The sequence below is a fragment of the Suncus etruscus genome, chromosome 12 (genome assembly GCF_024139225.1).
Source record: "Suncus etruscus isolate mSunEtr1 chromosome 12, mSunEtr1.pri.cur, whole genome shotgun sequence".
NCBI classification, from domain to species: domain Eukaryota; kingdom Metazoa; phylum Chordata; class Mammalia; order Eulipotyphla; family Soricidae; genus Suncus; species Suncus etruscus.
Genome location: NC_064859.1, coordinates 61,662,148 through 61,733,330, shown reverse-complemented (window position 1 = coordinate 61,733,330; position 71,183 = coordinate 61,662,148). Strand labels below are relative to the sequence as shown.

At 45.2% G+C, this 71,183-nt stretch overlaps 2 protein-coding genes across 2 annotated transcripts; one reads left to right on the top strand and one right to left on the bottom strand.

The window, feature by feature from the left end:
* Positions 1-23,760: 23,760 nt before the first annotated feature.
* LOC126024235 (39S ribosomal protein L47, mitochondrial-like) lies at positions 23,761-24,572 on the bottom strand. Its single transcript, XM_049784640.1, has one exon. It carries the CDS (start codon positions 24,570-24,572, stop codon positions 23,823-23,825), a length of 750 nt encoding a protein of 249 aa, XP_049640597.1. The 3' UTR covers positions 23,761-23,822.
* A 4,036-nt stretch (positions 24,573-28,608) lies between these two features.
* Positions 28,609-45,109, top strand: SLC20A1 (solute carrier family 20 member 1). Its single transcript, XM_049784398.1, has 10 exons — positions 28,609-28,979; positions 29,204-29,344; positions 29,728-29,813; positions 35,286-35,382; positions 38,442-38,561; positions 40,194-40,466; positions 40,594-41,152; positions 41,882-42,067; positions 42,907-42,991; positions 44,171-45,109. Exons 1-10 carry the CDS (start codon positions 28,610-28,612, stop codon positions 44,345-44,347), a joined length of 2,094 nt encoding a protein of 697 aa, XP_049640355.1. The 5' UTR covers position 28,609; the 3' UTR covers positions 44,348-45,109.
* Positions 45,110-71,183: the final 26,074 nt, after the last annotated feature.

Genomic DNA, 71,183 nt, shown 5'->3' with positions numbered 1-71,183 from the left:
TTGGCACCCCAAAAGGTCCCCTGAGACTCACCAGGAGTGATCTTAATAGCAGAGCCAGGAGTAAGACTTGAGCACCCACAAGTGTGGTCCAAAAGCCAAAACAATAAAGTCTAGGTGAGTATCACAGGAGGAAGATCACAGAGGTATGAAATGGAAGATGGTGGTGAAACCCCTGAAAAACTATGTGGAATTTTAGTATCAGCCTGATTCCTTGCTGAGCTTGGAATTGCTTAGAAAAGGCTGACCCCATGTTCTGTATAGCAAGTGTTTTTGCATAAAGGAGAAACAGAATGTCACTTTTTCCTTTATTGCTTTGGCTTCTCTTCCTCCTGTCCTTTCCAGTGATTTCCAGTCAGATCTCAGGAGGGTGCTAGGCAGTGGCCCCTAAAGCCATTCATAGCCAGTCATCCAAGTGTGTGGGGAGGCACTGTGGGTCCTGTCCCCCTCTTTCAGCCCTCCAGTGGAAAGATTTGCTACTCAGCAGAAAGAGAAGGAAGGAGAGGAGAAAGCCATCAGGTTTCTTTCATGTTGTGCTGGGCACAGGGTGGAGTCTGCTGAACACTTACAAAAGCTAGTTCTAGCCAGGTAGCAAATCTCAGAAACAAGAAATCCTAGTAAGATATTCTTCTCAGTTCTGAGGCTGTCTCCTGAGTTTTCATCAGGACAGAAGGTCAGATAGAGCTGAAAAATCTTTGAATTTTATAGTGATAGTCCAGTGAGGAAGGCACTTGCTTTGCACATGGTCGACCAAGGATCAATCCCCAGAACCATGTATGTTCCCCTGAGTTTCATCAGGAGTGATCCCTGAGCACTAAGTGAGGAGGAGGATCTGAGTACCACTCAGTAAGGTCTACAAACAAGTCTTTGAACTGGGGTTAAAACCAACACCTCATGTTGCTGCCTTCTATTATTATATTTTTGAAAGAAGAGGGGCTTTTGGGCCACACCTGAGGTGGCTGCTCCTGACTCTATGCTCTGGAGCAACTCTGGAGGTGCTCAAAGACCCTCAGAGTGCAGAGGGTCAAACCAGGATGCAAGGCGAGCAGTTACCCCACTGCACTGTATCTTGAGCTCCCTACGGCACAAAAATAATCTCAGACCCTCTCCCCCACAGGATAGAGTTCTTATCTGACCTTTGGAGTCCATCTCTGCCCTTGAGTCAGACCAGGTTTGTTGAGCTCCCTGATGCCCTCTCGATGCCTTCCCAGTGTTTATACCTCCAGCTCCAAAGCCCACATCCGCTTTTCTCCCAGCCACACTGCTGGATCCTCAAAGCCCAGCTCCTGAGGGCTGGAAAGGCAGCCAATCCACCCCTCTGCCTTTCAACCCCTCATTTCCTGCCCTGTAGGTGTGTTTATCTTCTCACCTGAACTTTGGGTGTGCAGTCAGGAGCTGAAGCCAAATCTGCTCTGCTGTTTGCCCACATGAACCACATGCATCTTTGAGTCATTTTTTAATTTAATATATGATGAATAGATTTTTTTTCCTTAAAATCCGGTTTCTTAAATCATCTAAATCATGTCTCTCAGAAAGATTTTTTTTTGATCATATGACCCTGTACCCATCCATAAGTAAAACCAAAGTTTCAAGAAATAGTACTATGTGGGATGCACTCTGATATCTACTCTTTTATTGTAGTTACAGGTTCTTCTGGGGGGACTGGAGCAATAATACAGCAGTAGGGTATTTGCCTTGCATGCTGTCAACCCAGGACGGATGGTGGTTTAATTCTGGCATCCTATCTGGGTCCCCACAGCCTGCCAGGAGCAACTTCTGAGCGCAGAGCCAGGAGTAGCCCCTGAGCGCACCTGGGTGTGACCCTAAAAGCAAAAAATAAAAATAAAAATAAAAATAAAAAAGTTCTCTTGGTGGGCAATAATTGTACAGTGAGTAGGCAACCCAGGTTTGATTTTTAGGATTTTCAGAGCTGGATTCCGCACCCCTGCAGCCTACCTGAAGTGATCACTGAGCACAGAGCACAAAGCCAGGAGTAAACCCTGAGCACCACCAGGTCTGGTCCCCAAGCAACAACAAAAAAGTTCTTTTGGAGGAAAGGGGATAAACCCATGATGCTGGGAGCTATTTCCAGTTCAGTGTTCATTTTGATCCTGGAGAGAATTGGGGGTTGGGGTAGTCCATGCAGTTTTGGGGATCAAATCTGAGTCCCCTGAATGCAAAGCATGTGTTAGCCCACAACCCATCTTTCTAGTCCCTCCACTTTTATTTTTTATAATTTTTGTTTGGTTGAATTTGGGGCCAAACCCAGCGGTGCTCAGAGGTCACTCCTGGCTCTGCACTTAGAAATTGCTCCTGGCAGGTTCGAGGGACCATATAGAATGTCGGGAATGGGTGGTGGCTGAGAGGCAGGCACTTGCCTTACATCACGTCTGAGGTTCTGCGCTGAGATCTCGGTCACACACACACACACACACACACACACACAGATTCTCTCTCTTATACTACTGGGACTTGGGTTCTGAACAAGGAGGGAATGCCATTTTGTAAAGGCCACATGATATAAGCCAAATGCTAGGTTCAGGGGTCTCAAACTCAATTTACCTGGGGGCTGCAGGAGGCAAAGTCGGGGTGATCCTTGAGTGCAAAGTCAGTAGTAAACCTTGAACATTGGGGGGTGTGACCCAAACAACTAAAACAAAACAAAACAAAAAAAGATTCCTCTAGGGCAGGGCCACAAAATGTTGTATGGAGGGCTGCAAATGGCCCGAGGGCCGCGAGTTTGAGACCCCTGGCTCAGTCAAGCCTATTTCCATTAACACTGCCACAAGCTACCTGGCCACACCAGGTAGCCTTTCTGAAAGGGACAAAAGGGAGCAGTGGGAAGGTACTCCTGGATAATAAGCAATCATTTTAAAGATTATCAAAAAGCTAGAACAGGGGTCAGAGAGATAGCATGGAGATAAGGCGTTTGCCTTTCATGCAGAAGGACGGTGGTTCGAATCCCGGCATCCCATATGGTCCCTCGTGCCTGCCAGGGGATATTTCTGAGCATAGAGCCAGGAGTAACCCCTGAGTGCTGCCGGGTGTGACCCAAAAAGCAAACAAAAAACAAACAAACAAAAAAAACCCCAAAGAACTCGCCCTAAAAGCAGTCATTTATGGGACTGGAGAGATAGCATGGAGGTAGGGCGTTTGCCTTGCATGCACTAAGATGGTGGTTCAAGTCCCGGCATCCCATATGGTCCCCCGAGCCTGCCAGAAGAGATTTCTGAGCATAGAGCCAGAAATAACCCCTAAGCGCTGTCATGAGTGACCCGAAAACCAAAAACCAAAAAAAAAAAAAAAAAAAAAAAAAGGCAGTCATTTATGCCATCCAAAAAAAATCTCTGTGAGGGGCTTGAGTGATAGCACAGCAGGTAGGGCATTTGCCTTGCTCATGGCTGATAGGGATTTGATCCCCGGCTTCCCATATGGTTCCCTGAACATGCCAGGAGTGATTTCTGAGCCAGGAGTAACCCCTGAATACAGCCTGGTATGGCCCAAAAGCCAAAAATAAAAAATCTTGTGATAATGATGTGAGGGAGTGGAAACTGGTGGAGGGTGTGGTGCTAGAATATTTTATGCACTACACCCTGTCTCTAAACAAATTCCCACAGTTGGTGCTGTCCCAGCTGTATTTTAGAGGGGTGCATTGGAAGCCACCCCCAAGTGTGTATAGGGCAGGGGTCTCAAACTCAATTTACCTGGGGGCTGGAGGAGGCAAAGTCAGGGGGAGGCAGGGCCGCATAAGGGATTTCACACAAAAAAGTCCTCAAACATCATTATTAACAGTTTTAATTATTTCTTCTAAACATGAATAGAACATTGAGTGAAGATCATGAACAGTTCTTTGAACATGGCATCTTTTGCCTATTCCTTGCTGCCAGAGACTTGACAGCGCTTCTTCTCACAAATCTGAACCACATTTGGCTTTAGAGAGGAAGCAGTTGAGACCCTTAGTATGGCTTGAAGATGATCATCGTTAAGTATAGACCTGTACTTTGATTTATTGAAGTTCAATGTAGAGAATAACTTTTCACACAAATATGTGCTCCCAAAAAGGCACATAGTGTGCTTGAACATTTGGGAAAGCTCAGGGAATCTGAGGGGCAAGTCTCTCAAAAATTGCCCACGCATGTTTGCTTTTCCACTAATCTCCCTGAACTTGGCTTTGAGATTAGAGTTGCATTGCAGGTCAATGAGCTCCATTTGAAGCACAGGAGGGGCATCTTGCACATCAAAGGAAAAGGGGTCCACAAAAATTTGGAAAGTGGCTCTGTGCTTTTTGAAATCTGCAAATCTATGATCAAATTCCTTCTCTAGCTTAAAAATAGCATCAACATATTTCTCACCACTGAATGGTATGCCTGCATCCACAAGTTCCTTGCATGCTGGGAAATGGCAAAGGTTTGTCTGAGAGAGCTGGGATTTCCATAACACAAGTTTTGTGGAGAATGCTCTCACGTTGTCATAGGCAGCACTGATAAGCTGCCTGGGCCTAGTAGCATCTTGTTTAGTACATTCAGCTTATGTGTGATGTCAACAAGGAAAGCTAAGTCCATGAGCCATTTGTGATCACTCAACTCAGAAACAGTATTCCCATCCTTCTCCATGAAGGCTTTCACTTCTTCTCTCAACTCAAAAAATCTTTTCAGGACATTTCACCTGCTGAGCCAATGTACATCTCCATATTCTTTTATTTATTTTTTTTTGGGGGGGCCACATCCAGTGACGCTCAGGGGTTACTCCTGGCTATGCGCTCAGAAGTCGCTCCTGGCTTGGGGGACCATATGGGACGCCGGGGGATCGAACCGCGGTCTGTCCTAGGCTAGCGCTGGCAAGGCAGACACCTTACCTCTAGTGCCACCACGCAGGCCCCACATCTCCATATTCTGACTCCATTTCCTCTAAAAAAGCACAAAACCTCCTGTGCTTTAAGCCCCTGGATCTGACTTGGTTGATGCATTTCACAATAACAGACATCACATTGTCACATGGCAGGCATTTACTGCAAAGGGCCTGCTGATGGATAATGCAGTGAAGAGCAATGGCCTTCTCTACACCCTCCTCTTCAAGTTTTTTTTGAACAACTGCCACCAGTCCATTTTCCTCCCTGTCATCGATGGCACTCCATCGGTTATTATTCCAACAAACCTCTTCCATGGCAAACCTGTATTCTCAATGGCATCACACAGCTGCCGAAATATCTCATTAGTGGTGGTCTGGCCATGCATTGGAATTATTGTGAGCAGCTCCTCTGTCAATTCAAAATTGCAATCAACACCACGGACATAAATTGTGAGCTGAGCAGTGTCTGTTATATCTGTGCCCTTGTCAAGAGCAACTGAGTATGCATCAAAACATTTGGCTTTCTCACACAGTTGATGATAAATGTCACTTGACATGTCAGAAATGCACTCTGCCACAGTGTTGGCAGAAAGGCTGATTTTGCTAAACTGACCTTTCTTTTCCAGACAGATAATACTTGCAGCCTGTAACATGCAATTTTTAACAAACTCTCCTTCTGTAAATGGTTTCCCTGCCTTAGCAATCATCTCACTATGTAACTAGCTTTGACTGATGCAACATTCTCTTTGGTTGCTTTCTTGAATAAATCTTGTTGCCTCATTAGACATGCTTTAAGACTTGCAACCCGCTTGGCTCTCTCATTTCCTTGATATTTTGCACATTCCTCAGCATGTTTAGTTGAATAATGGCGTTTCAAGTTGTATTCCTTGTGCACTGCAACTTTCTCTGAGAAAATAAGACATGTGGGGATACCCCTGTGCTCAACAAAGAAATACTGCGTCTCCCACTTTTCCTGAAGTTGTCTGTGCTTGTCATCAATCTTTCTCTTCACTGCAGGCTTTGATGAAGTCATGATGAAGGTATGACAAAATCTAATTCTGTAATAAACTTCTCTCCCTTCTCTCCCTTAGGCCTCTGATAATGCAAGGGACAGCTGGCAGGAGCAGGGGAAATGACGTCTGTGCTAGGCGCAAAGTATTCGCGATTATTCAACTTACCAAATATTCGCAATAAAAAATCACATTAGTAAGAAAAAAATCGCAAAATAATTGCATTAAACATTTGCATACCCGGAACGGAACTGCTCGGGATATGCGAATGTTTAATGCGATTTTTTTCTTACTAATGCGATTTTTATTGCGATTATTTGGTAAGCGAATAATTGCGAATACTGTGATATTTGAAGGCCGGCCGTGGCCACAAAATGTTGTACGGAGGGCCGCAAACGATGTGCGGGTCACGAGTTTGAGACCCCTGGTTTAGGGGTTACTCCGGGCTCTAGGCTCAGAAATCACTCTGAGCATAGGAAGATCACTCCTGGGGATCACTCAGTGCTGGAAATCAAACTAGGGTTGGCTTCATGCAAGGTATGCCTTGTGCATATCATGCCGTATCTGAATGTGATTCTTTTTCTCTCCTTTTTGGCTTCACCTGGAGATACTCAGAAGCTACTTCTGACTTAAAGCTTAGTAGTTGCTTCTAGTGGTGCTTGGAGACAACGCTGTACTAGAGATTAAACTTTCTACTCCTGCAAAGTATGTGCCTTTTTTTTGTTTGTTTTTGTTTTGGGGTCAACCCAGCAGCACTCAGGGGTCACTCCTGGCAGGCTTGGGGGACCATATGAAATGCCAGGATTTGAACCACTGTCCTTCTGCATGCAAGGCAAATGCCTTACCTCCAAGTTATCTCTCCGGCCCCAAGTGTGTGCCTTTTGAGCTGTCTTCTTGGGTTGCCATTTTCTTCTCTCTCTGTCTCTGTCTCTCTCTCCTCTCTTGTTTGTTCAGCATGACTGGCTGCTCAGTGGAGCTCCTGGACCAAGTCTGATGGAATTTTGGGCCCATATATGGAGCTGGAGATAAAACCTATATTGGCCACAGTCAACCATCCTATTCACTGTACTCTTGCTGATATTTTACTTTCATACATAAACAAAACAGGAAAATGGATAAAATAAAACAAAAAGTGTGGGTGTACCTATTTAAGACCCTAGACCCACCCATTTCTGGGAGGGGTCTTGGGAACCGGATAGTAGGTGTAACCTTACCTGCTATACCCTCCCATTCCTGGGAGGGGTCTGGGAAATGTTATATAAGGCTTGGACCAAGGGAATTCGGCCCTTTTGGCTTTTTGCCCTTTTGGCTCTTTGCCCTGTTTGCGCTGCTGTGCGCTTTGGCTTCTGGGTTTCGGTGTTCTGGTCTTTGACCAGCATGGAGCCCAAAGGGAAGATGGCAAACAGGAGATAAGATGCAGGGCTAGCAAAATATTGCTGTGCATGAAAGGTTATGAATAGGCCACACACCTGTGGTGGTCAGGGCATGAATAAAGATGATGCTTCCTAATGCCTGCATGTGAGTGAGTCTTGATTACGCCGATTACCTGGGCCTGGAATCCACCAGCTGAATGGGAATGAAGCCATGTGGCTGGGGCCTAAGCACAAAGGCCTCCATCCATCGCCATCCAGCACCATCGTTAATTATTTCATGCAACAAAAAAGAAAATTTTAGACTATAAGATCACAAACACACACACACACACACACACACACACACACACACACACACACACACATATATATATATATATATATATATATATATATATATATATAGTGCCAAAAGGGAAGAGGAAAGGCAGGTGGATAGCTCTGATAAAAATCATAATAGCAGGGCCCGGAGAGATAGCACAGCGGTGTTTGCCTTGCAAGCAGCCGATCCAGGACCAAAGGTGGTTGGTTTGAATCCCGGTGTCCCATATGGTCCCCTGTGCCTGCCAGGAGCTATTTCTGAGCAGACAGCCAGGAGTAACCCCTGAGCACTGCCGGGTGTGACCCAAAAACCAAAAAAAAAAAAAAAATTTTTTTTGGGCCCGGCGAGGTGGCGCTAGAGGTAAGGTGTCTGCCTTGCAAGCGCTAGCCAAGGAAAGGACCACGGTTCGATCCCCGGCATCCCATATGGTCCCCCAAGCCAGGGGCAATTTCTGAGCTCATAGCCAGGAGTAACCCCTGAGCATCTAACGGGTGTGGCCCGAAAAACCAAAAAAAAAAATAAAATAAAATAAAAATAAAAATCATAATAGCAGGGGCCAGAGAGATAGTACAGCCGGTAAGGCATTTGCCTTGCATATAATCTACCCTGGAACCACATGTGGTCCCACTACCAGGAGTGATCCCTCTGCACAAAGCCAGGAGTAAATACTTAGCATCACCAGGTGTGGCCCAGAAACAAACAAAAAGGGGTGACTGGATGGTCAAAGGTGAATTGAACTCTTGCTGGAAAATCAGTCTTGATGCTGATTTATGATGATCCTATATAGTGCCACATATCAGTGTCATTCCAATAAAACTTTTTAGAAAGGAATGAGGACAATGATCTGCACTTCAGGGTGAGTTTGGCACCCAGAGTAACTTCTCAGACCTGACATTGCCAGAGAATTAATGAGTTTGGAGTATTCAGCACCAAGACCCACCAAAGTTCTGCTCCATCCTTCCCTACCCTCACCCAGCCTGCTCCAGCTTCCAGGATTCAGGTTGAAATCTTTTCTGAAACTGTCAAAAATGACTGGCGAATAGGTGGGAGAAATAGCAAATTGGAAGGGCGTTTGCTTTGCACAAGGCTGACCTGGGATGGACCGGAGTTCAATTTCCAGCATCCCATATGGTCCCCTGAGCCTGCCAGGAGGGATTTCTGCGTGCAGAGTTATGAGTAACCTCTGAGCGCTGCTGGGTGTGGTCCAAACAAAACAAAAACAAAGGAGCCGGAGAGATGGCAGGGAGGTTGGGCATTTGCCCTGCATGTAGAAGGATGGTGGTTCGAATCCCAGCATCCCATATGGTTCCCCGAGCCTGCCAGGAGCGATTTCTGAGCGCAGAGCCGGGTGTAACCCAAAAACAAAGACAAAAACAAAAAACAAACAAATAAAAAACAAAATGACTGGCAAGTTGTAGCTTGTACAGCTCTCCTAACACATTGAGAAAGCTAAGTCTTGGTTCTGTTGGTGTGCCAGAAGACTGATCTTTGGTACAGAAACAGTAAACAACATGAACACCACTCTACAGAGGGTCCTCCAACTTGAGAGGAGATATCAGAATGTTCCAAGGGGATCCTGCTTGCTTTATGGTCCCCACTTGCTTTAGGCCTTTGGTCTTTTGAACTAAGACAATATTGTGCTGTCAACTGCAAGGGCTTGTGCCCCATTCACAGCAACAGATGGAAAAATTATCAATTCTATAAACTAATAAAATTATAAGGGGCTGGCTGGAGTGATAGCACAGCAGGTAGGACATTTGCTTTGCCTGCAGCTGCCTTGGGTTAAATCCTTGGTATCCCATATGGCCCCCCCTGAGCATCACCAGCATTCCTGAGCACAGAGCCAGAAGTAACTCCTGAGCACCAACCAGGTATGGTCCCAAAATTCAAAAATATATGGTTAACAATCATAAAAAGATTAGAAATTGGGGGGGGGGGACAGAGAGATAGCACAGCAGTAGGACATTTGCCTTACATGTGGCCGACATGGGACAGACTTGAGTTTGATTCTCGGCATCCTATTAAGGTCCCTCGAACCTGCCAGGAGCGATTTCTGAGAACAGAGCCAGGAGTAACCCCTGAGCACTGCCAGGTGTAGCCCAAAACCTAAAAATAAATAAATAAATAAATAAATAAATAAATAAAAAGACTAGGAATTTAAATATATATACAAAAAATATAGGAAGTAGGAAGGCGCTTTGGGTTCCATACACACACACACACACACACACACACACACACAAAACATCTCAGAACAGAAAAAGGAAAGAAAACGAACAACAAAAGGAGAATGAAAGTGCCTTTGAACTGTTGACCTGGCTGTTTTCTCTGACAGGAAGTAGAAAGTGTGCATCTTCATCCCTCACAGTTTGCCACAGGGAAAGGGAAACTGCTCCTAGATTTTCATTAAAGGAAGATAGCTGGGAAGCCTCCCGGGGTCGCCAAGGGCCATCAACTGAGTTAAACTACAGATCTGCACGGGCTACCACGCTGGCGTCGCCTCTTTCCAGTCGAATTAGCATCACTTTACAGCTCCCTGGGCGGCCGGAAAGGGGCTGGGTGTCCGCCTGGGTGGGCGGGAAGCTGAGAGAAAGCAACCCAAGCCAGTCCTAACGGTGGTGCGGCTGTGCCGAGGCTTTTTCCGCAGTGAATCAGTGGGAAACGGAACTGGACAGACGGGAGGGCCGGGCCTGGAAAGTCTCAGGCAGAGCCGCAGACACTGGGCCGACTTGGGGAATGAATGAACATTCTTGCGTGGGCTGGTCGGCTGAAGGAGAGGTTGCCCCTTGGGGACTCGCAGAGGTGGGGTAGGTGGGAGGAGGGTGCCCCCACCCCACAGTGGTTCTTTCTCTTTCTCCCCTTTGCTTTTCCACATCCTTCCCAACCCAAGGCCACCCCCATGCGCTGTGGCCCTCCCTCCCGAGTCTGGCTGTGAGGATCCCAAGAGAAGAGGAGATGCTGCGGGCAAGGCCTCCCGAAGGGCTGCAGGCTCCGGCGGGCAGGGCCCTGCTGGGCAGGGAGGTGCTGGTCTGCTCTTTCTTTAGCTCAGGTGAGAACTGTGACAGCGGCTTAGATCTGGAGGGAAGCTGGGCCAGGTGTGACCAAGCCCGGGGTGAGATCTCACCTCTACGCTTGCCTGCTGCCCCTTCTCCCCTGGAAGGAAATCAGGTCGCCCCCTCTACCCCACTCCAGTAATTGTCAGACTGTGGGCTTGAGCTCTGTGGAATCAGTCATAGAAAAGTATGCATGCCGGGGCCCCAGAGGCAGGCGGGGGAGGGCTACAAGGAAATAGGGAAACATGCCCTGGTGAAAGGATGGGTGTTGCCCATTGTATGAGTGAAATTCAATCATGAATAACTTTGTGACTGTATCTCACGGTGATTCAATTAAAGACTTTTTTTTTTTTAATTCACGAGGTAGTCAGGAGATGAAAGCATAAAAATAAATAGCAATACATTCAAGGGACAGTCCTTTTTCTAGATAAACTTGTTCAGCTCCAGAACATGACATCTTACTCTATGACAGGCATGAAAATTTGGCTCTTGTAGCATTTTCAATAGTTATTTGAGATACAGATGTTTCTGTTCAAAATAACTCAAAAGTGGTTTGCTTTAATTTTCCCATTGCAGTCTTGTAATAATAATAAAAAAATGTTCCATTATAAAAAGAAGAGGTGCCAGAGGGATAGCACAGCAGGTAGGGTGTTTGCTTTGCACACAGCCAACCCGGGTTTGATCCCAGCATCCCATGGCTCCCTGAACCTGCCATAAGTAACCCCTGAGCACTGCTGAATGTGGCCGAAGAACGAACACACACACACACACACACACACACACACACACACACACACACACGAAAGAAAAAGAAATAAAGAAAAGCAGAGAGGGACCCTAGAGATAGACCAGGGCTTAAGACACTTGTTTGCATGCAACCAAGGCACCCCATATTGTCCACTGAGCTCCACCAGAAATGAGCACAGAGCCAGGAATTAGCCCTGAGCACTGCCAAGTGTGCCTCTCCACCTCCACCCCTCTACACAAATAGAAATGGGCATAGCATGACTGCCAGAGGGCAAGGAACCCAGGGGATAATCCCAAACTATCACCTCCAAGCCCATTCAAGTGGCAGGTGGATTTTCTTTGGTTCTCATCCACTTTTCCTTTTTCTCTGACATTCCCATCTCCCTCTATCCATCCTTCCTCTTAATCTTAACCCTGGGCTTTGGGATTTACTCACCCATGATTTTACTCATCCATGCTCAGGACATGATAGTGGGGGGGGGGGGAGAGGGGCGACAAATCTAAGAACCGAGGAGTTGGCCAGGATGCCAGGCAGACATCTGCGTTTGAGGCTGGGTGTAGGCCAGCGGTAGGCTCCACTGAGGGCTTGGATTCAATGTGTAGAGGGACACAGATGGCCTGACTGAAAAATTGGGGACAGGCACAGGAGCAGTATTTTCCCATGGGAAGGAGAGGAAGGCTGGCCCAGAATGGTCTAGGGTTTCATTCCACTCTGTAAATTTGAGGTATTAAAAAGGTGAGTGATGAGAAAGCAGCAAACAATCCAGAATAGGCACCTGGGGTAGGACTTGAAAAAAAGCCTAATTTGTGAGAAAGTTCCAAGACTCAAAAGGTTTAAAGTAGAAATTGAAGGATCTAAGGGCTGGAGAGAGAGGACAGGGGTTAAGATTCTTACAGTGCATGAGTCTGGTTAGATCCCCAGCACCATGGTCCCTGATCACTGACCCTAATCACTGACAGTAGATTGTAAATCCTGCTTCACCCCCACACACATACACACAAAGAAGCTGAAGAATTTAAAGGACGCTAGACTTTGAAGCTTCAGGGGAATCTCAGAAAGAGAATAGAACAAAACAAAACGTTTACAATTGGGGCCAGAGTTCTAAGATAGTGTGGGTAGGGCGTTTGCCTTAAACATAGCTGATTGGGGTTTTATCCTGGACATACCATATGGTCCTCTGAGCCTTCAAACAATGATTTCTGAACATAGAACCAGGAGCAATCCCCAAACAAAACCAAACAATAAAAAAAAAACCCACAACATTTCCAATCAAGTGTGAAAAACATTATATCCCCTACCCCAAAGGGACTTGTGTTAGTGAACCTCTTCTGTTGGATTTTGAGGAGGGGGCACTGTGGGGTCTGAGCCACACTTCGTGTGCTCAGGGGATCACCTTTAGTGGGGTTCCTGGGACCCCAAGGAAGAAACCCAAGTGGACCACGTGCAAGCCAAGTGCCTTAACCCCTGTGCAATTTCTCCAGAGCTCTTCTGCGCTTCTTTCAGAAGCTATACAGTGGGGAGAGGATAAGAATATTGGCCTTGGGGCCGGAGAGATAGCACAGCAGCATTTGCTTTGCAAGCAGCCGATCCAGGACCTAAGGTGGTTGGTTCGAATCCTGGCGTCTCCTATTGCCCCCCCCCCCCCCCGTGCCTGCCAGGAGCTATTTCTGAGCAGACAGCCAGGAGTAACCCCTGAGCACTGCCGGGTGTGGCCCAAAAACCAAAAACGAGAGAGAGAGAAGAGAGAGAGAGAGAGAAGTGAGAGAGAAGAGAGAGAGAGGAGAGAGAGAGAGAAGAGAGAGAGAGAGAAGAGGAGAGAGAGAGAGAAGAGAGAGAGAGAGAGAGAGAAGAGAGAGAGAGAGAAGAAGAGAGAGAGAGAGGAGAGAGTGAGAGAGAAGGGACTTCCCCAGACTGGAAGTTCAGCAGTTTGGATGGAGCGTGGGCCTATGTCCTGTGCTAGGGAATGTTTGCTTTGGAACTGACCAACAGAGGGGCTGAGGCAGCAGAGGGAGGTCTGAAGATGGGTAGATGATTGTCCTAGTCTTCTGGGTGATTTTGCCACTGTGAGTGCCTGGGAGAAAATTCTAGATTTAAGAACTTTGAGTTGGGCTAGGGCAAGGGCCCAGTCAGGACTGTTAACCTACCCACTGTCACTGTGGATTGTTTGTTGATCCCACTGGACAGTGGTGAGCTGGAGAGGCAGCACATTCCTGATGCCAGTCGCCTCTGGAATGGCTGTGTGGGTGACTCACATCCTGTTGCCTCCTTGGTCTCCATCAAAAGCCACATTTCCTGAGGTGGAATGGCTGTCCCTCAGTTGCCCCAGGATCTCCGTCACTCCTGGCCTCTGATTTTCTGATGTGTGGCTTTGCTTTCTTTCTTTCCCAGGAGGACAGAGGACGTGGACCTCAGAGAGAAATGGAGCCTTTGCAGTTTGAGGTCTCAGAGAGGTCTGTTGGGAAAAAAGCTCTCAGGGAATATGAGATTTGGTGAGTGGAGGGGGTGGTTAGGGATGTGGCTTAGCAGTAGTGCCTTGGCCGAGAGAAGCCCTGGGTTCTTGGAGGCTAAACCTGGCTAGAACACTGGGCTATCTGTTCTGAAGTTTGACTGGCGGAGAACCAAAGGTTCTGGGACCTCAAAAAACTCTAGGAGCTGTTTCTTGACAATTTTCTCCAGTCTTTTTGTTTATTTTTTTTGTTTTTGTTTTTGCCACACCTGGTGCCACTCAGGGATTACTCCTGGCTATGAGTTCAGAAATCACTCTGGCTTGGGGGGACCATATGGGACACTGGGGGATTGAACTGTGGTCCATCCTAGGCTAGCGCCAGCAAGGGCAGATGCTTTATAGCTTGAGCCCCACCTTTTCTCCAGTCTTAGTCATATACCTTTGTCCAAACTTTTTCTATATAAAATCAGTGGAAGAGCCTACGGTCGTGAGCTAGGAATGAATGAGTGCCCACTCCTTGGATGGCAATGAAGGGTTAGCCAGAAGCATTGGGACAGGTCTGGTCCAGCCTCTTACTGCTGTGAGAAGTTGCCTGCCAGGGCTATACCTCAAGCCAACAAGACTTGGAAGACCTCACTTCACTCCCCTCTGGCAACTTTCCCCTGACACCCTGGGGAAGGGGCAGAGACAGGAAACTGGGTGTCCAGTCTTGTTTGAGAGAAATGAGGTGATGTCTGGAGGCAGACAAACCTGCCTACGACCATTTCCTAGGTGGCATGTGTTGTTCCCATTGAAAATATTGAGGGATTGAAGAGGTGGGTCAGTGCTAGAGCATATTTTTGCCTTTCGGGTCTGTTTGATTCCTGGGACTGCCAATAAAAAATTAAAGGAGGAAACCGGGGGCGGAGAGATAGCACAGTGGGAGGGCATTTGCCTGGCATGAAGCCAATCCAGGACTGACAAGCGGTTCGAATTCGGCATTCCATTTGGTCCCATGAACTGCCAGGAGCCGCATTTCTACGTGCAGAGCCAGGAGTAACCTCTGAGCATTGCCAGGTGTGACCCAGAAACAAACACAACAAAAACAACAACAACAAAAAAGGAGGAAACATAATCTATTGTTGTCTAAGCAGGATTTGTTGTGGTAGGTGGGATGTTGTGGTGGGGGCTAGGATTTAGGGAGTATCTCTGAGGCTCTCAGGAGAGACTTTGTCCAGCAGGCCTCTGTTTAGGATGCCTTCTGAGTCACTTTTCAGTCCCCAGTCTCAGATTCATCTCTACGTTAACATGGTAAAGTTGTGCTGGAGCACAGTGGATAGGGCATTTACCTTGCACATGGCCGACCTGGGTTCAATCCCTAGGTATCCCATATGGTCCCCTGAGCCTGCCAGGAATGCATTCATGAGCATAGAACCAGAGAGTAATCCCTGAGCCACGTGTCAAATGTGCCCCTGTAGCCCCCCCCCCCAAAAAAAAAGAGGCTGGCTGAAGTGGTGAAGCAAGTGGATAGGGTGTTTGCCTTTGCATGCGTCTACCTAGACAGACTGTGGTTCGATTTTTCCCGGTGTCCCGTATGGTCTCCTCAGCCAGGAAGCTATTTCTGAGTGCATAGCCGTGAGTAACCCTGAGCATATAGGTATAGCCCTAAAACCAACCAAAAAAACAAAAACAAAAAAAAACATAACAACAACAACAAAAAAAAAAAACAAAAAAACAAACCCAAAATAGAAACTGAACCAAATCTGGTCAAAAAACTCTGCTTCTATCTTATATGTAGATTTTCTGATGTCAGGACCTTGAATTTGACCTAGTTCAGAGCCTGATGCCCCATGCCCCTTATTTGTTTGGTGTAGAAGGACATGATGAAGTTGGCCAGTGTGGACTCCTGGACCTCCTCCACCCTGAACTTTTCAAAGGCAAGACACAGGGCCTGCGACAGAAGCAAGCATGAGGGCAGACCAGGCAACTGAGGTCCTGCCGGAAAGAACTGTCTCCAATGGGGGGGGACCCCTGAATAGCCCCTTAAAATCATAGGATACTATACTGCTGAGGAGGCTGCTACCACATCTGCAATCATCACAGATGCCAGCTGCACTGGAAACATAATTTTGAGGGGCTGGAGTAGGACATATGCCTTGCAAGCAACAGACCTGGGTTTGGTCCCCTGCACCTATCATGGTTCTCTGAACCTTGCCAGACTTATCTCTGAGCACAGAACCAGGAGTAAAGCATGAACACTTTTTTGTTTTTGTTTTTTGGGCCATACTCAGTGATGCTCAGGGGTTACTCCTGGCTATGAGCTCAGAAATCACTCCTGGCTTTGGGGACCATATGGGATGCCGGGGGATCTAACCACGGTCTGTCCTAGGCTTGTACCACCGCTCCGGTCCCAAACCATGAACACTTTTTCCCCCAAAATAAAAACAAAACCAAACAAACAAAAAAATTTCACAAAAAGCCCCAAACCAAAAATCCATAATTTTAAATGTATCACCTATAGGAATTGACTATAGGTATATTTTTACCTTGCAAGACAGATTACTTTCTTGAGAAGTCTCAAGAGGAAAGTTTTATTTAGGTATTTGTTATGTTTGGGATCACCTCTGGTGTGTTGAGATCACATCTGACAGGGCTAAGGGGTCTCTATGTGGTGCACAGAATTGAATCCAAGTTAACTGCATGCAAGGCAAGAGGCAGCAGAAGACAGTTTTTTATTACTTCTAGGACACTGCGTCAAGGTATCTTTTATTACTCCCAGATTTCTCAAATGGCCATCGGGAATAAATTTTCCTGGAGAATTTCTGAACTTTGCAATTCCCCAACTATCCTGCCATGCGTTCAGGCCAAAAAGAGCAACTGGCCGTTTTTTTTTCTAGCCGAAAAAGAAAAAAAAAATGCTTTTTAACTCACCACGTGGTGAAGAAATTCACCACGCCCCAGGGCAAACTATTGTCCTCCCAGCTCCACCTGGCTGAGGAATGTAGGTCATTTACATATCAAAGAAAATCTAGCAATGGTTTGGAAGTCAAAAAAAAAATTTTTTTTAAGCATTTAAATTTCTAACTTAAAGGTTTCTTAAAAAAATTAATAAGAAAATGTTGCAAATTACTGTTGTTATTTTTGTTTGTTTTTCGGTGCACGTGAAAATTTTTAGCAGCGAAACCACTGCAAAAAAAATGAGTGGCGAAGCTTAAAAAAAAAAAAAAAAAGGGGGGGAGAAAAAAAAAGAAGCCGAATGGTTAGGGCGTTTGCCTTGCATGCAGAAAAAAAAGTGGTTGTAAAAAAGAAAATTAAAAATGTGTAATAAAAATGTGTATAATCAATCTAAATAATTATTAATATGTCTCTAGGTTAAAAAAAAATGTAAATGTTTTTAAGCATGTTCTACCAAAAGTAGTAAGTATTCATTCTTTCTGGTTTTCAACATTAATTTGTGTAACGTAAATTCCTGGTGTTTTCTGTTTAGAAAACTAAGTGAATTTCTATATTTAGAATTAAGCATAATTAAAATATTATTTTTGCAATTTTTCATTATATGTTACCAAGAACATTAATATTTGTATCACAGGAGGTTTTATAAAATTGGTCATGGTTTTATTTAAAAATGTATAAAATGTTTCGTTGCAGAAAAAAAAATTCTAAAATTATCTAAGTAATTTAAGTAATATTTGCTTTTTCTCTTCTCCCAGAACCTTTTAGTACCATTTATGTCATGGCATCATGTTGCTTTGCACAGAATACAAGCAAATGGCTTTTCTCGCTGCATGAGGGAGTAGTCCTCATGCAAACAGAAAATCAAAAAAAAATTAGTAAGGGAACCCCAAAACCCTCTTTTAGAGGAATAATTGGAGTTGAGGCGGTGTGACAAGCAGGCACCGGCGAGAAAAACTGAAATAAATGGCCTGAGTAAGGAAATTGAAGATTTTCCTAGAAGATTATCACAGCCTGTGGGCCCTGCTCTCTCCCTCAAGCTCAGAAGAGAATTCGAGGTCAGTCTCTTCCAAACCTGGAGAGGAGTGGAAACAGACAAGTCACCTCTAAAAATTCCTGCAGAGGGGTGAGATGCCCAGCCAGAAGAACCTCATGCTGAACCGACCAACTCATCAGCCAAACCTGAGTGACTGTGAAAAACCCTGCAGTGTCTACAACCTATCCTCAGAAAAGCTCTGTAAGTAATGGGGGTGCCCCAGATGGAGATTTCTCCAACAGTGCTGTATATGTGCAAAGGAAAAAGCCAAGTTATTCAAATACCGGGTAAGTACAAGGTAAAGGTGGAGAGAAAAACCATTTTTGGTAGCTAATTAAAATTCTAGTGGGCCTAACTTTAAAACCCACTTCTTTAAAAGTAACTCATGTAAAAATGCTCTTACTAGTTGTATTAAACCAAATCATAAATTGCAAATGCAAATGTTAGTCTAACTGAAGTAACTCAAAACTGTTTATTCATAATGCTATTATGCTTTTGTTTTCTGTTAATTAATTTGTGCTATCATTACAGACAATAAGAACAGCTATGCCATTCAAGTTGTGCTATTTACTGCTCCAAGGCCTGAGTGGGTTAAGTAATATTCCCCTGTATAATTAATCTAATCCTTTTCAGGTGTTAAAACTGTAAAAGTAAACCAGTTAACTGCTCCTTTAGGGAAATATGAGATTTCACCCTATCTAGAGATTGAAACTGCAGTCCCCTGTCAGCCTGAAGTAGCTACAGAAGATTGATCTTCGACCACGTTCCCTCTAATAACTTCTAGGGTAATGAAATCTCTAAAGCAAAATGGTCATCAAAGAAAAAAAAACTATAAGGGGAAAATAAAGGCCGCAGAAATTAATAAGCCAAGTTAACTACTAAGAATAACATTATGCCTATCTATCCCAGAGGTTAAAGCAGGTAGCAAAAATTATGCTTCTCTTGGTAATGTTAAAAAGTAAAACAGTCATTAATAAAAATAAAATTTCTTCATCTCTGTCTAACCCAGTGCAGGAAAGGCAACTGAAGTTTAGGGCTCTCTACCCCAACAGCTGTTTTAAGTTGCAGAAAATGAAGAAAAGAAAGCAGAAACCTCCTTATTTTCGTTGTGGAATTCACAGCCTATGTGAGAAAGAACTGCTGTCAAGGTGAACTGCATGCTTCCTGGGTTCACGCCTTCCATCCAAAACCTGAAAAGTGAAGCACACTGAGAATCCTCTCAAGATACGGGTCCTGGCGGGCACACTTCAGCCCTAATGCACTCACTAACTCTGAAAATGCTCTCCCTGGCACTTGCTAAGGAAGGGCTCGAACTGCTTACCTCCGGTCCTCTACTTCCCATGTGTGTGTTTGGGGGGCCAGAATGGGTGTGTAAAGCAAAACCTCAGCCTTTGCCTCCCTCTTGGGGGTGGGGGAAATTGGCCTCTGGCTGTCCCTGTCTCACTAGGTAATCTAACCTTTGCTTCTTCTACCTGTACTTATGTCAAAAGGTAATCCCGTTTAGCTTTAAATCTTCTGTTTGCTATTCATAACAGCACCAAATCTGTAAACCTGGGTCAGGTAGAAGGTACTCAGTGCTCAAAAGTCCTGCCTGATCCCTCTAGCCCAGGGTATTTACCTCCGAAACGGATATAAATATGTGGTAAAAATTTGGCTTATGCATCCCAGCATTAGTGCTCCCCAACATTAACATCATCCCAGGAACAGAGCCCATCCCTCTGCCTAGCATACATTTCTTAGGCACTCCTAGGTCTGAGCACTCTACTGGTAGGGCTCAGAAGTTGCAGGAAAATTGGTAACTGGAAAAGCAAAACTAGCAGGGCTAAACAGAAATAACAAACTCTCACAAAAGTTAATTTCAAATGTGTAAAACAAAATCAAGCACCATCAAGAGTAGCTGGCCAAGATACAAAGCTATTAAATGGTCCCTTATGGTCTTTATGGCATGGAATTCTCCCCTATCTAATACTCCTACTGGGGCCCCTCCTAAGCCTTTTTACTTCTGGTAGCCATTGGCCCATGCAGGGTTAGCTCATGCAAATAATTATGACCAGTAATATCAGAAAGTAAAGGCCCCAAAATCACATTGGCTTCTAGGATTAGAAGCCTCCAGTACAAGAAGTGGGGATTGAAAAGGGAAATCAGCCCCCCCCCCCACCAACCTTGGTGGGTGCCCTGCCCCTTAAGGAAGTCGTCACTGCCTCGGCCCCACCTCTACCCCTACCTCACGAATCATTGGTGTTATCGTAGCGGAAGTCCAGCCCTCAAGGACTCTTCTTCCCCTCCCACTTCCCATCCTATATAAGGGGGTAACGAGGGACCCACGAGGTCTTTGATTCTGGTGGGAATTCATAGACCCTGACCATTCATAATGGTCAGTATTAAAAGCACTTTTTAAAGCATCTGCTGGAACTCATAAGCCTCTTCATTTCTTTGCGCCGGGCAGCTAAAATTAGGACTTCCGGACCTTTCAACTTCTAGTTAGGCCAGTATATGAACTTGATTCTGGAGATAGCTTATGCCCTTACTTTCTGCTTCTTATTCTTTTTTGTTGTTGTTGTTGGTTTGTGGGTCACACCCAGCAGTGGTCAGAGGTTACTCCTGGCTCCAGGCTCAGAAATCCAGCTCCTGGCAGGCACGGGGACCATATGGGATGCCGGGATTTCAACCAATGATCTTCTGCATGAAAGGCAAACGCCTTACCTCCATGCTATCTCTCTGGCCCTCTGCTTCTTATTCTAAGGAAACTGGGGATAATAAGTGAGTTAGGCCTCTAGATATGTCCTTTTCTAACCCAGGAAGCTTAAAATACAGGGTGCAAAAGTGAGAGCTAATACAAATCAGGAGGAAGGAAGGGAAAATAAATGTGTTGACTTAAGTGTAAATAAGTCAACACACAGGCATCTTGCACTTGCCTCTGTCCTTCCTGACAGCTTGGGAAGCTTCATTAATTCCTCACTGGCTTAACTAGGGCTGTATCTATCCTCCAAGTCTCAGTTTCTTCTTTAAAAAATAAGGTAGAGGGGCCAGAGAGATAGCATGGAGGTAAAGGTGCAGAAGGAGGGTGGTTCGAATCCCGGCATCCCATATGGTCCCCGAGCCCGCCGGGGCAATTTCTGAGCGTAGAGCCAGGAGTAGTCCCTGAGTGGCGTTGGGTGTGACCCAAAAAAACAAAAAAAACAAAAAAATAAAATAAAATAAAAAATAAGGTAGAAAAATTACTGAGGCTACTATGTTTTGGGGCCACACCTGACAGTATTCAGGGATCACTCTAGGGGTGGCTGGGGGACCCGATGTGGTGCCAGGGATTGAACCCCAGGCAAGCACCGTCCCTGATGTACTATTACTCAGGCCCTATCTGAAGTGGCATTGAGAGTGTCACAGGAGAAACCAGAGAGACAGTATTGCAGTTAGCACTTGCCATGCATGCAGTCAATCCACTCTGAGCCATGACCCAGGAGTGAGCCCTGAGTATTCTGGGTGGGTATGGCCTAAAAACAAAACAAAACAAACAAACAAACAAACAAAAATGAAGAGTGACACAGAAGAGAACACTTGCCTAGCCCCTGGAACAAAGACTAGTGCAAAGCAAATATTCACTGACCCGTATGCCAGCCTTCTTCACTGCTAGTGCAGTTGAAGATAGGTGCATGGCAGGTAGAGTACAGGTGAGTTTCCTTATTCAGAGGACCCCTGGGGCCCAAGCAATGGTACAGCAGGCAGGATGCTTGCCTTGAAAGTGGCCGATCCAGGTTCAATCTCTGGTACCCCATATGGTCCCCTGAACCTACTAGAAATGATGCCTGAGTGCCTAAACCAGAAGTAAGCCCTGCGTACTGCTAGGTATGGCCCCCAAATACAAACTAAAAGAAGGGCCCCCTACTCCTGGAGAGCTCCTCATGTGTTTGCATTTTTGGTGTCATACTTGGTGATGCTCAGTGATTACTCTTAGCTCTATATTCAGGGATCACTCCAGGCAGTGCTTGAGGGACCATATAGGATACCATATAGGTTGGCTGCCTGCAATGCAAGTGCTTATCACTATGTGATAGCCATGCTTTATTTAGTTCAATTTTAACTTTGGGGGGGGGGGGGTTCCCTTCAAGAAGTCCAAGGTCCTACTGGTGATTCGTGATCAACTGATCCATGGTGGCACTTGGAGACATCCAGAGCTGCATCAGCTATACTCAGAGCAGCAGAGGGTACCAGTAGAACCAGGAGGAATGGAGAGATAGCATAAGGATGTTGTATTGCATTCCTCTGACCTGTTTGATCCACATAATTTTAGGGTCTCCAGAGTCCTGCCAGGAGGGGCCGGAGAGACAGCAGAGTGGTAGGATGTTTGCCTTGCATGTGGCTGACTCAGAGCAGACCTGAGTTCATTTTTTTTTTTTTTTTTTTTTTGCTTTTAGGGTCACACCTGGTGATGCTCAGGGGTTACTCCCGGCTATGTGCTCAGAAATCATTCCTGGCCTGGGGTACCCTGGGGGACACCGGGGGATCGAACCAAGGTCCATTCTAGATCGGCTACCTGCAAGGCAAACGCCCTACCGCTTGGCCACTACTCCAGCCCCCAGACCTGAGTTCAATTTCCAGCATCCCATATAGTCCCCTGAGACTGCCAGGAGTGATTCCTGAGCACCGCCTGGTGAGGCTCAAAAACAAAAAAACCAAATATCCCAAAGACAAAGAATTAAACTAAGGTTGGTGCATATGTCTTAACTCTCGTATATTTCCTCAACCTCTACTTAATTTAAATTTAATTTTACTTATTTATACTTTGGGTCTCCCAAGAGATATTCGAGACCCAGGAGACACTCCTAGAGATCTTTGGCAGCTGTTCAATTACAGGCTTAGTGCTGGGACCTGAGGACACTGATGAACCTGGTGGGACTGCCTGGCCCTGCAATGCTAGGGATCACCAGGGCCTTTCAACTGTGTTCCAGGGTTGCACCTGGTTAGGTTCCAGGGCAATGTGGACTGGGGATTGATGCTTGGTATGTGTGTGTCCTAAGGTTGTACTGTCTCTGTGCCCCATTTTTTTTTTTTTTTTTTGGTGTTTGGGTCACTTCCAGCTGTGCTCAAGGATTACTTCTGGCTCTATGCTCAAAAATTGCTCCTGGCAGGCTTGGGGGACATATGGGATGCCGGGATTCGAACCACCGACCTTCTGCTTGCAAGGCAAACACAAAACACACTACCTCCATGCTATCTCTCTGGCCCCTTGTTTTCTTCTATTTGGTTTTAGGTCCTACCTGGAAGTGCTCAGAGTTTACTCCTTGCTCTGTGCTCAGGTATCATTCTTGATGGAACTCAGGGACCATATTGGAGTTGAATTACTAGATTTTGAACCTAGGTAGGCGCCCATGCAAGGCAAGACAAGTACCCTTTCCATTATATTATGTCTCCAAGTCCTTTTCTTTTCCTTTTTGGGCCACACCTAGCGATGCTCAGGGGTTACTCCTGGTGGGTCTCGGCGGGACCTTATGAAATGCCTGGACCTGACTCTGGGTCAGCAGCATGTAAGACAAATGCCTATTTGCTGTACTATTTATTTAAAATATTTACTATTTTTTTTTTTGGTTTTAGGTCACACCCAGTTATGTACAGGGGCAACTCCTGACTCAGCACTATGATCTTACTCCTCGTGGGCTTGGAGTGCCATATGAGATGCTGGGGATCAAAACTAGGTTGGCTGCATATAAGGCAAGTGTCCTAGCTGCTACTATCAATCCAGTACCTTTTCTTTTCTTAATAGGTCATAGTCGGCACTGCTCAGGGGGTACTTCAGGTGGTGTTCAGGGGATCGTGTGTAGTGTTGGGGATTAAACTCAGGCATCAAACCCACATGTCTAGCAGGTTAAGCTGCTCTAGCCCACTTTAGGCCTCTAGCTTGTTGAGTAGTGTGAGAACACTTATCTGGTACTACCACATGTAAGATATTAGTTGAGAAGATTTTTTTTTCATTTAACTAAAAAGTTTATTTATAAGTAACTTAACATATTTTTTATATATAAACTATTATCCAAGAAAACAAAATGATAAGAGTTCAGACATCTCAGGTAGCACTTGACTTCTGGGCTCCAGAGAGGGGAAACTTTTCTTGAAGAAATTTTTCATTCTTATTCTCTAAACTTGTCTTCCTTGCTTTGATGCGGATTCGTTTCTCAAGTTTCAGTCTGAGAAAATGGTCCACGTAGGGCATTGCAAAGAATCGTTTCCTATTATATTTTTTATTTAGGTACCAAGGTATAGACCACTGCTTAAACTTGTACCAGAAGATTCTTCCAAAGATGTCTCTTCTCCAAGCACCAGGCCTAGAGTTTTCTTGACCAGTTTGAAGAAGTCTTATGGCATCTTCTCTTTCTCTGACAACTTTATCTAATGCATCCATGGATTCTACTACCTTGTCTAGCCGCTCCGAACTGGGCATGGGCACTCTCTGCCGCTTGGCCTCCTGCTGTAGGGTCAGGAGCATATTTCTTTCTTTCAGGAAGACATACCAAAGCTTATGTAAATCTTCATTGCTTTTGTTCCTTAATGGTTGACAGGTCCATGCAGCACTAGATTTCACTTTCTCTTCTCCCCAATTCTTCGGATCATCAAAAAATTCTTCCAGGCCTTTCCTTGGCAATGTGGTATGAAGTAATCGACACTGATAAAAAGATGTAGCACTTGTATTTTTATTTAAGAGGCTAAGACAAAACCCAGTGCAAGTAGGGGCTTGAATACTTATTGCTGACCTGGAAGCTGTCAAGACTAGTTGAGAAGATTTTGATGTACATTGGTGATCTTCACAGCAGCCCATTGAAGCAAGTTCGTCTTAGCCCTGTGTGGATGAGGAGATAGGGGCAGAGAGGTCTGCCTCTAAAAACTAAAAACAAACAAAAACCCAACCTATTTATTTAGCTTTGCTTTTGGGCTATACCAAAATACCAAATGGCTAGAATCTAGGGCTTACTCCTGGCTCGGTGCTCAGGGTCACTCCTGATGGTGCTGGGGGAACTGTTGCACTAGGTATCTTGCCTTGAGGCACAACATTTATTGGCTTCTGTGAGTAGCAAGGCAGCAGCACCTTGCAAGAACTACAGCCACCAGACCAAGTGAGAAGTGAGGGCAGCAACACTTGGTTTCAGAAGACAAGTGTCATCCTCTGCACATCTGCCCACCCTCTAGTGTTCAGTGGTAAGGTCAGCTAGAGTGCCTTTGTGTGAGAAATGGAATTCTCATTCCTCTACATTTTCTTTTTTTTTGGGTCACACCCGGCAGTGCTCAGGAGTTACTCCTGGCTCCACGCTCAGAAATTGCTCCTGGCAGGCACGGGGGACCATATGGGACGCCGGAATTTGAACCAATGACCTTCTGCATGAAAGGCAAACACCTTACCTCCATGCTATCTCTCCGGCCCCCATTACTCTACATTTTTTTGCTTTGGTGCCAACATCTGGTGATGGTCAGGGACAAGATGCTTTTTTCCTTTTTTTTTTTTTCCTTTTTAGTTCTTGGGTCACACCTGGCAGCGCTCAGGGGTTACTCCTGGCTCCACGCTCAGAAATCGCTCCTGATAGGCTTGGGGAACAATATGGGATGCCGGGATTCGAACCAGCATCCTTCTGCATGCAAGGCAAATGCCCTACCTCCATGCTCTCTCTCTGGCCCCTTCTTTTTGTTTTTTAGGCAAGGCAAGTACCTTATTTGTTGTACTATCACACTGGCCCCCATGGACCAGATGTTTTTCATCCGAAAGTGAGCACTGGCAAAGGCAAGCACCTCCTCCACTGTACTATCTCTGTCTCTCTCACCCATAGGCAGAGCTCACTCCTAGTGTAGCAGTTCCCCAAGTACTACCTGGAGTGACTCTGAGCACTGAGCCAGGAGTAAGCCCTGGACATTCTTAGTATAGCCCCAAAGCAAAGCAGCGCTCAGGGGTTACACTTCTGTCTCTATGCTCAGAAATTGCTTCTGGCAGGCTTGGGGGATAATATGGGATGCCGGGATTCGAACCACTGTCCTTCTGCATGAAAGGCAAACAAACGCCTTACCTCCATGCTATCTCTCCGGCCCTGTTTTTTTTTTTTTTTTTTTGAGTGACTGTAGCCAGTACTACCCTCTCACCTCCTCCTGACAGAAGCCTGTGTAGACTATTGTCCCACAGTTCTAGAATCCAAAGACCTGGACGCAGTTCCATGGCAATGCAAATTTCCTTTTTATGTTCCTCCAGATTTCTTCCTTTCTCTGCAAACCTATCCCAAGGGACCAGGACAACCTTCTAGATTGCCTTGGTTGCCTGACCACCTCAGAGAGTGAACCCTGAGCACTGTTCAGTGTGGACCCAAAACAATATAAATAAAATTTAAAAATGGGGAATAAAAGGTCCAAGGTTGCAAGCTGCGCCTCCCTGTTTGGTCCCTTAGTGGCAACTGAGTGTGTGCTCTAGAAGCCAGATGTGTGAGCACCCAGCCATGAATGTGACACCCAGGGAGGGCTCATGCAAGGGAAGGCAAAGCTGAATGTGCAGCTCACAGGGCAGGTATGAGAGCACCAGAGCCAGGCTTGTATCCAGTCTCCTCTTTCCAGCAACAGGAACAAAGAAGTAAGGACAAAGCAGAACACTGAGACTTTGAACAGATCCTTGTTTCCATCCAGCCCCACAACCTTGAGAGGAAGTAAAGCTGGAGGGAGGAGTCCGTTTTAAGGTGCTGCAACTGACTCAGAATTGCATTCCTAGGTCAGTGCTCCCGGATATGTACCTTTTTGGGGGGACATGACCTTAGGACATAGAACTTGCAAGCTACTTGGATCTCCATCAGGTAGGTCAGAGCATACTCAAGTGAAATGCAGGCCCCTAAGGAGCAATCTCCAAGGTGCTTATTTGGCCAGACAATGTCAGGCTGCTAGAGATGCTCCCTGGCCTTCCTCAGGGCAGTCAGGAATAAGCCCAGAGCATCGCTCTGGGTGTGCGGGGGAAGGCTCCAGAATATTCTATAGTATTTGTGGTTGGCTTTTTTTTTTTTTCAAATCCCTAGGACCTGCCAAAAATTCCAGGACCTTAATCTCCCATGGTATGATTAATCAACCTCGATCTTAAGCTGCACCCTGAAATGCCCTTTTCTTCAGTGCAAATAAGCCTTATTAAGGCAGGCACTATTTTTTTCATACCCTAGAGGGGGTCCAGACACCAGTCTCCTAGGAACTCTGCTTGGAAGCTGCTATGAGAACCCCAGAATGAAAGGGGGGGGGGCTGTTCTCAGAAAAGGGCAAAGCGGAAACGCGCATTTACAGGATCGACAGACTGCGCTCCAGCAGCCACAGTCAGAGTTAATCCGTGTCAATCCTTCTCCGCGCAGGTGTTGATTAAGGTTTCACACGGGTCTTAGACCTGGCGCGGGCTCTAGGTTGCGCGCCAGGACCCGGGGCGACGGCCACCGAGTCCCCGTGACTGGAGAGTCTGTTTTTTCCACAGACAGGCATGACTGCGGGAGCGACCGCGTGAGCCTCTCCGCTGCCTCCCCCGCGCAGACAGTCGCCCGTCTCGTCTCGTCTCGCCAGGCCAAGGGCAAGTCACAGGTGCGGCCACGTGCCGTGCCAGGCCGGGATCCGCAGCGTCACGCGCGTGGGGGAGGAGGGAGAACCCGAGGGGGCTCAGCCCCGGGGTCACATCGGGTCAGCTGCGCGCTCGCTGAGAGAGGGAGGCAAGACCGGTCAGCGCGGGAATAAAACCGGCGTGAACGTAATCGCGCCCGGCTGTCACAGCCTGAGAGGAGGCAGACGACCTCTCTCTCTCACTGGCTGTGGCGACTAGGGTCCCCCCAACGGGCGCCGCCCGGAACCAGCATCTGGACCAGAGAGGCCAGAGGCGCGGCGGCAGTCAGGCAGGACTAAGATGCCTCAGAGCGCCCCACGTGGACAATCCCGCAGGGGGCGGGGCCCGCGGCAGGCGGACCAATAGGCGGCGCCGCTGGGGTGGGCTACGTCACGCAGGGGCGGGTCACGTGGGGCGCGGGCTCGACTATAAATAGCGGGCCGCGGCGAGCGGGCGGACAAGCGTGATGGCCGCCGGCGCGCGCTGTTGTGAGGTTCCGCTTCTCGGTTGCTGAGGCGCCCGCGTTGCTGCCGCTGCCGCCGCTGTGGGGAGCGTGTGCTTCCGGGGTTGCCGCCGCCGCTGCCAGTGGGATCTACGCACCTTCGGCTCGGCGTAGTCTGTAGTGGTGAGTGGGGAGAGGCGAGCGGCGAGGCTCCACCCTACTCTCCTCAGGGCGGCTGAGCGCGCGGGCGGGAACCGCTTTCTGGCGGCCCCGGGCGGCGAGGCGCGCGCGGGAACGGCCCGGCCCTTTCCGGTTTGCTCCGGAGCCGGCCTGAGGCGGCTCGGGGCGGCTGCGGGCTGAGGCTGAGGCTGAGGCTGCGGCGCGCGTGCGCGGGCGGCGGTTGCCGGCGCCACGTGCCCCGCGCTCTGCGCGCCCGCCGGGCCCGGGGATTTGCTTGCGAGCCAGTCCGCACACGCGGCCCCGCGGGCGCTGCTGCTGCCATTGTGTGTTGTCTTCTTTCTCCGCCGCAGGTTGAAACACTCGCGTCCCTTCCGGTCTTGTCCGCCATGGCGTTCCACTCGGCGCCGGTAGCCCTGCGGAGCTCAAGCCGTCGCAGACAACAGATGCCCAGAGGCGGCCTATAGCAAGAACTCATTTCCGTCTCCGTCTCCACCTCCGCCTGCACCTGCACGGGGGTCGGCCGTTTACAGTATTTAATTTTTTTTTACACCATCTCTTATTTATTAGAGCATCCTTATTATTATCATTATTTTTGGCATACCTCATCTTTTGTTTACACACCTCGCAAAGCGACCCCAGCATGGCTCCCTCCGTGGCCACGCTGGTCGCCCTCAGCGCGCTGGCTGCTGCTACGGCTACCACGGCCGGCCCCGCCGCCGCCGCCGGCGCCCAGGACTACCTCTGGATGGTGATCCTGGGCTTCGTGATCGCCTTCGTGCTGGCCTTCTCGGTGGGCGCCAACGACGTGGCCAACTCGTTCGGCACGGCCGTGGGCTCGGGCGTGGTGACCCTGAAGCAGGCCTGCGTCCTCGCCAGCGTCTTCGAGACCACGGGCTCCGTCCTGCTGGGCGCCAAAGTGAGCGAGACCATCCGCAAGGGGCTCATCAACGTCACCATGTACAACGACACCCAGGAGCGGCTGATGGCGGGCTCCGTCAGTGCCATGTTTGGTAAACGGGGGTGCCCCCGATGGAGGAGGACATGGGGGGATTACCGGGGATCAAGGCGCTTGCTTGCAGGGGCCGGAGAGGTTGCATGGAAGTAAGTCGCTTGCTTTGCTGCCCGGTGTGACCCAAAAACAAAAAAAACAAAAAGGCGCTTGCGGGCTCCAATCCAGTCCAATCCAACCCAATCGAACCTTTGGCTTTGCTAATGCTGGGACCGTTCTTTTCAGGTTCTGCAGTTTGGCAGCTGGCCGCCTCCTTCTTGAAGCTGCCCATCTCTGGAACCCATTGTATCGTTGGCGCCACCATTGGCTTCTCCCTCGTGGCAAAGGGACAAGAGGGGGTCAAGTGGTTTGAACTCGTGAAAATCGGTATGTCATTCTTTTTTTTTTTTTGGTGGGGGGTCCATACCTGGGAATGCTCAGGGCTTACTTGCTGACTCTGAGCTCAGGGATCATTTCTGGTTGGGACCATAGAGGGTGCCAGGAATTGTCGGGGATCAAATCCTGGTAGGCTGACTGGAAGACAACAATTGTTTTATACTTTATCTCTCTATTACCTTTCTGGGTAGGTTTTGTTCTAAAGCTTTCTTACCTCCCACCCACCCCCACCCCCTTGTCTTTCTGGGAAAGTATGGGGTTCGGGGTTAAACGGAACAAAAGACAATTGCAGAAAACATTGACATTGAAATTCTCCCCCCCCCCCCCCATTTACACTATTTGACAATATTTTTTCTTAATGTGTTCTATTGCAGTGCTGTCTTGGTTTGTCTCCCCGCTGCTTTCCGGTATCATGTCTGGGATTTTATTCTGTCTTGTTCGTACATTCATTCTTCGTAAGGTAACGTTTACTTTCCCTTTTTCTTGACCTTCTAGTGAGTCATGTACAATTCAAACTAGGAGCATTCGTAAACGTGAGTGGTATGTAGACTTGTCACTTTGCAAAGTTGAAAAAAATTACTACGTGTTGCGTAGTTCTCTGAAAGGAGCAGGAAGAAAAAATGCAATGGATTCTACCAAGGTATGCCAAGAAACAGCTGAAGTGTGAAAAAGTTATTTTTTGAGGGTTTTTTGATTAAACATATGCCATTATATTTATGCCAATTTAATTTGTTTGTACCCCAATTGTATGTACCTCAAATTGTGCCCCAATTTGATTTGGGGTTCAGCATATCACTGTCCCCTGTATTTTTTCCCCTGTATTTATTTTTGGCAGAAAATTAAATAGAGTAGTTTGGGTCTTTGCATTTATTACTGTACAAGCTAGGTGGAGAAACAACTTTACAGAGTTGACTTGAATTTCTTAAAGGTAGGTATGTTTACCCCTTCATAATTTAGATTTCCATTTAATTTCTTTCCATATGAAAGTCCCTTCTGAGATCTCCCCAATGCCAGATCTTAAACTGACTCCAAAATGAATGTTGACAAGGGCTGTGCAATTACAGTAACAGTAAGAATAAATGCATTTTCCTTAGGATACTGCTCTTTTCCTGAAGTGGTTTTTAATGGTTTAAGTTCTTTTTTTACACTTTATTGATTGATTGATCGATCGGTTGTTGGGGCACACCCAGTGGTGCTCAGGAGTTACTCTTGGCTCTGCACTCAGAAATTGCTCCTGGCAGGCTGGGGGACCATATGGGTGCTCGAAATCAAACCTAGGCCCTCCTGGGTCAGTTCTGTGAGAGGCAAATGCCTTACTGCTGTCCTATCTCTCCAGCCCCTATTTTAAGTTTTTAGAATGCTTTGAAATTGTAGAAATCTGATTGAAGTGAGGTAGCTTTACCCCACGGGAACAGAATATTCAGACCCGTTTGGTCATAATTCTAATCTTGTGTAGGGAAAGATTTGTGCTACTTCTCTTTGGGAATTCTCGGATTGGTAAAGGGAGTGAGGAATCACTCATTTCTGTGGCCAGTCTGAGATGATAGATTGTGGCAGTTAATACGTTGAAAGCTTCATGTATCTGCAGCTTGATTAAATTTTTGGGATACTTGATGTATTTTTATTATATCCATGTAGTTTGCTACATACCAGCAAATTGGGAGAATTAGTAGGTTCTGCTATTAGGGATTCCTGTTTGGTGAAGATACATATCAATCTGTTGATTATGGGGAAGCAGATCATTCTGATATTGAGAGACCTTTTATTTCTCTAAACAAACTTTTCCTGGAGAGGGAATAGGGCTGTTCCAATGTATAAAGAATTCTAGGTGCCCCATGTATTTTTTAATCTGTTTGTTGGGGCCTTCCCTCTCTAGTAGTACTTAGGGGCTATTCCTGACTCTTCTCGGGGGTCACTCCTCTTGGTGTCAAGTTTTTGTATTCTGGCCCTCAGCATACGCAGTATGTCCTGTAACTCAAATTTTAGTTATTTGGGGCCTCTCTAATGTTGCTGGGTGCTGGGGATTGAGCTTGTATGATTCTTTTCTGTCTAACATTGTTTTTTTATTAGGAATCACATGAAGTGTGTCTAGGAAATTTTTTTTTTTTTTTCGGTTTTTGGGTCATACCCAGCAGTGCTCAGGGTGTACTCCTGGCTCTATGCTCAGAAATTGCTCCTGGTGGGCTCAGGGGACCATATGGGATGCTGGGACTTGAACCACTGTCCTGCATGCAAGGCAAATGCCCTACCTCCATGCTATCTCTCCAGCCCCTAGAAAATATTTTCAAACTCAGGAGCCTTTCCTCACTTGAACCTCTGTTACACAGCACGGACTGGACTTGAGCACTATGGTCTTGGGCTCCATTCTTGGCACTGCCTCTGACAGGAGGAGGTCTGTTGTTACCTTTTGTAGAACTGGAGGTTCTAAAAGGAAAGGTTTCCCTTTCCTGTTCCATGTATTTGAATGATTTACATTATTTCAGATAAAGCCACTCTTCGGCCACACCGTGCAGTGCTCAGGGTTTATTCCTGGCTCTGCGCTCAGGGATCATATGGAATGCCCAGGATCAAACCCAGGTCTTCTGTTTGCCGCTTATCACTCTGACCCTTCAGATAAAGTTTTGAGTGTTTCATGTATCAAAGGGTGATGAAATTTTCATTAATAATTTTAGCTCCTGGGCCAAAAAAATTTAAACCTGGGGTTTGGCTGTACTATTTTCTGGCTCCTGTAGGTTTCTTTTTTTTTTTTTTTTTCTTTTGGGAGCTGCACCCGTTTGACGCTCAGGGGTTACTCCTGGCTATGCGCTCAGAAATCCCCCCTGGCTTGGGGGGACCATATGGGACTCCTGGGGATGGAACCGCGGTCCTTCTTGGCTAGCGCTTGCAAGGCAAGACACCTTACCTCTAGCACCACCTTCCCGGCCCCTCCTGTAGTTTCTTTAAAAGTTAAAACCAGGGGGCCGGGCGGTGGCGCTAAAGGTAAGGTGCCTGCCTTGCCAGCGCTGCCTTGGACGGACCGCGGTTCGATCCCCCGGTGTCCCATATGGTCCCCCAAGCCAGGAGCAACTTCTGAGCACATAGCCAGGAGTAACCCCTGAGCGTTACCGGGTGTGGCCCAAAAACCAAAAAAAAAAAAAAAAAAAAAAAAAAAAAAGTTAAAACCAGGAGAACTAAAATTTGATAGTTTTCAGTGGGCCTGTATATACTAGTTTTAGATCTTAGCTTGTTCATGTAGAATTAGTATATTAAAGGAACTTGTCTTCAGTCATTGATTTTCTTACTGTTCCTTAAACATTTCACATGTCTACCCCTGCGCCTTTACACATTCCTAGTTGTCTGGAGTATTGCATTACCCACATATCCAGATAGTTTGCTCTTCTGTAGCCTGAGGTCCATGCATATTACTTGTTCATTTGTACTAGTACATTTATTCCATTAGATCATAATGTGACCCCTCTGTCTCCTGGCCTCAATTGAATTGTGCCCTTCCTTTCAGTCCTATCTGCCAAACATTTTTAATTTTTAATTTAATTTTTTTTGTGTGTGTGTGTGTGGTTTTTGGGTCACAGCGGCAGTGCTCAAGGGTTACTCCTGGCTCCATGCTCAGAAATTGCTCCTGGCAGGCACGGGGGACCATATGGGATGCCGGGATTTGAACCAATGACCTTCTGCATGAAAGGCAAACGCCTTAACTCCATGCTATCTCTCCAGCCCCTCTGCCAAACATTTTTTGTTGTTGTTTTGGGCCACTCAGTGGAATAGTGCTAAGGACTTACTTGGCTTTGCTCTGGGCCCACTCCTGATGAACTCGGGGACCATGGGGTACTGGGGATTGAACCTGGGTCAGCTGCATCCTGCAGACTAGACTTTATGTTTCCCCTACTTATTTTTATTTTTGGATTACATCCTGTGATGTTTAGTATTGTTCCTGGCTCTACCCTTGACAATAACTCCTGGTGGGATGCCAGATAATCTAACCTGAGTTGGTTGAGTAGAGATTGCAAGACAAGTATACCCCACTGTGCTGTTGCTCTGCCCCTCCCCTCTTTTAATGTACATTTTCTTTTTATACACCCTATGCATTTGGGGTCACTCTGAGCTGTGCTTGAGGGATCATGTAATGCCAGCATTGAATCCAGGCTCCTGCATTCAAAGCATATATGCCTCTAACCTGTTGAGATATTTTCCCAGCTGTTTTTTCTTTAGCATTTATTTAGTACTTTACCTTATTCTTTATTAGAGTGGCTGTAAGTTCTATGTAAAAGCAGGAATTTTGTCTCGTAGATCTAGTGCACGATAATTTTTATTTTTACCCATTAATATATCATTAATTATGGCATTTATTATGTTTAGTTGTGTTGCTTATGTGTCCATATAAAAGCAACATATCTTTATTTATTTATTTATTTATTTATATTTTGGTTTTTGGGCCATAGCAGCCATGTGCTGCTACCCCTTGTGCTATTGCTCTGGCTCCTCTTTAATTTTTGGAGATACAATAAACAATGAAAAATATTCTAGTATCTTACCGTATTTGCCGGCGTATAAGACGACCCCCTAATTTTGCAGTTAAAACATAGGTTTAGGCCTATATTCGCTGTATCAGACAGAACGTTCCTGTGCTGCAACTGTATATACCACAGTGAGCCAGTCACAACAAGCAAAGGTTCAAAGGTTATACTGTAATAGACTTCCTCTCTGACTCTGGCCAATCTGAGCAGGCTTTTGACAGTGTAGAATTGGGTCCAGAACATTGTCTAATTTGCATGCATCAAAAGCCTGCTTGGATTGGCTGAGTTAGAGAGGCGGTCCGAGCAGCCTTGCAGTGATTGGTGCAGGATCGAGTTGGAAAATTCCTTTTGTGGCAATATTCAGACAGTTTTCATTTAGCGGAATATTGAAACATTTTTCGGGATATATTTGGCGTATAAGACGACCCCCGATTTTCGGTTGACTTTTTTTGTTTCAAAAGTCGTCTCATACGCCGCCGGAAGGTATTCTCTTTTTTTGGGTGTGGGGGGGCACACCGGGCAGTGCTCAGGGGTTTCTCCTGCTTCTTCGCTCAGAAATCACTACTGGCAGGCTTGGGGGACCATATGGGATGCTGGGGATTGAATCCTGCTCCTTCCCAGGTTGTCCGTTTGCAAGGCAAATGCCCTACTGCTGTGCTATTGCACTGGCCCAGTCTGTTGTATTTTGGGGGTGGGTGGGAGTGTTTTATACTCAGGGATTGCTCCTGGCTGTTGCTTGGGGGAACCATGTGGTACAAGGGATCAAACATTCTTGCAAAACAAGGACAGTGACTTGACCTTTGTCCTAACTGTTTCTAATCTCTTAAATTACATAGAAAATTACATTTTCAAAAAAAAAAATTACATTTTCTTGGGTTACTTACACTGAACATAGTAGGTACCTTAGAAACATCATTCAAGTTGTTACCAGTGACTGACATTGGTAACCTTGGTTTAAAGAACAAAACCCCAAAAACCAAAACACCTCCCTTCTGTCCCTCTCATAAACTTCAGGTCCAAAGGCAAGCAGGAGAGGTGGGATGTGGGGGTAGGAGGCAAACTGGGGACAATGATGGCAGGAAATGTGCACTGGTGAAGGGTGTTAGATTTTGTATGAGTGAAACTCAGTCTTAAGCAACTATCTCACAGTGATTCAATTAAACAATTTATTAAAAATAAAGATACAGCGATTAACCTTGGTATTGGTAACGTCCAGGAAAGCCTTGTTGGCTCAAGATTGATTTGCAGGGACTGTAGAAATGGTTCTCGGTTTTGGGCCACACCTTGTGTTCAGAATCCTGCAATACTGGGATTGAACATGGGCTCCTGCATCCCAGACTGCCTGCACTCAGCCAGTTGAGCTGGCTCCTTACCCTCTCAGCTGTCACTGCTTTTAAGGTATTGATCTTAATGTTTTACAGGCAGATCCAGTTCCTAATGGCTTACGAGCTTTGCCAATTTTCTATGCCTGCACGATTGGGATAAACTTCTTTTCCATCATGTATACTGGAGCACCGTGTAAGTGCACATGAAAATATTTGAATGTGAATTTAAAGTTGTTTATGAAATTTGCATTAAATGCCCAATTTACCCCTTTTTGCTTTACAGGGCTGAAATCTCCTAGAAGGTGACTGGCCTGCGCCCATTTCAGAAGGCTGCAGGCTAGTGTATGCTGAGTTAATCTAGATAGTTTTTCAACCAAAGAGACCTGCTCAGATTCTAAATCACTACAGACTTTTTACTCTTTAGTCTTCACAGGATCCACCGATAGTCTTCTCCCTCCCTTTCTCCTATCTGTGCTAAAAGTACTGGAATTGATACTGACCTTCATTCCTGGCTACTGAAGTAATTAGTTCTCTTTGGTCTTCAATAACTAGTCATTTAGGACTGGTTTGCTGACTGTTTTTTTAAATATCCAAATGGAGCTACTTTTGTTCCTAAGTGGTAAATTTACTACCCTGAATCTGCTCGAAAGAGAAGAGTTGGGATGTTTTTAACACCTGGCCTCTTAAGTGCACTTGGAAGACCTATTCTTGCAGCTAAGAGGAAAATTGATTGTGAGAATCTGAGATTGAAATGTTAATTACTTTTACCTTGGGACTCAGGCAAAATATGGATTAAATTATGACAGTACATGTTTAATTTAGCACCTAAATAAGATGGATAACCATGTAACTCCTCAGGCAGGAGGACTGTTGTAAGTGCTTTGGTTAGTTTGCTGTCTTGGTTCATTTGACTTGATTGTCTTTATTTCAAGTCAGTGGCTTTCAGTCTTTTGACTGTGACACTCTGACACACAGCAACACAGTAGGCTGCTGTCCAGGCAGAGGGATAGGGGCCAGGATAGCTAGAAATCTGATCTTGGAGCTACTTGATCTTACTGTGTATTGTGTCTCATATTTTCAAACATTCTTTTCAGCAGTTGATGCTTATGGCTCACTACATTGATTTTATTTCTGACTAATGTATTGTAACTGGCTTCTTAAACCTCACTGAAGTGTGTCACTGAAAATGGAGTTAGCTAAGTATTTTTAATCTTGTCTTTATTCTTGGAATAATCAGTTAAGGAAATGGACAATTTTGTGACAATATTGATTGTACTTAGGGGATGCAAGAAAGGAAAACGTGCACACTTTTTCAATTCTGTTTTAAGTTTGGTTTGTTGTGCTAAATTTAAGTCTCCCATGGAACTTGATGAGCATTGACTGGTGTCAGCAAAGCTAAATTCAGTGACTTTGAAATGGAAGAAACAAATTTCTGGCCATTTTTTTAAAAAAGGGGACTTTTTTTATTTCTGTGTGGATCATTGTAAGAAAAAGTTTATTTCTCTTTTGATTTAGAACATAGATACATTTTAAATTGTGATTAAGTTTCATGTATATTTTATTTTGATCACACATGGTCAAAAATGAAAGGAGGAAAGCAAGTGAAAACAATTGCTAGAAATTTAGTTTTCTTTGTGGGGAGGGGTTTGGGCCATGCCTGGCTTGCTCAGCAGGGATCACTCCTTGCAGTCTAAGTAGTCCTTGTAGTCTGGGGATTACATAGGGTATGTAATTTGAAATTGGGTGCAAGACAAGTACATTCATTCTTGTAATTTTTTTTGGAAAATTAAGAAATTTCTGGGGCCAGATCAATAGCTCAGGGATAGGCATTTGCCTTGCACACGGCCAACACAGGATGAATCCCGGCTTGATTCCCGGCTTCCCATATGGTCCCCTGAGCCTGCCAGGAGCAGGAGTGCAGAGCAGGAGCCTGCCAGGAGCAGGAGTGCAGAGCAAGGAGTAACCCCTGAGCATTGCCGAATGTGACCCCAAAACAAAACAAAATAAAACAAATTTCCAGGAATTTAAATTTACTTAATTTTTTTTTAATTTACTTAATTTTTAAAATTTTATTTTTTGTTTTGGCGCCACACCCAGCAGTGCTTTGGGCTTTATCCTGGTTCTGCCCTCAGGGCTCACTTTTGGTGGGGCTTGGGAAACGATCTTTAGGGTTCTGAAAATTGGACATGGGTAGGTCCATGCCAATGCCCTGCCCATTATACTCAAGTCCACCAAAGGAACCTCGATTTAAAGCACTAAATGTGCAGAGTGTGTGTGTGTGTGTGTGTGTGTGTGTGTGTGTGTCACTCCTAGTGGTGCACTAAATGTTCAGTGTGTGTGTGACTCCCAGTGGTGCACTAAATGTGCAGCGTGTGTGTGTGTGTGTGTGTGTGTGTGTGTGTGTGTGTGTGTGTGTGTGTGTGTGTGTGTGTGTCACTCCCAGTGGTGCTTGAACTTCCTTTGTTCTTAGGTCACTTCTGGACACACTTTTATAAGTAATTTAATTCTTAATAAGTAAAAGTAGGACAGCCACAAGTAACTATTCTGGGATAACTTGGTATTTTTAACACGTTTTATGTTTAAATAGAATTTTGTAATGCTTTACCTCTGTCAGTTATTAAGCTAGTTAGTGACTGGTAGTAAATTGGCATTTAAATAAGCAGCTGGTGACGAATAATTTTGTGATGTGAAGTCACTAAATATGTTAGTGAATTTACACTGAAATGTTATCTTTGGATAGTTAGTATTGCTATTTTCTTTATCTTAGTTTTGATAATGCATCCAAAGAAATAATCTTGTTAAAAGATTTTAATGGGGCTAACTGTAATGACTTGTATACTAATCTTCACAGAGAATTTTATCCATATGACAGATGTGGTTACTGGGACACATTCCTTTTTAAACACTAAAGTCTGTGCAAATGGCAGTGCCTGGCAGCTCCCATCTGGAAGCTTCTATCTTTTTCATAGTAGTTCTTGCTGTCTTCAAAGCAAGAAAGCTACTCTATCATGTGAAGGAACTTGGAGAGACTTCAGTTTGGGGGGTTATCTCAGGGTGTCCATGACTGGAATTTTTTTCTTGATACTGACCACAACAGCAGTGAGTCCTGTGAACCAGGAGCCGATAAATGCTGTTTATGATGGTGATGGGCTGGGCTGGGCATCCCCAGAGTTGTTCCCCAAGGAGGGTTTACACGTAATTGCAGGGGGCTGTTGCCCTGGGCTTTTCAAGATGCACCATTTTATCTCCTAGTGCTGGGCTTTGACAAACTCCCTCTGTGGGGTACCATCCTCATCACGGTGGGATGTGCCGTTTTCTGTGCCCTTATCGTCTGGTTCTTTGTATGTCCCAGGATGAAGAGAAAAATTGAACGTAAGTAACATAACAAAATCTTAAATAAAATTGTGTTATGTTTTCTTATTGGGCCACCTAGAAAGATCATTTGAATTGGTGGTAGCAAAATCAAAGACTGTAAATGTGAATTTGACAGTACGGGTTTGTAGTCTAAACTGTTCTTATAACATTGTACATATACTATGGCAATATGGGTAGAGAGCCCCTGTTCCCCACAAGGAAGTAGTTTTATTTAGCAAATAATGGGGGGGGGGATGACAATTCCTTAAAGGAAGTGAAGTTGGGGTAGACAAGTCAAGCTCGTTACTGCACTCTTGCTCACAGTCTGTGTCATATTCCATGAATACAGAATGCGGTTTAGAATGTTGATTTCTGCTCTAGTGTTCTGCCAACTGTTTTTTCCTATTGACTCAAAATCTGACTTGATTTGAGATTTGGTTATTCTCAAAATCCTTAACAAATTCTAGGGATAAACATTTTCAAAATCCTTTCCTTACTGGCTACGACTTTGGAATCTCTTTTGTATACTCTCATTTGGCAGTAAAGGTGGTTCCTTAGGCTCTGGAGAGACATGCAGACTGCAGCAGCTTTGGGAAGATGCTGTGTCATGCGGCTGCACCAGCAGCCTATTGAGGCCCTGTGCTGGTGCCAGTGCCAGGCACTTAGTGGGAAAAGGTTTTCTGTCTGACCTTGTTTGGTCCCTGTCTGGGCCACATGAGACCAGCTAATGTTTAGTGTCCTGGTCTAGCTTGATGCTTGAAGGACTAGAGAAAGATTACTGGCATAATTTAACTGATGCTGTAGACAGGAAATAATCTTGACCTGATTGTGAAATGTAGGATTGTAAGAACTGTTTGGTTTTATAAATGTGTGAATTAAAGTTTCTATATTTTTTTGTTTTGTTTTGTTTTTGGGCCATATCTGGCAGTGCTCAGGGATTATGCCTGGCTCTGTACTCAAAATTACTTGTGGCAACCTCAGGGGACCATATGGGATACTGGGGATGGAACCCAGGTTGGTCTGCATGCAAGTCAAATGCCCTACCCACTGTGCATCACTCTGGCCTAAAAGTCATTCTTTGAATTGCCTTCATTGACATATGTCAATGAACTTGGAACTCAAGACTGATTTTTCTTTTTGGGTGGGGGGGGGTAGAGGCATTCCTTCACAAAGCATATGAAATAGAGGTCCTAATTTGAACTGCCATTAGCAAGCTTATTTTTTGTTAAAGAGATCATAACGTAAACTGTAAAAGTGAAAACATGAATATACATCAGGTCTTGCAAAAACCTAAAATGCTTTTGTTTTTTGGGCTCCAGTCAGAGTTGCTGGGCACCATGTGCTAGCAGGGCTGGCACCAGGGTCCCATGTGAAAACATGCATTTCAGGCCAGCCTATAGAGCAGTTTCTCCATCTCTGATACTTCCTCTATTGTAAAAGTTTCAGCCCCTATTACATAGGGAGTTGTGTGTCTGGTTTGTTCTCATGAGCAGGAAGTGAGATAAGGTCTTTAGAACAGACAGGGCCATTATCTAGAATTGTCCCTGAAATTTACGTATGTACTTGGAGTTTTTTTTTTAATTGAAGTGACGGGAGACATGAACTTAAGTTGTTCAAAAACCAAACAACCCCCACCCCATTCTTTTCTAGGAGAAATAAAATCTAGTCCCTCTGAAAGTCCATTAATGGAAAAGAAAACCAACTTAAAAGAAGACCATGAGGAAACCAAGTTAACTCTTAGTGATGTTGAAATCCAAAATTCTGCTTCTGAGGATGGATCTGTCACAGTACCACCTCTCCGGGCAGTGGTGGAGGAGAGAACAGTGTCGTTTAAGCTGGGAGACTTGGAGGAAGCTCCAGAGTGCGATCGGTTTCCTAGAGCGGACCTGAAAGAGGAAACCAATATAGATGGGTCCATAAATGGTGAGTGGGGTTTAGGGTTGGGGATGGGGGAGTCCATCTGCCTTCACGCTCCTGAGGAGCCTCACTGTTAGAACCTGGTCCTCTTGGATGCTCTGGCGTCACTGTTGCCTTCTTGATTCTTGGCCAGGCGCAGTGCAGTTGCCCAGTGGGAACCTTGTTCAGTTCAATCAGGCTGTCAGTAACCAGATCAACTCCAGTGGCCACTATCAGTATCATACCGTACACAAAGATTCCGGCTTATACAAAGAGCTGCTCCACAAACTGCATCTTGCCAAGGTGGGAGACTGCATGGGCGACTCCGGTGACAAACCCCTGCGGCGCAATAACAGCTATACTTCCTACACTATGGCCATTTGCGGCATGCCGCTGGATTCTTTCCGTGCCAAAGAAGGTGAACAGAAAGGTGACGAGATGGAGAAGCTGACTTGGCCCAGCACAGATAGCAAGAAACGGATTCGTATGGACAGTTATACTAGTTACTGTAATGCTGTATCTGATACTCACTCTGCCTCTGAGATGGACATCGGTGTCAAGACAGAAATGAGTATGGGTGACAGGAAAGGAAGTAGCAACTCCTTGGAAGAATGGTATGACCAGGATAAACCAGAAGTCTCACTACTTTTCCAGTTCCTGCAGATCCTTACAGCCTGCTTTGGCTCATTTGCCCATGGTGGCAATGACGTCAGGTCAGTTGATTTTGCCTCTTGGCGTCGCACATTCTATTTTTATACTGCCTGCCCCTTCTGTATGGCTGTGATGTGACTAAGTACTTAGATTGCCAGTAGGGTACTGAGTCATCTAGAACAATCACTAAACTGATTTGTCCCGCTGCCTCCTTTTCAGAAAAAAATGAATAGTCCTGTCCCCCTAGAAATTCATTTTCTTTTGTGGGAAGAACCATGCTGGACAATACTCGAGGATCCCTCCTGACAGGGTTCTGTATGTTGTGCCACAGATCTAACCTAGGTTAGCTTTGTGCAAGGCAAGTGCCCTGCTGTCTGTACTATCTCTTGGACCTGAGAAATCCTCTGGGTAAACAAATGAGTTCATATCCATGAGGCTTACTAACTTCTGAGTACCTTCCTGATGATTTGAGAAAGGATGCCCCTTCCCCCTATAATATAAGAATTATTCAAAACTTTTGGGAGTTGTTTAAGTAATCACCCATTTGGGGAAACACTGATCTGATGAGGTAATAGCTATTGACTTATAAGTAAGATGGTTTTCTATGAAGAGATTCCAGGCTTCAGCAGGCAAAGCATGTGCTCTGAATCCCTTGACTTATATCCAGTTCTTTGATAGTAAATTGTAAATGTAATTTGCAAAAATTAAAATCACTACTATACAGTAAGTAATTATCTTAGTTTTGTGGTCTGTTCAGTGAAGTCATGTTTGTCCTGTTTTTTCTCTTCTAGTAATGCCATTGGTCCTCTGGTTGCTCTGTATTTGGTTTATGATACTAAAAAGGTTGATTCCACAATGTCAACACCAATATGGCTTCTTCTGTATGGTGGTGTTGGTATCTGTGCTGGTCTGTGGGTTTGGGGAAGGAGAGTTATCCAGACCATGGGAAAAGATCTCACCCCAATCACACCCTCTAGGTAAGTTTGATAAAGTACATCTTAGACATAATACTATATACATAAACAATACTCTTAACTCACGACTAGGTATTACAAGTTCTTGATACTACATTTGTTGGTATAAATCTTTTTTTTTCGGGGGGGTGGATTGGTTTTTGGGCAACACCCAGCGGTGCTCAGGGGTTACTTCTGGCTCTGCACTCAGAAATTGCTCCTGGCAAGCTCAGGGGACCATATGGGATACCAGCATTCTAACCACTGTTCTGTCCTATATCAGCTGCGTGCAAGGCAAACGCCCTACTGCTGTGCTATCTCTTAGCCCCAACCCCATTATCTTTTTTTTTGGTTTTTGGGCCACACCCGGCAATGCTCAGGGGTTACTCCTGGATGTCTGCTCAGAAATAGCTCCTGGCAGGCACGGGGGACCATATGGGACACTAGGATTCGAACCAACCACCTTTGGTCCTGGATTGGCTGCTTGCAAGGCAAACGCTGCTGTGCTATTTCTCCGGGCCCCCCATTATCTTTTTAACAAGATAACTGAGAAAGCTGTGTGCTAAAATTTAACTGCTGTGTAATTCTACACACTTAACAATGCTTGGGATCTAATACTAATGTTTGTCAACGTTTTCAAAATAAAATGCAAGGTATGTTATCATGGACTTGAAGAAAATTTAAAACTTAAATATTAGAAATTCTGTGATGTGATAAAGTAGAATTCAGGCTTCAACCTATTAAAGATGGCAGTAGAAGTGTTCACTGGGTAAGCCAGCACAGGACTGTGTTAACCTGAGGTGGTATTATGGATTACTACTGTCACTTCCCATTCTTGACAAGTTATATTTTTGTGTCTACAGTGGCTTCAGTATTGAACTGGCATCTGCCCTTACTGTGGTGATTGCATCCAATATTGGTCTTCCCATCAGTACCACACATTGTAAAGTAAGTGTGAGCTGTTGTACAATATTGCTGATTTCAGTAGCACAGTGTTGCTCTACCAGTGTTCTATCCCTCAAGCATGAAGATTCCTGCTCACTCCACTTCCCACTTAACACACCTACAGGATATTCTCTGTGTCTCAAATAGTTACAGTTCTGTGTAGAGGCTTTGTTTTACTTCAGTTAAGAAAGCTCATGAGGGCCGGAGAGATAGCATGGAGGTAAGGCGTTTGCCTCTCATGCAGGAGGTCATCGGTTCGAATCCCGGCGTCCCATATATGGTCCTCCCGTGCCTGCCAGGAGCAATTTCTGAGCCTGGAGCCAGGAATAACCCCTGAGCACTGCCGGGTGTGACCCAAAAACCACAAAAAAAAAGAAAGCTCATGAGTTCAGGTTGGAGAGAGTACATTGGGGAAGGTGTTTGCCTTGATTGCAATTCACTTGGGTTTCATCCCCCTGAGCCTTACCAGGAATGATCTTGAGTGCAGATCTGGGAGTAAACTCTGAGCACCACCATATATAGCAAAAAATAAAATAAAAGGTAAGATCTGTTTTGAAGAGTTCAAGTATCCTGCCTTGATTGATACCTTGGCATCATAGGGAAAGAAAAACTAACATTACTTAGTAGTTAGAATATATTTCTACATTGATGCCAGAGTCCTTTTATGTAAAGCCAACATATCTATGGGACTTGAGCAGTTAAAGGATATTTTATTTACTGATGTCTTTCTTTTCTTTTTTTTTGTTTTTTTTTTGGTTTTTGGGCCACACCCGGCGATGCTCAGGGGTTACTCCTGGCTGTCTGCTCAGAAATAGCTCCTGGCAGGCACGGGGGACCATAGGGGACACCAGGATTTGAACCAACCACTTTGGTCCTGGATCTGCTGCTTGTAAGGCAAACGCTGCTGTGCTATCTCTCCGGGCCCTATTTACTGATTTCTAAGATTAATTTTTACCGATGTTCTTCATTATTGAAGTAGCTTAAGAGCCAGTAACTCAGAAGGGAAGGAGGAAGTGCACTATCACATCTTATGCCAACTCACGATTGGACTTAATGAATGGGATTATCTGTTGGCTTTACCTTCCGAAGAGTCTCCTTCCCACGACTTTGTCTCATCTAGTAGTGGGGCCTCTGTGTTCTGTTTACACCAGCAACTTCCTTCATATTCCTTGTCTCTTCTAGGTGGGTTCTGTTGTGTCCGTTGGCTGGCTCCGATCCAAAAAGGCTGTTGACTGGCGACTCTTCCGAAACATTTTTATGGCCTGGTTTGTCACAGTCCCTATCTCTGGTCTTATCAGCGCTGCTATTATGGCAGTCTTTGAATATGCCATTCTGCCAAGTGTGAAGTCTGGCGATTGAGCTTCAAACTGTCACTGTTTGGGACCATCTTACACATTCCTGCTCCTTTGAAGAATGACCACAGTATTACAGAAGATGGGCGAGAGTCTTCCTTCAAAGTTGGGGAGCTGTGGGAGGGACGTGTTACTTGTGCTATAATTGCTTTTGTGCTTAAATATGACTCGTCTCAAAATCAGCTGTGTAAATTAGACGGGTTGCCACTGACCCTATTGAGTCCCTTTTCCTCCCAGGCTGTGAATCCCTGTACATAATTCTCTACTTTTTGTATCAGGCTTCAACTCCATTATATTCTAATGCTTTCTTCTGAAGGTAGTGTGAGTCTTTTAGACAACCATACAGAGCCCCTGACCCAGTGGTCTCTCTCCCTGGGTTCACCAGCTTCTGGGTCTGTGCGCAGGGACTTCACAGCAAATGTGACTGAAGTTTCCTTGCTAGTCTCCCACAGTGGAGTGGTTTGTGCTTTGCCCCCCTATTGGGGGCTTGTTTGACTGGCACATGTGGGAAGTTCTTAAGGCTTCTGTGGACACAATGAAAATTTAAGTTAGTAACTTCTTTGCAAACATTTCATTGACCTTTTGCTAAGAAGTAGGAAGAAAAAAGCCTTTTGCCAATTGTTTTTTTTTTTTTTTTCCCTTGAAGATTTTTGGCAGTGTGGGATGGATGAAGTGGAGTTTGATCTTCAGGCAACTTAAGTGGGATAGCCTTTCATGTTCATCTGTCTACCTCTTAACTGAATAAAAAAGGCCTACAATTTTTAGAAAATTTGTCTTCTTGGTGTTTGTTATTTGAGGGATTGGGGGCTTCCAGTTGTCATTAGCCGAGTCAGGCCAAGTGAACTAGTGTCGAACCTAATGTTCCCCACTCATCCCCTTAAATAAATAATCTTGTTGTTTTTGGGACCACACTTGAAAGAGTTCAGGGATTTCACCTGAATTGAAAATCAAGGTATCCTACTGGCAGAGCTTGAGCTCCAGTCCTTTGAACTACCTCCCAGCCCTATGACCCTGAATATATGTGATGCTTCATATTGTATTAGTTTGACAGTTTCTTTTGACATTTTCTTTTTTTTTTTTTTTTTTTTTTTTGGTTTTTGGGTCACACCCGGCGGTGCTCAGTGATTACTCCTGGCTGTCTGCTCAGAAATAGCTCCTGGCAGACACGGGGGACCATATGGGACACCGGGATTCGAACCAACCACCTTTGGTCCTGGATCGGCTGCTTGCAAGGCAAACACCGCTGTGCTATCTCTCCGGGCCCTTCTTTTGACATTTTCACAATAGCATATGCAGAACTCTCTACTCAGTGTTTTATATGGGGGCAGAGGTTGTGTACAATGGCAGTGTTTAGGACTTAAGCCTGGCTCTGCTCAGGGATTATTCCTGGTATGTCCCAGAGAACCAAATGAGGTGCTGGGGATTGTACCCAGTCAGTTACATGCAAGGTAAATTGCCAGCCTCAGCAGTGCCACGTCCTTGGGCTGACCAGTGATCAGGGTCTTTTTATTGTTTTGTTTTTTTGTTTGTTTTTGGGTCACACCCAGCAGTGCTCAAGGTTATGCTCAGAAATTGCCCCTGGCAGGCACAGGGGACCATATGGGATGCTGGGATTCGAACCACCGTCCTGCATGAAAGGCAAATGCCTTACCTCCATGCTATCTCCAGCCCCTGTGCCTGCCAGGAGCGATTTCTTTTTTTTTTTTTTTTGATTTTTGGGCCACACCCGGATATGCTCAGGGGTTACTCCTGGCTATGTGCTCAGAAGTTGCTCCTGGCTTGGGGGACCATATGGGACACCGGGGGATCGAACCGTGGTCCGTCCAAGGCTAGCGCAGGCACCTTACCTTTAGCGCCACCGCCCGCCCCCCCCCCCCCCTTTTTTTTTTTTTTTTTTTGGTTTTCAATTTTTGGGTCACACCCGGCAGCGCTCAGGGGTTACTCCTGGCTTTATGCTCAGAAATGACTCCTGGCAGGCTCGAGGGACCATATGGGATGCCGGAATTCGAACCACCGACCTGCATTAAGGCAAACGCCCTACCTCCATGCTATCTCCAGCCCCGCAGGAGCAATTTCTGAGCACAGAGCCAGGAGTAACCCCTGAGCGTGGCTGGGTGTGACCCAAAAAGCCCCCTCCTCCACAGAAAAAGTTGCCCTACATGCTGTATTATTGTTCCCGCCCCTAAATACAGCTGTATTTAAAGTATAGAATATTCCCCATCTCCCCCAATTTATATTTTGACTTTTGGGCCATAGCCAACATTGCTCAGGGCTTACTCTTGTCTCTGCACTCAGGGATCACTCTTGGTGGAGCTCAGAGCGGGGTGGGGATGAAATCATGCTGGGGTCAGCCACATGGAAGGGAAGCACTTTTTACTATAAGGTATTAACAACTACTGAATATGTAAGTACTGAGTCTGGTGATCACTTCCTTTTTCCCATGTACATATTTTCCCTGTTTTTTATATTTTTCTCAAATCCATCCTGACCCTTTCTAGGAGTTGTCTAGTTTCCTTCCAAGGACTTAGGAGAGGAATGGGGGAAATTTAATTTTATTATGGAAGTTTCAGATAGTGTCCATGTCTACCCTAAATGTGATGGGGAGTATATCTTTTACTCCTTTGTTGGATTTCCTGATTTCTGTAGATCCTGATATTTTTCTTGGTCCAGGTAATTGCTTGTTTTTATGGAAACATCCACCAGTAGAGAGATTATTGGGAAGGATTTTTTTTTTGTCCTTCACATGTCTAAACATGCTTTTATTCTGCATTTTTTTTCTCCTTTTTGTATTTTGGACTATAACCCATTGTGCTTACTTCTGGCAGAGTTCAGGGGACCCTTTGTAGCATCGTAAATAGAACCTGGGTCAGCCACATGCAAGGCAAGAGTCCCCCCTCTGCTGCCTCTCCAGCACACTATTCTGCCTTGTTTGTTTGTTTGGGCCACACAGGGAGGTGCTCAGGGGTCCTGGCTCTGCTCAGAAATTTCTCCTGGCAGGCTCGGGGCACCATATGGGAATCAAAGGATCGAACCTGGGTTGGCCGTGTACAGGCAAACGCCCTACCCATTGTGCATCCCTCCAGCCCCAGTATTGCTTTATTGGTAATTTTAGTATAGAATCTAGGTTTTTTTTTTTTTTTTTTTTTTGGTTTTTGGGCCACACCCGGTGATGCTCAGAGGTTACTCCTGGCTATGTGCTCAGAAGTCGCTCCTGGCTTGGGGTACCATATGGGACGCTGGGGGATCGAACCACAGTCCGTCCAAGGCTAGCGCAGGTAAGGCAGGCACCTTACCTCTAGCGTCACCACCCGGCCCCAGAATTTAGGTTTGAAATAGTTGTCTTTCAGAATATTGATGACATTGCTTTTAATACTCTACACTCTGAAGACTTTATGATGATAAATTGTATATGTAGTTTGTTTTTCTTTTTGGAAGTTTTTTTTTCGGTGATAAGATACTTGAATTTAATTCACTGGATTCTTTTTTTTTTTTTTTTTAATTCACTGGATTCTTACAACAGTGTCTGGTTTTCATAAAATACCCAAATCATTAAAGCACAGACCAAGCTTGTTGAGTTATTTAGTCCTATATGTTAGAAAGTTAGCAGTGAAGAATTGATTTATGGTTTTTGTCAATGCTTTGGACCAGGTAGTGCTGGGAATCAAACTTTGGCCTCTTGTTTCAAAGCTACCCTTTGAGTTATCTCACCTCTCCCCTCCCTGTTTTATTGACTTCTTTTTCTTTTCTTTCTTTTTGCTTTTTGGCCACACCCATAACACTCAGGGGTTACTCCTGGTTATGCGCTCAGAAATTGTTCTTGGCTCAAGGGACCATATGGGACACTGGGGATTGAACCAAGGTCTGTCCTGGACTGGCCGAGTACAAGGCAAGCTCGGCCTCGTATTGCCTTACTTTTCTAATTTTAATTCTAACATTTTGATTATCAAGTTGTTCATAATACAGTCATTTCAGGCATGAAATATTCAATCCCACCACTAGTGTGATTTTCCCTTCATTAATGTCTCCAATCTCCCACTCCCCACCAGAGACTGCCTCCATGCAGGAGCAAACAGATTGACTTCTTATTGTTAGTTACAATGCAAAGGCAGATGGAGTCATCAAAACTTAGATCAACACAGGTCAATTTGAAATAATTGTTACATCTCTCCATAGTGTTAGTAAAGTCAGCATCTACATATTCACTGGGCTGTGATTAGTGCTAGCCAAGCCTTCTATATTACTGTTTCAGCTCACTGAGCTTGGCAGATTTTTGTGTAAACTACCTTGCAGATTTTTTGTGATTCTACTGGGCTGATACTACTATAAGATATTGAAGTTTCTTCTTTTTTTTTTGGTTTCTGGGCCACACCCGGTGATGCTCAGGGGTTACTCCTGGCTATGCGCTCAGAAGTTGCTCCTGGTTTGGGGGACCACATGGGACGCCGGGGGATCGAACTGCAGACCATCCAAGGCTAGCGCAGGCAAGGCAGGCACCTTACCTCTAGCGCCACCGCCCGGCCCCTTCTTTTTTTTTTTTTTTTTTTGGTCCAGGATTTATAGATCTAAAACCAATGTGGGGACTTGGAAGTTTGATAAGGTTAAGTATGGAGCTGGGCTGTTTCTGTCGAAGGTGTAGTGGGTGGCGTTGTGCTGTTGTAGTTCCTGCAGAAAGGGGAATCTATGTTGAGTCTTGCCTTTCCTATAACCTCTTATTTTGCTATGTAAAAGCCCACCTGAATAGGTATTTTTTTTCTCTCTCTCTGTCTCTATCTCTTGCCTTTCCTATAACCTCTTATTTTGCTATGTAAAAGCCCACCTGAATAGATATTTCTCTCTCTCTCTCTCTCTCTCTCTCTCTCTCTCTCTCTCTCTCTCTCTCTCTCTCTCTCTCTCTCTCTCTCTCTCTCTCTCTCTCTCTCCTCTCTCTCTCTCTCTCCTTCTCCCTCCTTCTCCTCCTTCTCCTCCTTCTCCTCCCCCCACTTCCTGGTATTGAGAAATAGTCCAATAAAGAAAGAGGTGTTCTGACTTTGGCAAAAAGCCACTAACGCTATGATCTCCTTTTCGGACTGACTTGATTAATGAATCCTTCGCTGCTACCCTGCTTCTTCAGACCCGTCTGTGTGGGGGTTAGAGAGATAGGTGTGGTGTTTGGGGTGAACTCACAAACTGGGGTTTTATTTTACACCCAGGCTTTCTAAAAACACCACAGAGGTATCAGCCCAGACTGGACTACCTGGGAAGTATCAGAGGCCATTATTTTCTTTTGATTCTGTTTTAGTTTAAATGAACTGAGTACTTTACTCCATTGAGTCTTGAAGTTCAACTTTTTATTTTTTGTTTGTTTGGTTTTGTGGGCCACACCTGACAATGTCCAGAAGTTACTCCTGGCTTTGTACTTAGGAATTACTACTAATGGACCTCAGGTATGCTGAGAATGGAACCTAGGTTGGCTACATGCAAGGCAAACAAGTTCCTACCTGCTGTACTATCTCCTAGATGCAATGGTCCTCAAACTACAGCCCGCGGGCCACATATTGTATTTATTCCCATTTTGTTTCTTCACTTCTAAATAAGATACATGCAGTGTGCATAGAAATTTGTTCATAATTTTTGTTTTTACTATAATCTGGCCCTCCAACAGTCTGAAGGACAGTGAACTGGCCCCCTGTTTAAAAAGTTCGAGGACCCCTGTAAGAGGTTCAACTTTCTGAATTGTTTTCTCTATACAACTTCCTTTTTTTTTTTTTTTTAGTTTTCTAAGTTACTAAACTAGCCCTCTAATTTCCCCCTTTTTTTTTTTGTTTTGCTTAATACATTTTCCTGTTTCTCTGACCTTATCCTTATTTGAGAACTGTCCTCATTGCTTCTGTAAACCTGCTATTAAAATTCTTCTGTTTAATTTTAAAAGACTTAAAGGAAGCATTTCTTTTTTCTTTTCTTTTTTTTTTTTTTTTTTAGTATTTGGGCCACATTCAAATGTTTAGTGGTTACTCCTAGCTCTGTGTTCAGAAATTGTTCCTGGCAGGGGATCATATGGGATGGGATGCCAGGGATTAAACTTGGTGTGGCTATATGCAAGGCAAATGTCTTACCCGCTGTGCTATCGTTCCAGCCCCCAAAGGAAATATTTCTGTTTCGTAGCTTTAGTATCCTTTCCTTGAGGATATCAGTGATCATTTTAATGCATTAGCATATTTTTCTGCCTTTTTTTTTCCACTTCTTTTTTTATTTCTTGGAAGAGTTAGAGATTGAACCTATGGTCTAACATGCAAAGCAAGTGCTTTACAACTGAGCTATGTTTCTGGTCCTTACACTCATTTTTCATTCTAGACCAGGGGTCACAAACTCGTGGCCCACGGGCTGCAAACGGCCCTCTGTACAACATTTTGTGGCCCTGCTCTAGAGGAATCTTTTTTTGTTGTGTTTTGTTTTGTTTTAGTTGTTTGGGTCACACCCTCCAGTGTTCAAGGCTTACTACTGACTTTGCACTCAAGTATCACCCCGACTTTGCCTCCTGTGGCCCCCAGGTAAATTGAATTTGAGACCCCTGTAAATCTAGACTCATGCCAAAGATTTTCCTTAGCTTTCTGGTGATCTTTGTTATTATCTGCTCATATTTAAGAAGAACAGAGAAATGTTGGTAGGAAGCTGTGGGTGCATCTGGGACTATGGCTCCTTTGTTTTAGACAGTGTTTTCCATTTGGGTGGTCTTTGCTGTCTCCACATCCCATCTGGATGGAGACTGGCTATTTGTTTATTTATTTTGGATTTTTGGGCCACACCCAGTAGTGACCAGGATTTAACTTCTGATTGCTCAGGGATCATTCCCATTAGGGTTTGGAGAACCATATGGGAACATCAGGGATTAAACCAAGGCTGGCTGCATGTAAGCAAACTCCTGACCCCCCACTTTTTTTTTAAACTATCTAGTCTCTGCATTTTATTTTAAATTTATTTAGTTTTTGGTTTGGGGGCTCTGCAGTGCTAGTGGCCTTTAAGATAAGGCCTGGGGATACAGAGGCACCCACACACGTGTAGAAAAATGCCATGATGGAAGTGGGGTTTGCCTTCTGCAAATCAGGTGTCTAACCTCTACTATCTGGTCTTTCGTGGTTTTCTCTGTCGCCTACATCCTCTCCAAAATAAGGCCTGTGTATTCTGCTCTTTCTCAGGTCGGCAGCAGAATGGGAGTACAAGGATGCTCTGTTGTTTCCTTTACAAAATACACTTCTAGTAATAATATATAGCAATGATAGTATTAGTACAGGCATAGATAGTAATAGAAACTATATAGGTAGTACAGGAGCCTGACAATTGTGGTAAGATGGGCCACATTCTCACCTTTTTTGTTTTTTTTTTGTTTTGTTTTTTGTTTTTGTGTACACCCGGTAACACTCAGGTTACTCCTGGCTATGCGCTCAGAAATCGCTCCTGGCTTGGGGGACCATATGGGATTCTGGTTCTGGGTTGGCCGAGTGCAAGGCAAATGCCCTACTGCTGTGCTATTGCTCTGGTCCCCACATTCTCACCTTTTAACTATACACTAGTTTCTTCTGTTGTAGTGATCTCACCTTTGACCATACACTAGTTTCTTCTGTTGTAGTGATGTTTCAGAAAGAGAGAAGGTAAATCTTCCTAGACATTCTCAACTAGTGGACACTCTGTACTCTTTGTTGTTTTGGGCTCATATATGTTGTTTGGAGGGGGTGTCATTCTAGGTGGTGCTCAGAGTTCCATATGCTGTCAGGGATTAAATTTCTGCTTCCTTTATTCAAAGCGTGTACACTTGCCAATTAAGAGACTTTATCTGCCTTGAATACTTAACATTTTTTTTTTTTTTTAGTTTTTGTGTGTCTTTTGGGCCACACCTGGCAATGCTCAGGCTCTGAATTTAGGAATTACTTCTGAAGGTTCTTGGAGGGTTATGGGATGCTGGTGACTGAACCCAGGTCAGCTGCTTACAAAGCAAACACCCTAACCATTGTACTATCTCTCCAACCCCCATTTAAAAAAAAAGAGATAAAGTATTGGAATGTTTAAACTGGAATATTTTTGGATAACTAAGCACAGAGATAGATAATGGAAGGAACTTACGGTATTTAAATGTACTTCCTATCACTGGCTTGCGTTTTCTTAGACATTTTTTCTTCTGCAAGTAGGCAACTTGCAAAATTGTAGAAATTTTGAGATACAAAGCTTTTTTTTTCTTTGTTACACTCCCTGTGGGGGCAGGATTGGGGGGGCAGGAGATGCCTAGAATTTAAAGTGTTAATTCTCTAAGCAGATTAATGGTGACAGCTTTGTTTTTGGGACATACTTGGCAGTGCTTAGGGCTTACTAATGACTTCATTCAAGAATCATGCCTGGCAGGTTTGGGAACTATATAGGGTATTGGGATAGAATGTACTAGCTCTTATAAATAGATTAATATTAGTTCACTAACTATAACTACACTATGTAATATAATATACTATAACTATAATATGTAACTATATACTATGAAGTGGTTATTAACTTTGCGAGCTAGCTATTTGCAATAGTTTACTCCCTGATTGGCAAAAAGGAAAGGATTTGCTCTTTCTACCTCACTCTTTGACTTTCAGGTTATATAAAGCTACCTGACGATTAAAGCTGGCAAAAGTAAGAATATTCCTTATAGACTAGAGATGAAATCCAATGGTAAAATGCATGCAGAGCATGGGTTTGCTCTGGGTTTGATCTCTCCCCTTAAATTTTTTTTTCATTTGAGTTGTGATGTACCTCAAATAGAGCATTAGACTTGTGTGCATGAAGTGTTGGATTTGATGTATGGCATCACAGAAATAAAACCTTCCTCATTAAAAGTTGGTTTGTTGGGTTTCCTATTAAGTCTAGATAGAATCTCTGGTCCATTTTTCCAGTGTGTGAAGTATTTAATATTTGCAACTTCCTAATTACTAATGACTTTCAACAAAATATTGTTTAGTGTTCCACATTTTTGTTTTTGATTTTTGGGTCACACTTGACTCTGCTTAGGAGTTGCTCTTGGTTCTGTGCTCAGGGATCATTCCTGGTGGTGCTCAGGGGACCAGGTGGCACCAGGGCTTGAACCAGGATTGGCCACATGCAAGGCAAGAGCCTTAATTTCTGTACTGTCTCTTTTATCCCAGTGCTTGGCATTTTGATAAGGATACTGACCTCATACCATGTGGTGACAGCTGTTTCTCTGGAATACTGTTTTGGCTTTATCTTTGCCTTTTCTTAAGAAATCTAGATTGGGGCCAGAGAGATAGTACACCTTGTATTCACTGACCCTGGTTTGATTCTATCTTCAGATCTTTGCATTGAATCTCTGGTCTGATGGTTTAAATGGTTGAGATTGGCCCTGGGGCCCTTTGAACATTGCTTGGGAGTCCCCTGGCCTCCAAAAAGAGATACAGTCTCTTCAGATGAAAGGGGGAAATCTGAAAAGCTGAGGTAGAGATCACTGAGGTGCTTATACCATGTTACTTTTTGACAGATGGAAGCTTGCAAGACTTTACTAAGTGGGTAGGTCACCTGCTTGTATGTAGCTGACCTGGGTTTGATCCCCAGATAGTTCCTGGGAATGATCTCCGAGCCATGATACAGCTGAATGTAACCCCAACAAAGACAAAACTAAAATATGTAGCTTAACTCCAGCCGGATGGAAGAGATGCAAGGGGCTAGGCTGGGGCAAGGGTGTGGAGATTCCAGCTCTCCTCTAGCACTCCGTCTTCTCAGCACTCCACATACTACATACTGGCATTATTTTCTGTGGCCTCCAGACCAGTGTGCTCTTGTCTATTCATAGACAATCAGTGGGGTCAGGAGGTTCCTGAGTACTAGAGGATGGGTTGCTCCCAAGGCCACCCAAAAGTGCTAGGGGCTCCGTCTCAGTGCAGGCCTACACAGTGCCTGTGAGCTGGCTGCTGAGGTGACCTCAGCTTCTCCATGTGTGCCTGGGATCAAGCTCTCGCACAAGACCACCATTGAACTGCATTCCTGGGTGCTCATTCTTTTAAAAGCAGCTGCAAAAGGAAATAACACGAGCTTCTTGGTGGCCAACCTTGCCTACTTAGAGATACGCCTCATTTGTAAATTCTTTTTTATTTTATTTTATTTTATTTTTTTTGGTTTTTGGTTTTGGGCCACACCCAGTGACACTCAGGGATTACTCATGGCTATGTGCTCAGAAATTGCTCCTGGCTTGGGGGAACCATATGGGACGCTGGGGAATTGAACTGTGGTCCATCCTAGGTTAGTGCATGCAAGACAAATGCCCTATCGCTTGCACCACTGCTCTAGCCCCTCATTTGTAAATTCTTGTATTCTGAGATGATGCTGGATTTCTGCAACTCTGAACAGTTGAACTGCAGTACAGGATGTTTTTGTCTACAAGTCATACGATGGTCACTTTATTTTATTTGTTTTTTGGGCCACACCCGGCGGTGCTTAGGGGTTACTCCTGGCTGTCTGCTCAGAAATAGCTCCTGGCAGGCACGGGGGACCATAGGGGACACTGGGATTCGAACCAACCACCTTTGGTCCTGGATCGGCTGCTTGCAAGGCAAACGCCGCTGTGCTATCTCTCTGGGCCAAGATGGTCATTTTCTGGTCATTTTCCTCAGGAGGATCCCTGCAGAAGACCTAGATAGGGGTCTGTATTTCCTATTCACTCTACTTTTAGAAGCAAGTAAATGCTCTCTGATTGTAGGCTTGGGCTGCATGCCTCAGCAGTGTTTCCCACTGGGCTAATTGGAAAAATATAATTTTCAATGGTGTCCTGCTTTCAAAATAATTTTTAGCAGCTGAGTTGTCAGTTTGGTTCCTGAAGTGAAACTGTTTTCAGCTTTAAGAGGCTATTTTCTGTTCAGGGACAATTAAAGCTTGGATTTCAGCCATTGAGAACCAAATACCTATTGATTTGATAGCTTTTTAAAGGCCTTTATTAAATTTAATTTCAATTAGAAATTGGGGGCCAAGTCCTGGAAATGTTAATCAATCTTGCCCATGAGTCAAATATTCCTATGGTGGATTTTGTTTATACCTTATTGGTTTGTGGCAATTTTCTTTTAGCTAAAATCTTAGCTTCTAAGAGACTACTTATCCATTTAAAAGTTGTTGGCTTTGCCAGCTTTTTAGCATTAGTTTCAACTTGTTGTATAGAGTTGGTATGATACTTTCAAGCTGTAGAACCTGTTGTACTCTATATAGAATAATTTTTTTTTCTTTGGCACAGAGAGACCTTAAACTCTTAAGTTTCAGGGTGTAGTGCAAAAAGTATCTTCCTTGTAAGCATGAGGCCACAAGTTTGATCTCGAGTGTTGCCCAGGTGTATCCCCAGAGAATTTGCCATCTGGGAATCCTTATTACCACCAGGCTGTGATCTGGGATGGGCTTAATGCTGGTGAGGTCTGGCCCACCAGCAAGCCCTACAACAAAGATGTTTGAGTCCTGTATCTCACCAGCATATGTTAGCATGCAACCTTTAGTGAGAAAGATCACAATCAAGAGTGTGTGACCCTGTATAATGCGGCAACACAGGAAGGGAAAGCAGTCAGGGATCTTAATGCTAGTCAATTGATTTCTTTCCTTTTTTTTCAAAATGCAATTTACTTTGGGGCTGAAGCAATTGGTAGCCCTTGCATACGGCTGAAATGGGTTCAATTCCTAGCATCCCATATGGTTCTTGAGCCTACCGGGAGTAATTAGTAAGTATAGAGCCAGGGGTAACCCCTGAACACCAACAGGTGTGGCCCAAACTTTCCCCTCCAGATTTACTTTATTCAAAGACCATGTATCACATAGATGACATAGCTGATTGTAACACATTTGTTTTCAGGTAAGTGGGAGTAAAATTATTAAAAAAAAAAAGAAAAAGAAAGAAAGGAAGGAAGAAAGAAAATGAAAGAAAAAAGAAGATAAAGTGGCAGCAGTCAAGAAATTTTGTGAAAATGATTGTATCTCCAATGAGGTCATTAAGTAATCGTCAGAAGGCTTAGTTAGCTCTTTTTGCTAGTTGTTCATTCTGTTACTTATATTGTTTCTGAATGTTAGTGACTTCAGATACACATTGGGGTCTAAATTGGTGTGCTCTTTTTTCTTTTGGGTCATGCTCGGCAGCGCTCAGGGTTACTCCTGGCTTTATGCTCAGAAATCGCTCCTGGCAGGCTTGAGGGACCATATGGGATGCCAGGATTCGAACCACCGTCCTTCTGCATGAAAGGCAAACACCCTACCTCTATGCTATTTCTCTGGCCCTGATACTGCACTTTTTATGGCTGTGTTTTTGTATGCCTAAGCTTCTAGAAATATGAGAAGGCAGGGGTGGGTGTGTTGGGAAGTGGGGTGCCTACCCTCACTCCATAAAAATGTCTTGGTGATATCAGCCCAAATACCAGTATACCTGAATTTTGGTCAGACTGATGTCTCTGCAGAGAATCATAGAAGAGTGGTGAAGCGGGGCCGATGAGGTGGCGCTAGAGGTAAGGTGTCTGCCTTGCAAGCGCTAGCCAAGGAAGGACCGTGGTTTGATCCCCCCCGGCGTCCTATATGGTCCCCCCAAGCCAGGGGCAATTTCTGAGGGCTTAGCCAGGAGTAACCCCTGAGCATCAAACGGGTGTGCCCCCCCCCAAAAAAAAAAAAAAAAAGAAAAAGAGGAGTGGTGAAGCAAGACCTCTGGCAAAATAGTAGTAATTGTGGGTGATGGATGCATGGAATCAGCAGGCATGGCTTCAGCTCCAGCGGGATTTGGGTCTACCTTCTCCTGAGATTGCCAGCTTTTAGCTTTGTGGCTGGAGTACCCATAATTTTTTACAGCTTGGTTTATATCTCTTTCAAGAACAGTGATCCTATGGAGCTGGCTGAATGCAGACATTGGTCAATTGCCTTCTGCATGCAACTGATGGTTGTGACATGGAGTATGAGCTTTGGATCCAGACTTACCCTGGAGGTTGATCCTTCCATTGCCTTGAGATTGGTGACAACAATGGTACAAAGCTACTCTGGTACAGGATTTCCTTGAACTGTAGCTATTGTGAAGTGAAGGATTTAATTTTGGTAGGTTGTCTTTGAAGGAATGGATATAAGGTTCTTTATAAATTGGATAAGTGTAAAATCACCCCATGCACTATATTTCCAACCCCAGGTGAATGGGTCTGAAGAAGGGTAGCTGCAAAGAATTCATAAACCAAGCCAATCAGGAGAGAATCATGGAGTCAGTTTGTTTCTCTCCTTGTGATCTCGCTGGGCAGGCTAAACCAAACTGACCTTTTTCTATTAAACCAAATTCACGGAATGGGGAAGGACCTATGAGAGACAAAAGTACCTATCCAGGTGGACTTTTACAAGTCAAAGGGCTTGGTGAAAAGAAAGAGGAAATTGGGCAAATGCCTTTGTTTTGTATAAAGGCAGGTAAAGGCAGGTAGGCAAATCTTATCTGAGACCTAACAGATAAGATTAAAATTATCTGTGACCAACCCCCCTTAAGAAAAAGAAGAAAGTTAATTTTACTTCCAGGACTATCATAATGTCATGATCTTTTGCACGGAACACTAGGCTCTTCCTTCTTTCTTCTTTCCTTCATCCCTGCTTCTCCTTTCCCTCTCTTCTTCTTTCTCTCTTCCTATTGCTCTCCTTCTCCCTTTCCTTTTCTTCCCTCTCTCATTTTCTCTTTTATACTGTAGGTCAAATCTAGGACCTCATATGTGCTAGGCATACACTCTACTACTAGACCACATCTCCAGCCTGTTTGTTTATTTTTGTTCTGGGGTTTATGTGTTGCCAGAGAGTGAACCCAGGGACACCCACAAGCAAAGCATGTACTCTAGCTGTGGAGTGGTCCTTGCTCCTATCATTCTTGTTACTTATACTTTGGGTCACACCTGACAGTGCTCAGGCTTTACTCCTAGCTCTATGCTTTGGGATTACTCCTGGATTGCTTGGAAGTCTGTATGTGGTTCTGGGGGTGAAATCTAGGTCAACCATCTGCAAGGCTAGTGCCTTCCCCACTGTACTATCTATCCATACCCTCCTTATTATTTTAAATTTTAATGCACTTAAAAAATGTGAGTGAAGAGGAGCCCTGGAATAGTGTCAGCAGGACCTAGAAGGGTTCTCCTAGCCTTGTGGGCAGGGGTACCTAACTGCTAGGTGGCCCTGTTGCACGGGTCGACTTTGAGAGTCATGTCAGGCTGATTGGTGAGGCCTGAAAGACTGCAGACCTGTTTGACCCACTGCTGTGGCTGTGAATGTGAGTTAGCCTCAGCAGGAAGTTCCCCTTCCCTGCAGCACTCACAGCACCTCCTAGTGGCAGCATTCAGCAGTGAAGCAGCAGGCTAGTAGGTCCAGCCCCAACCTTCTGGCACTTGGAGACACTGGCCAGTCAAGCCCTGCCAGGTAGAGCTTCTTTGGAATTAGAGTGGGGCGAAATTCTGATATTGTATGGCTATTCTGTGCCCCACACATCCTTCAGCTCACAACCTGCACTAGAGAACCCTATCTGGCATGGTAACTGCAAAGATGGTTATAAAATGGTGATTTTGAGTCTGGAAACATACTACAGAGTGCTTGCCTGCATGTGGACATCCCAGATTAAATTCCTGCCCCATCTCACCCCTGTATAACTGCTAAATGCTCATGACACCAAATATCTTGCTAAGCTGATGACCAACTGAACCATTTGGGATTCAGCAGGGTAGAAGGGTTCCAATTCTATCTGCTTTTGCCAATATTTTATCTCATCAGTCTAAACAGTTTTGCTAGCTATCATATTTTATTTTGTTTATTTTTGGGCCACACCTGGTGGCACTCAGGTTATTCCTGGCCCTGCACTCAAAAATTGCTCCTGACAGACTTGGGGGAACCATATGGGATGCTAGGAATCGAACCCGGGACTGTCCGGGTCAGCTGCATACAAGGCAAATGCCCTACCCGCGGTGCTATGGCTCTGGCCTGATATTGTATTTCTTACTGTATTTCTTCCTCTTTTTTTTTCTTGCTTAGAGGCCATATCTAGTGGTGATCATGGCTTTCTGTATGAGGTCCTGGGGAGTGAACCTGGGTAAGCCCAGCACAGGGCAAGTGGCCCTTATATTGTATATCTAAATTTTCCCAGTTTTCCTATTCAGTAATATACTTATTTCAGGCAAGGAAATTGAATGTGAGAGCTTGATCCAAGGACACAACAAATAAATGATAATGTTAGTTTTAACTAATTGTATTTGAAAACATGAAGTCATTGCAGCATAGTGAAGTGCCTGTGTCTATAGTGAAATGAGCACCAGCAAGTGTGAGATGGATGGAGGATGAGAATTAGGGAGGAGTAAGCAAGGCTAAGGTAAAGGATGATCCTGATACAGACTTTGAAATGTTGGTGATGCTTTGTGTGTTGCACCATCATGTAAAGCTGGCAGAGTTGGGCCTGTCTCTGGGCCCTGGCATTCAGTCGCAGTGTAGCCCAAGGAGATTCATAAAAATGGGCCCAGGTCCTGGCCAGCATCACTGCAGCCTGCAGCCATGTATATGAGTGTTGTAAAGGGCTGTGCTAGTCTCTCAGAGAGACTCAGTCAATACTGAGTACCAAGCTGAGCCCTTCCCAATTCATCATTTTCTAAACTTCCTGCAAAATTAGCAGCTAAAATAAGCTGCTAAATTTGTGACGAACACTAAGTTTATTGATACCTAAATTTACAACTAAGGCAGAAACTGTAGGAAAGATTTTTAAATCCTCGAGCATTAGAGAACAGGCATAAGTGTGGCATTTCTAAATTTTATTTTATTTTTTTGGTTTTTGGGTAATACCCGGCAATGCTCAGGGGTTACTCCTGGCTCTGTGCTCAGAAATTGCTCCTGGCAGGCTTGGGGGACCATATGGGATGCCGAGGATAAAACCCGGGTCCGTCCTGGGTTGGCCACATGTAAGGCAAACGCCCTACTGCTGTGCTATCATTTCAGCCTCGTTTCTAAATTTTATTATTATTATTTTTTTTGGGGGGGGGTTTGGTCATACCCGGCGGTGCTCAGGGGTTACTCCTGGCTCTACGCTCAGAAATCGCTCCTGGCAGGCTTGGGGGACCACATAGGATGCCAGGATTCATTCTGCATGCAAGGCAAATGCCTTATCTTCATGCTATCTCTTCGGCCCCTCATTTCTAAATTTTAAATCCACCAAAAAGACTTTTGGATTTAAGTCTTCCATGTTAAACAGTATATTATGACCCTCAATGTATTCCTCTCCATTTTCTATATTCTTTTTTTTTTTTTTTTTTTGGTTTTTGGGCCACACCCGGTAACACTCAGGGGTTACTCCTGGCTATGCGCTCAGAAGTTGCTCCTGGCTTGGGGGACCATATGGGACATCGGGGGATTGAACCTCGGTCCGTCCAAGGCTAGCGCAGGCAAGGCAGGCACCTTACCTTTAGCGCCACCGCCTGGCCCCTCTATATTCTTTTTTGGTTTGGGTCCACACCTGGCAGTGCTCAGGGCTTACTCCTGGCTCTATGCTCAGGGGTCACTCATAGAAACTTCTACAAGTGCTTGGGGGGAAAAGGTGCTTTCCACAAACACTAACATCAGAGTTTTTAGGCGAAAGCTAATAAAATTGGGACAATTGAAGGAAATAAAGAACATTGAAGTTTGGGGTAGAAATAGTGCAGTGGGGGGCAGGGCGGTGGCGCTGGAGGTAAGGTGCCTGCCTTGCCTGCGCTAGCCTAGGATGGACCACGGTTCGATCCCCCGGCGTCCCATATGGTCCCCCAAGAAGCCAGGAGCAACTTCTGAGCGCATAGCCAGGAGTAACCCCTGAGCCTCACAGGGTGTGGCCCAAAAACCAAAAAAAAAAAAAAAAAAAAAGAAATAGTGCAGTGGATAGGACATTTACCTTGTACATGACCCACCCTGGTTTATCCACAGTTCCCCATTTGGTCTTCTGAACTGCAGTATGAGTTTTTCCTGAGCAGAGTCAAGAGTAAGCCCTGAATAGTCAGGATTGGCTTGAAGCACCTCGCCCTGACTCTCCCTCTGAAAATGAAGCAACCCCAAATGGTGATGAAAATCCAGATTGATAGTTAGGGGATGCCCCTTGGCAATGAGTTTCAAGATCAAGATATGATCAAGAAAAGCTCCTGCCTCCAGCTCTGGACAGAGAGTGCCCGAAGAGAAGATGGACTCCTCAGTGGAGAGATCAAAATTCCTGATAAGACTGACTGGAGATGCGGGGAGAGAATTCATGGAGCTAAGCACATGCTTTGCCTGTGGGGGGCCCAGGTTCCATCCCCAGCACTGAATAGTTCCCCAAGCAATGCCAGGAGTAATCCTTAAGTGCTTCCAGGTGTGACCGAAAACAAACAACAACAAAAAGACTGGAGACCTCCAGAAACCTGAACTCTCTTTCCTTGACCATATTCAGCAATTGGACCATCTGCACGGAAAGTCCAAAGATGGGGCCACTGGAAGGTTCCTTATGAGATGCCCTTCTCCCCCATACTCCATTCTGGGGTTGCTGGATCCCAGTGGGAGTTGAGGTGTGTCACTTCTTTCCTCTTCTTTACAGGGTCTCATCTTCTCTCTCAGCATTACCTGTTTTTAAATTTTTTTGGTTGTGATGTATTTTGGGGAAGGTGGCCACACTGGATAATTCCTGGCTCCTTTCTCAGAGGTCACTCCCAGCAGAGCTCAGGGGAACTTGTAGTGCTGGGGTTTGAACCCAAATTTCCTATATCCAAAGCATGGTTCAACTCTCTCTCAGGCCCTCTCAATGTTTCCTCAATAAAAACACCTCATGTCACTGTATGTCTTCTCTGGACCCACTGTGACATGAAAAGAACAAGCAAACCCTGACTGACTGTGTTATCTGCTCTCCTATCACCACCAATAGGAAGGTTATTGCTGCTTTTGTAGATGCTTGTGAGAGTTATATTGCCAGGGTCTTGTACTTTGGGTAGTATTTCCCATTATCAGAGTGCCAGGTGACCTAAACTTAGTCTGATATGTTGGCATATGGAGGGCTGGAGTGATAGTACAGTGGGTTGGGAACTTGACTTGCACACAGCTGACTTGGGTTCATGCTCTGGTACCATATAGAGTTCCTGCACTCCACCAGGAGTGACCCCTGAACACAGGGCCTGAGTAAGTTCTGAGCACTGATGAGTGTGATTCAAAAACTAATACCAGGCCTGGAGAGATAGCACAGCGGTGTTTGCCTTTCAAGCAGCCGATCCAGGACCAAAGGTGGTTGGTTCGAATCCCGGTGTCCCATATGGTCCCCCGTGCCTGCCAGGAGCTATTTCTGAGCAGACAGCCAGTAGTAACCCCTGAGCACCGCCAGGTGTGGCCCAAAAACCAAAAAAAAAAAACAAAAACAAAACTAATACCAAAAATGGAGGTTGGCTATGGAACATGTCATGTTCTTAGTGTCTGCAGTACACTTTGGCATTCATTCCCATGTGCGCTCTATGACCCGTGGCTGTGTGTTGTGCCAGGTCCACAGAGGAAGCAGCTGGGCATTACAGGCTAAGTTTGGTCTCACTCCTACTTGAGTGTGGAACTTGCTGTCAAGCCGAGTGGAGTTGGCCACATATGGCCAGGGCTTTGCTCTAATAGCTTGCAAGTTCTTTCTTAGACATATCTGGGTATGCTGCCCTTTCATTTTGCATTTGTGTGCCTCGCCCCCACATGGGGAGCTGGTCAGAACAGACAGCAAAAGCATGACATTGCTCACTGTCAGATCATACATATTTCTTTTTGTTTGTTTTGTTTATGGGCCACACTCGGTGTACTAAGGGTTTACTCTGGCGTCTGTTCTCAAGAATCACTCCTGGCAGGCTCAGGGGACCATAGGGGATGCTGGGGGTCGAATCTGGGTTGGCTGTGTGTAAGGCAAACACCCTTCTTATTGTGCTATCCTGCTGGCTTCAGGTCACACCTATTTATTTCTTTGGCCTGGGAATGGTGGAACTTTTGAAATGGCAGGTCCTAAGAACTGTTAAAGGTTCTGTGGCTGAGGGAAAGTGTGTAGGGCTCAGGAAGAAATAGGTCCTGGGCCATTGTGGAGCTTTATGTGGACTTCCTGGATATACATATCTTTGGCTTTTTTTTTTTTTCTTCTTTCAGTGGATTTTCTTTTTTTGTAGCATTTGAAGCACCTTCGAGATGGAAATCAAAACAAAGGGGGTTTCCCCCCCTGACTGGGGGATGAAGAGGTAAGTAGCCCCAATTGCTCATCCTATAGTCACAAGAGATGGACCCTTCTTCCAAGAGTAGAGGGGACCCATGTTCTTGTCCTGAGAATCATGATGTCCAACTCCATGAGCCTTTCAGGGTCATTGCCCTGCCAAACCTGCTTATGTGTTTCTGCTTAAGGAAACCCAAGATACATGTAAGTAAGCATGAAAGTCTTGTTCAGGGCCCGGAGAGATAGCACAGCGGCGTTTGCCTTGCAAGCAGCCGACCCAGGACCAAAGGTGGTTGGTTCGAATCCCGGTGTCCCATATGGTCCCCCGTGCCTGCCAGGAGCTATTTCTGAGCAGACAGCCAGGAGTAACCCCTGAGCAATGCCGGGTGTGACCCAAAAACCAAAAAAAAAAAAAAAAAAAAAAGAAAGTCTTGTTCAGGTCGGAGAGATGAAACAATGGGGAAGATCTTGCAAGCAGCCAACCTGGGTTCGGTCTCACCACCACAGATGGTCCCTTACATCCTGCTGGGAGTGACTCTGAGCACAGAGCCAGGAGTTAGTCCTGAGCACTGCTGGTGTGGCCCTCTTAAATTATTATCCCCAGCCTTCCCTAACCTTTTCCTAAACACCAGCAGTTCAAGACACTGTTTTAGTTTTCTGTATTCCTTCCTCCAGATTGGGGAGTGTTTGTATGTGGGGGTGCAGCTTCTTTATCAGCCACCCACAGCCTCGCACCTGCCTGCCTCACCCAGCCTGGCCTTCCTGACACAGAGATGAGGCCCCCACACCTCAGGTTCTGTCTGGGTCTCCTTTTGTTTTTGCCTGCTGAATCGATCAAGATTAAGTATTATCTGTGAAGAAATGCAAAAAGGGGGTGGGGTGGAGTGTGGCCAAGCACCTTATTAATGTCACCATCATAATCAACAGCAAAGAGACTGAGGGCAGAGCATAAAAGCATTAAAGTCAGCAGAAAATTCTGATCATGAAGAGTTTGGGAACTATTTTTTATATGGTCCAAGAGGAGATATAAAGTAATTGACACAGGATAGGATGGGTAGAAGGCTGGTGAGCAGGCTGGCATGACTGCAGCACAGGGCACTTTTGTTGTTGTTGTTTTTTTTTTTTTTGGTTTTTTTGGGCCACACCCGTTTGATGCTCAGGGGTTACTCCTGGCTAAGAGCTCAGAAATTGCCCCTGGCTTGGGGGGACCATATGGGACGCGGGGGGTGGGGGGGAATAGAACCTCAGTCGTTATCTTTCCTTGGCTAGCGCTTGCAAGACAGACACCTTACCTCTAGCGCCACCTCGCTGGCCCCTCGTTTGTTTTTAATTTGGTTTGGTTTAGATTTTTTGTCATACCCAGTGGTGCTCAGAGCTTACTACTGCCTCTGTGCTCAGGGTTCATGCTATGTGGTGTCAAGGACTGAACCTGGGGTGGCCATGTGCAGGGCGAATACCTTCCTATTCTATTTTTTTGGTATAGCTTTTTATTATTTATTTATTTATTATTGGTTCAAACTCAGTTGAGCTCAGGGATAACTCTAGGCTCAGGCATTACTCCTGGTGGAACTCAGAGGAACATATGGGGTGCCCAGCTAGCTGCATGTAAGACAAGTATCCTACCTTCAGTACTATCTCTCTTGCAATCTGGTACAGGTTTTGTTTGTTTATTTATGTGCTTTTGTGTCACACCTGGCAGTTTCTATACTCAGCACTCCTAGCAGTGCTCAGGGGATCATAGGACGTGCCAGGGAATGGAACCCTGGTCAGCAGTGAAAGGCAAACTCCCTCCCTGCTGTGCTATCGCTTTGGCCCCTCTGGCACAGCTTAGTATTGACAAAACTTCAGCTGGACAGCAGGAGCCTTGCCTGGTCTAAGAGATGAGACAGGGCTCAAGAATGATAAAGAGGGCTTCCAACATATATGTCTGCCTTCCTCCACAGGATGCAGGTCCTCCCTGGCACCAGGGAGAAGATGCTACCCTGACGAACACTTCCTCAGGGTCCCGCACATTGCCTGGTCATGCATGTTGCCTAAACAAACTAGCGAGCTATTCTGTGGATATTCTGTGGATGCCTGCTCTGCCCGTCTTTCCCTGGGCACGTCATGTTTTTCTGGAGGAGCCAGCCTCATAAATGCTGTGCATAAATAAAAACCAGGGTCACCAGTATGGGGGTTTGGCAGCTGAGTCCTGGGTCTCTGACAGAGTATCTAGGAAACCAGCCATCTGCAGTCTTCAACCCAGCCTGCCTGTGGAGGAGAGATAACTAAGCTCGGGTCCTCTAGCTGCTTGCTCTGGACCTCACTGTGCGCTCTGCAATGTCATAGCAAAGAACTGAATAGGGCTTAGGGATACACAGTCCCTTTTGGTGACCACTAGCCACATGTGTCTGTTGAGAAACGGAGGAAGGTTCTCGGGTACACGGAAGAGATGGTACAATGAGGAATGAGCTTTGCACATGGCTGTCCAGGTTTATTCCCTAGCACATAGGCTCCTGGAGCACGACCAAGTGTTGGGATCTATGAGTTGTGCAACTTTCCTCATGAAAACCTCCTTCTGGGAAAGCAACCATTGAACAATTGTGGACTCTGACTCCAATAATAAAAACCTAATTCAGGAGGGTCTGGAATAATAGCATAGTGTTAAGGCTTTTGCCTTGCATGTGACTGACCCAGGACCGACCTGGGTTTGGTCCCTGGTGTCCCATATGGTTCCTCGAGCAGGAGAGATTTCTGAGTGCATAGCCAAGAGTAACTCTTGAATGTCACCAGGTGTGGCCTCCCTCCCCTAAAAAAGTAAGCCAGGAGTGGGTCCAGAGGAGCAGAGCATCGAGCCTTGCCTTCCAATCCTGCAGTCCTGAGTTCAAACCCCTTGTGTCCCACAGGCACTGGTACCATCCTGGAGTGCTGTGGTTTGAGCCATGAGGCTTTGCCCATGATCCTGGTGTGATTCAGTCTTATGGCTACAGTACAGCCAGGTGTATATGTGCACCACAAAGAAGGCTGTGTTGGCCCGCAGCAAGCTAAAATGTTGGGAGAGAACAGTGGCCACCCAAATGAGTTCTTCAGCCTCAACTTCTGGGCTTCCACTAGTGTGTGTGTGTGTGTGTGTGTGTGTGTTTGTGTGTGTGTGTGTGAACAAAGGTGAGTTCAGACCTCCATGAGCACCAGTCTCTGTGTGTTCTAAAGTGTATAAACCCACCAAGTATTGCAGATAGAGTATTTGCTCGATGACTAGGTATGGATGCCACTATAGTTCACTGCCCCAAGATTAATTTCAACAATAATGGGAAAGGTGAGGGAATAAAAAACAAAAATAAATATTGGGGGGGGGGCTGGAGAGAGTACAGTGGGAGAGCCTCCCTCCCTCCCTCCCTCCCTCACTCCCTCCCTCCCTCCCTCCCTCCCTCCCTTCCTTCCTTCCTTCCTTCCTTCCTTCCTTCCTTCCTTCCTTCCTTCCTTCCTTCCTTCCTTCCTTCCTTCCTTCCTTCCTTCCTTCCTCCCTCCCTCCCTCCCTCCCTCCCTCCCTCCCTCCCTCCCTCCCTCCCTCCCTCCCTCCCTCCCTCCTTCCTTCCTTCCTTCCTTCCTTCCTTCCTTCCTTCCTTCCTTCCTTCCTTCCTTCCTTCCTTCCTTCCTTCCTTCCTTCCTTCCTTCCTTCCTTCCTTCCTGTTTGCTTTTGGGCCACATTTGAAGACACTGGGGAGTTCTGGTTTTGTGTTGGGTGGGAAAGGGGGAGTAGCTTACTTACAGTTATTTTGGGATCAAACCCAGAGTTTCTGTATATAAAGTGTTTGCTCCAGCCCTTTGAGCCATCTATTCTCTGGCTTCAAAATGCTTTTCTAAATTAATAGAAAATTCTGTTGGTGACCCAGAGTCTGGAATATGTGCTTCTTGTCTTTAAAGTTTCTGAGATAAACTACTGATAGTTTAAACCAGGCAGCTACAAATCTGTGGTGGATTGTTGTGTTCAATAATCATTGGTTTTCTTTTAATCTTATTTATTTATTTATTTATCTTTGGGGTTTCTGATAATTGTCTCACCAAAAAGCACTTAAAGGATATAGGGCACTTGTCTTGCACATAGCTTACTTGGTTTCAATCTCTGGCACCATATATGGTCCCTGAGGCCCACCAAGAGTGACCCAAGTGCAAAGGCAAGAGTAAATCCTGAACACTGCTGGGTGTGACCCCCAAACATAAACAGCAGCAGCAGCAGCAACAACAGAAAAACAAAAGAAAAAGAAAAAATTGAAGCCTCATGAGCCCAAAGACCAGAGAGATTTCTGACGCATGATTCCAGGGAACTGGGCTTTGGCCTTGCTCCCTCCTCTCATTGGGATAATTCACCCCTATTTTCCTGCCAGGAGAGCATTGAGAGGAAGGTGCTGGGCCTGATCACCTTTGCTGCTATTTCTGGGCCAAGAGTTTGGAGAGACAGACTTATTTTTCTTTTTTGGGGGAGGGTATTTTGGGATACACCTAGCAATGCTAAGGGGTTACTTCTGTTCTGCCCTCAGATATCACTCCTGGATCCTTGTGTGCAAAGCAAGCACCCTATCTACTGTACTATCTCTCTGGCCTTAAGAGACGGCTTTACTAGTGATGGTGAAACTGCCTCAGTTTAGTCATGTGCTGAATCCAAATGGACACAGTAGGGCTGTCCAACACCAACCCATGGCTGTAACAGGCAGACATTCATGAGTACTTTCAGCCTGGCACCTTAGGGCTCACTCCAAACTTTTTTCACCATGGAAAATAAAGTTGTCAGTTTGGAAAGATAGTCCCGGGGTTAAAGCACTTGCCTTGCATGTGGCTGACCCAGGTTCAAATTCCCTACACCTCATATGATCCCCCAGCACCACCAGGAGTGTTCCCTGAGTGCAAGAGTCAGAACTAACCCCTGAGCACATCCAGGTGTGGCCTTAGAACCAATTAAAGCCAACCAACCAACCAACCAATCAACTAAGCAAACAAACAAACAAACAACAACAACAACAAAAAAAAAACAAAATAAAAAGTAGAAAAGAAAGAAGAAAAAGAAAAAATGACTCATTAGGATCAGAGAGCTAGTATAGCAAGTAAGGAGCTTACCTTGCATGTGGCCCTCCTGGGTTCAATCCTCAGCACCCCATATAGTTCCCTGAGCCCTGCCAGAGTGATCCCTAAGTACAGAGTCAGGAATAGGCACTGAGCACTGCTAGATGTGGTCCCCAACCAAAACCAAAATAAGAAATGAAGTTATTGAGGACTCCTTTATTGACCCATTTAAATATTGTGATATTTGTCACAATTGTGATAATATTGTGATCTCTTGTCACATTGTTGCTGTTCTGTCCCAGCAGAACAAGGTGGAGAGAAAGTTAGAGCTCGCCTAACAATCTCCCTCATACTTTCTTGCAGTACATCTCTGTCCTAGTTTTCATAACTGCTGCCTGTCCCTGCCTTTTCCCATACATTAATCAAGCAGCCACGTCAGGCTTTTCTACTCAACTGAGAGCTCTTGCAGAGGGGCTCAGCTGCCTTCTGCTTTCTGCTTTCTGGTGTGGAGCGATGATTGCTCGCCTTGTACTCTTCAGCTTTCAACTCTTTAACTCCCTCTCAGGTCTCCTGCTTGTCCTGAGTTTTCAAGCTACCTTTCCTGCTGACCTGAGCCCTGTCTTGTCCCATCCTCCTCTCTCTTTTGTACAGCAGAGTAGGGATGTTTTTAGCTGAGTGTTTGCTTTTTGCACAAGTGATAAAAAGTAACACCGAACATCCACTAAGGAGGATGAGTGAAAAGCTCAACCTCCAGAGACCCACACCCCCAAAAGAAGTCTCAAACTAACCTTAGATGACTTCCACCCCTTGGCTCCTACTTCTTCCAAGGCTATGTCTTTTGCCGGAAGGCATATTTTCACTTTTCATTTTTTTCTGCAGTCACTCTGATATATTTATCGATGCATCACATTTCTTCTTTAAATAATTATTTTGAACTTTCAAAACATTTAAAAATACTGCATACATATGGTAAAAAGAAAAAATGATTCAAACAGTGCAGAAGAATGTAAAAAAAATGAGACCGTCTTATTTATCCTGTCAGTCTCACTTCTTGGATTAGTTGAAATTGCTACTAACCTTCAGACAAAGGCCACGGTGTGTAGTGACTGTAAGACAAGTAAAAGTAAACCCTTTACAGTCTTACCTAGGGCAGTGGGATCTTTTAAAAGAAACATATCTGGGGGCTGGAGTGATAGCATGGAGGTAAAGCGTTTGCCTTGCATGCAGAAGGTTAGTGGTTTGAATCCCGGCATCCCATATGGTCCCCCCTGAGCCTGCCAGGAGCGATTTCTGAGCATAGAGCCAGGAGTAACCCCTGAGCGCTGCCAGGTGTGACCCAAAACTCAAAAAAAAAAAAACAAAAAAAAAACATATTTGGCCTCACTTTTGTTTGTTTGTTGTTGTTTATGGGCTGCTCTGGCCTGGGCCCCCTTTGTTTTTTTTTTGTTTGTTTTTTGTTTTTGTTTGTTTTGGGGCCACAGCCGGTGATGCTCAGGGGTTATTCCTGGCTATGCCCTCAGAAATTGCTCCTGGCTTGAGGGACCATATGGGACTCTGGGGAATTGAACTGCAGTCCCTCCTAGGCTAGCACGTGCAAGGCAGATGCCTTAATGCTTGCGACACTGCTCCACCATCCCCCACCCCAACCCCGGGCTCTTTTTGAATAATTGAAGGCTCTTATTAAAGACCTCCTGGGAGCACTTAGGAGGGAGTGATCCGGCACACTCTTCTTGGTGTAAGTAAGCAACAGGAGGCTCTGTATGGGAGACCCCTCCAGCAAGTATGAGCAGGACTGACTAAAACATTGCCACCATCAAGAACAATGGGTCAGGTGGCTGCACTATGGCTGTTCTGGCCCTATGTGAGCTGAGGTGGAGTGGGTGACAGAGTGCTTGGTGCCAGTGAAAGGGTTGGAGCTGTCTCTGCAAGGTGAACTGGAAGTGAGCCTTTGGCATCTTGAATGCTTGTTGTAAAGGGTGTTTTGCCTCTATAAAATGGGACTACTTTAACTGTCAGGCACCTGGCAAAATGTAAGTTGTCTTCTACAAATGACTTATTTCTGGGGCTGAAACCATAGAACAGTAGGAGGGCACTTGCTTTCCATGTGGCTGACCCAGGTTTGATTCACGGCAACCTATATGGGCCTCCAAGCACCATCAGGAATTTCTGAGTGCAGAGCCAGGAGTAACTCCTGAGCATAGCTGGGTGTGGTTCCTTTAGTTCCCCCCAAAACTAATTCCCCCAAAAAAACTCCAAATGACTTCTCATGTCACTCATTCTCTCTTTTTCCACTCTACTCTCATCTTCCTCGTCTCTTAGGAATGGCCCTCTTCCTTTAGGGGTCATGAAGAAGCTTCTTCTCTGTCCTGAAGTTATTGCCATGACAGGAGCCATGAGCTGTGTCATGGATTACACAGGCTTGAACCTGCACACAGGGCTTAGCGTCCTTTGAGGTGCGTAGCTGGGGCTTATTCTGTTCTAAACAAACAAGAGAGCTGCCTTGTGCTTCTATCTGTTTTGTTTGTTTTGTGGGGAGACATTAGGCAGTGCACAGGAGACTAAGAGGTGTCCAGGACCTCACATGGGCACCCTGCACATGAAGCAGGAACTCCCACCTACTGGGCCGTCTGGTATA

Coding starts and splice junctions, on each gene's coding strand:
- LOC126024235 (XM_049784640.1), bottom strand. CDS start 24,572: ATGGGCTGCTGTGAAGATCACCAATGTACATCAAAATCTTCTCAACTA.
- SLC20A1 (XM_049784398.1), top strand. CDS start 28,610: ATGGCTCCCTCCGTGGCCACGCTGGTCGCCCTCAGCGCGCTGGCTGCT. Junction 38,562..40,193: donor GATGAAGAGAAAAATTGAAC/GTAAGTAACATA, acceptor ATTCTTTTCTAG/GAGAAATAAAATCTAGTCCC. Junction 42,992..44,170: donor TCAGTACCACACATTGTAAA/GTAAGTGTGAGC, acceptor TGTCTCTTCTAG/GTGGGTTCTGTTGTGTCCGT.